We start from the raw sequence: 72089 nt of genomic DNA on the forward strand, positions 1-72089 counted from the left end.
AGCTATGGAGGAGAGTAAAAATCGGCAGAAACTAATTGAGAAGATGACCATTTTTGTGTTATTTTTCCCTATTTAATTCATTTAATATCCAAATGACCAAATTACCCTTCCTTACTAAACTTTCAAAAATTCCTTCCATGTCCTAATTTTTGTCCATGAACTTAAAATTGGTCAAATTGTTATTTAAACCCTCCTAATTAATATTCCAAAGTAATTTCATACTAAAAACTTCTAGAATGCAAGTTTTGCAAATTATTCAATTTAGTCCCTAACCTCAACTTAAGCACTTTATGCATGGAATTTCATCACGAAATTTTCACACAATCATGCAATCATACCATGAACCTTAAAATAATAATAAAATAAATTTTTCTACCTCAGATTTGTGGTTTCGCAACCACTATTCCGTTTAGGCCCTATTTTGGGATGTTACAGTCTTGCAGTGAACGGATAATGATTCCCATTTGGTGATACCAGGATTGCTCCAATTCCATGCCCTAAAGCATTTGACACACCATCAAAGCACATCTTCCATGACTTCTCTTTTGATGACTCGGATTCCATTTCTGTGATGCACATTAAGTCTTCGTCTGGGAAATCAAATTTCAAGGGCTCATATCCCTCCGTCGTTCGAGTCGCTAAGAAATCAGCTATTGCGCTCCCTTTTATTGACTTCTGACTTACATAGGCAATGTCATATTCTGATAGGAGGATCTGCCATCGTGCCATTCTTCCTGAGAGTGCCGGTGATTCCATCATGTATTTTATTGGGTCTAGCTTTGAAATTAGCCATGTCATATGATACAACATATATTGTCTGAGTCTCCGAGCTACCCAAACTAGAGCGTAACAGTATTTTTCAATGGACAAATACTTTACTTCATATTCAGTGAAGTTTTTACTGAGGTAGTAGATCGCCTTTTCTTTCTTTCCTGACTCGTCGTGTTGCCCCAGTACGCAACCCATTGAATTTTCAAACACAGTTAAATACAATATCAATGGTCTTCCCGGAGTTGGTGGTACTAGCACTGGAGGACTAGACAAATATTGCTTTATTTTATCAAAGGCCAACTGGCATTCCTCATTCCATTCTCCAGGGTTATGTTTTCGAAAAAGTCGAAAGATTGGGTCGCATTGGTTGGTAAGCTGAGCGATAAATCGGGCGATGTAATTTAATCTCCCTAAAAATCCTCTAACTTCCTTTTGCGTGCGCGGAGATGGCAACTCTTGAATGGCTTTTATTTTAACTGGATCAATCTCGATACCTCTTTCGCTGACAATGAAGCCTAGCAACTTCCCCGAGGTAGCCCCAAACGTACATTTGGCTGGATTGAGCTTTAACTGGAACTTTCTCAGCCTATCGAACAACTTCTTGAGATTCACTACATGCTCTTCTTCCCCTCGGGATTTAGCAATCATATCGTCGACGTAGACCTCTATTTCTTTATGCACCATGTCATGGAATAACGTCACCATAGCCCTCTGATATGTTGCTCCAGCATTCTTTAACCCGAATGGCATCACCTTGTAGCAGAACGTTCCCCACATTGTTATGAAGGTAGTTTTCTCCATATCCTCAGGGGCCATCTTGATCTGATTATACCCCGAGAATCCATCCATGAAAGAAAATAATGAATGTTTTGCTATGTTGTCTACCAACGTATCAATATGCGGCAAGGGAAAATTATCTTTTGGGCTTGCTCGATTCAGGTCACGGTAATCCACGCACATTCAGTATTTTGCCATCTTTCTTTGGTACCGGACTATGTTAGCCACCCATTCGGATATTTGAGGCTTGTAGGAAGCCAAGATCAAATTGCTTCTTGACTTCCTCTTTTATTTTCAACAGCATTTCGGGTCTCATCCGTCTTAATTTTTAATGGATAGGCTTGCATTCTGGCTTTAATGGGAGCTTATAGACCACTAAATCTTCATCTAGCCCTGGCATGTCCTGGTATGACCATGCGAAAACGTCTTTGTACTCACGGAGTAAAGTGATCAAACTATGCCTGATACTCTTTGAAATAGAAGTCCCAATCTTCACTTCTTGTTTCCTCTCTTCAGTGCCCAAATTTATTGTTTCCACAGATTCTTCATGAGGCAAAATCTGTTTATCCTCTTGTTCCACCATTCTTAACAATTCAGGAGACGAGACATAATCTTCAGCATTTTCTTCGGCTTCAAATTCTCTTAAGCAAACAGCCTTCTCAAAATCAATTTCAAGATTCGTAACGGGCTTATTCATGTCGTTAATATCTGAGCACCTAAAAGTTGAATGGAAAAGGAAGCTATAGAGGGACATCCAAGTATTGGAAACAACAAACAAAATATTATGTCGTGGCAATGAGGCAAATGTAAGGATAGGCTATGAAATAAGAAAATGATTAGTGATAATGCGAAAAATCGTGACAAAATGCATCTCCATTGATATTCATGATAAAGAGCGAATGCAAGTTCTTACAAAAGAATTCTATTATATCTAAGGACACAATAGAAGGTTAATGTTTAGAATTACTCTGAAGACTTATAAACTACAAGAAGCTCTTCGGCTGTCCAATTGTTCAACACGAAACCAGGAAGGCAAGGGCGTATCCTCGAGACATCTTTACTTACACCAGCTCCTTTGTCAATGACATTTATACTGACATTCTGAAAACCCCTTTCAATTAACCCCAGCATGTTTCATGGATCATCTTGTCCAGGGTACATCATTCCCGCAGATGTAAATGTTTTTGACAAAGGAGGGTACTCTATTGGTTCCCATTCTGGTTCTCGGCCCAAAGTTCTTGCAATTCTTCTTTCTTGATCCTTCTTCCACTGTCTTCTTCTTTGACGTATGTCAGGCTGGAACCCCAAACCATATCGGGCCTTGTGGTGCACTGGCTTTAAAGCCCTAACTATTCCTTGTAGATGTCTCCCTAAACCTCTTCTCGCACGAGCTCCCTTTCCTACGGTCAACTTGATGCCCATTCTGGTATTTCTTGATAGTTTTGGCATCGGAATTCTGTTTCCCTCAGCGACGAAAGTGGCATTGACGAATTCAAGAGATCGAAAGGAACATTCCACTGCGTCCTTGCTTACTTCCAAGTATGGCGCATCAGTAGAGATAGATGCAACAATGTCTTCTTCACCCTCGACTGTGACCAAACAGCCATCCATGATGAACTTTACTTTTTGATGGAGAGAGGACGGAACTACTCCAGCAGAATGGATCCAGGGCCTTCCCAAAAGGCAGTTATAAGAGGGTGTAATGTCCATGACTTGGAACTCGACATCATAAATGTAAGGGCCCACTTCCAAAGGGATTTCGATCTTTCTCATGACTTCGCGCCTCGTCCCATCGAATGCCCTTACTGTGGAATGACAGGGCCTTAAGTAGGACAAATCCATCGGTATTCTGGAAAGCGTGGCCAATGGCATGACGTTTAACGCTGACCCATTATCGATGAGTACGTTTGGTATTATGTACCCTTGCAACGAGTCGTGATATGCGCGCTTTCACCAAGCCTCTACCATTTGGCGGTATCTCATCGTCATTAAAAGAGATGAAATTGTCCGCATTCGATTGTTTACCCACCTATCAAGCTTTTCGACGATATGTTGTTGGCCACATAAGCTTGATTTAACACCTTCAATAAAGCATTCCGGTGTGGCTCAATTTAACAATCAGATAGAATGAGATTTGCGCTGGTCGCTTGCTCAATTGTTCCACCACACTATACTGGCCGTGCTTAATAAATTTCAAGAATTCTTGAGCTTCTTCCTCATTCACGTGCTTTTTAGTTTCTTGCACGGTGGAATTTCTTACTCGACTTCGACTTCGTACATCATTGCTTTCCTTTTGCTTCAAGTCGCTACTTTTCTTTATCGGTTCAACTTCTTTAGAATAGCACCGCCCATCGGGTAAAATGACCTACTTCCCCAATGTCTTCGATTGGGCTTCAAGCTTTTCACCTTCGTGTAACGATGTTGACATCGTACTTCCACCAGATCTTGTTTTATTGTCCTTATAAGGGAAAGGAGATGGTACTTCAATTATCATTTTGGTTTCACCGGCTCCTTCTTCGCCATAATAGATTATTAACGATCGGTCGGGCGCTATATGGGAAACCCGATGATTGATTATGAGAGGCACATATTTCTCCACTATCGCCTCTTTGGCTTTACAAAAATCCCAATCTCCTTATTGTCCATCATACTTTGCAAGACACTTCAATTCTTCACAGATCGAATGTTATGCTCCCCAATACCATGGAGCTCGCAAAAGTGTGACCTTTTGCATCTTTTCCTTTGGATACTCCGTTAAAACGACAGAGCAACCCTTCTCACTTAGTACCTCCAGATTCTCTGCAGAGGTGTTCTTACTTGAAACCCATCTTCTACTTTGTCGGTTATCCTCCTCTCTCTCAAGCTCACATTCCCTTGGTGTGATTTGGGAATAGATTCCTGTCGATCGCCAAGACCATCAAATCGCAAAATGCCCGCATCGATGAGCCCTTGAACTCTCCTTTTGAAAGCAAGACAGGTTCTCGATAGAATGCCTCGGTTCCCCGCATGGTATGCACAACTAGCGTTTGGATCGTACCATTTCGGTATGGAGGTTTAAGGGGGCCATGTAATGGGAGATATCAATTGTTTCTCCAAAAGTTTTGGGTACAATTCCCCATACGACACAGGGATGGGGGTAAATTGCGGTCTCTCGGGATTATGCCTTACTGGTCTTGGTTCGTTTCTGGGTTGGCTTTGGGCGGGTACCGTGTTTTGTGGGTAAGTGGTGATGGGTCTTTGGTTGTTCGTGGCATATACGGGGTAGGACGGATGTGGTGCTTGGTAGTAAGGGGTTTGAGGAGGATAATAGAAATTCAGGGGTGGATAATTTCGAGGTCGGGGTTGGTTAGGATACGAATTGGGAATGTAACGACTCCCAGTTCCCACCATGTGGGCTTCCGGCTCTTTCTTCCTTACGGGTACTACTTTTCTTGAGCCTTCTGATCCTTCCATTCTACTGCTCTTGACGGCATTCTCTATGAGTTCACCAGATATTACGATATCCGAAAATCCTTCGTAGCACTTCCCACCAGCTTGTCATAGAATGGTGCTTTCAAAGTATTGATAAAAGGATCGTTATCTCGGTCTTAGTCGATGGAGGCTCCACTTGAGCCGAGATATCTCTCCATCTTTGCATCTTGCCTAAAGGATTCTGCTGGTTTCTTCTCCATCATTTGCAAGGTCATACGGTGCGCACTATGTCCGATACATGCTTGTACTGCTTCAAAAAATGTCGACGCCAAGTCCTTCCAGATCGAATCTTTTCTCTACTAAGTTGATTGTACCACCAAGAGTGACTCATTAGACTATCTTGAAAGCAATGTATGAGTAATTTATCCTCGTTCACATAACCGGTCATTTTTCGCAAAACATGACCAGATCGCTTTGGACATCTCGTGCCATCGTATTTTTCAAATCGGGCACCTTGAACTTGGAGGCGAACTAGATCGGGCACCAAACCGAGCTCTTTGGCACTTAGTACGAGAGAAGGCTTCAAGACCTCTATTGCTTTGAGTCTTTCTTCTAAGCTCCTATACTTCTCTTGAGCCCCATGATCGTCCATTCTCAACCTGGCTATTTCCGCTGGATCGTCCAAATCTGGAACAATTGGATTGGCAGGATTAGCCCTAGAATTTGATATGATTATTCCTTGCCCTAAATGAGTATGTGGCACCGGCCGTTGCTCTGGGTCTGTGGGTTTTTCTTGGGTGTACCCTTTTTGTGCTGCGCGGGTGTGTGGTGGAGTGAATCCGGGGGGATAGAGCGGGTCTTGATTGTGATTAACTCTTGATCGAGATTCCTCAATGTCAGGGCTCCGCATGGGTCCCTTTTCTTTGACTAAAGCTGACATCATCTCCATCATCTTGGCCATTTGATCTCTTTGCTCGAGTGATTCCTCTCGAGATCTCACCATTAGGTCTCTCGTTTCTCGTTGCGATTTGGCCAGTTGCTCTTGTAATTCCTTTTGAGCCCTTTCCAACCTTTCAATTTTCTCATTGAATTCAGCCTCCATCACTCTAGCTTGTCGGCGCGTTTTATACGGATGACGTGGTTCCAGTCTTGTGGTATTACAACTGTGAATTATATATTTTGTCTTCAGCGACCGAGTATGGGATATGCAATGTATGAATGAATGCATGAATGAATGCATGAATGTCAAAATGTTAGTTATGCAAAGAATACAAAAAATTGGTGTTGATTTCAAGATAGCCCCATATTTAGGCATTTCATTTATCAACATAGTCCATTACACAAAGTTTTCATTTCTCCAACGGTTACACAAATTTCCTAGCCGCATTGCCTTGTTTCTTCACTTGCTCTAAAAACTCTGATATGCTCGATCTTTGGCTCGGAGGGAATTAGCAACTGAGAACTTCGGCTTCATCTGATAATTGAACAACTTGCATAGCCGCCTTGCGAATTTCATTGATCAAGAACTCGAGTTGCATTTCTTTTTCTTTGAGAGTTCCTTCATACGCGTGAATGTCTCTATCGTACTAGTCACTCTTTTCTTCTAGAGCCTTCAGGAGGTTATCTAATTGTTGTTGACGAGATTGCAGCATGTTTTCTAGATCTCGTGTTTTCCTTTTTAATTCTTGATGTTCAGATTGACTATTCGCAAATTCTGCAGTCATCATTTCATACTCGGCGTTCTTCCTTCTTAATTCTATCACAGTGCACGCAGCCTTTTCCTCCTCTTTCTTTGCTTTTCCCTTCCAAAATTCCATTCCTCCCTTGATATTGCTAATTTCTTCCTTCCACTCTGCTGCCGACTTGCCCAACCCACTATTCTTTTTAGTGCTTCTTAATTTCTTGTTTTCCAAATGAAGGTCCCTTAAGTCGTTTCTCACGATCTCGGCTTCTCTTTGTACTTTTTTAGTTCTGGACCTTTCAACCTGAACTTCAATCTTCAATTGATAGTTTTCTTCTTGAAGGGCACTAAGGTCCCGAGACATCTTGGCCTTTTCTCGTTCGAATTCTTGTCTTGCCATCTCTAGCTCAGACGGCATTTCCTCCGAGAAAGGATTCTGGATAGTGTAGTTTGTTGACGAGATTTGCTGACTATTTACCCGTTGCTTCCTCCATATGTCGTAATCTTGGGTAAGGGTATCAGCATACAAGGCTAATTCCATGAAATGAATTTCCTTCCAAGACTTTGCAATGTCTCGGACTCTCTTCATATATCCTTCACCCGCGAAAGCGAACTCAAACTGTGCTAATCCTCCAGTTGCGGGTAGGAATTATCGCGAAGAAAATTGCCTTTGGACCAATAGCGAGCATATCCAACTCCTCCCCATAACCCGAGTAAAGGTACCCAATCTTGGCTTCCACATTTGTATAGCGAATCAAGGACGGATCCGTGGTGCTCTCCATGTTATATCCTTGGCGAAGATTCGAAAGATCGATACCCAATGTTGCTTTCGGTGACTTCCTTCGCCATTCTTTCTTGAGATAAGCTTCTAGCGGGCAAATGTTTTTGAAAACATATAGAACGGAGTCGCTCTACTTTCAAAAATGATTCAAAATCCAAACATTGAGCAACCGAGCACATCCACTAAATCGTCCCTTTCCAACCCTTCGGCAAGTACTCGTGGATCCGAAGGTCTTGGCTAGGATAGTCGGACAGGTTGACTCCTTGTTTTAACCTTTCAAGAAATCAGCCATCGCAACTTCGAGATGTCCGAGAACTTTTGGGAAAATGACCAAACCATAAATGGCCAAAGCGAATAGATTTACCCTTTTCAAAGATGTCGGGATGGTTCGAACCAAATCTCGTAAGGAGGACCATGGAATGCAAATGGTTTCATTCTTCTTCTTTATCTGCTTTTCAGCCCATGCATCACCATGTCTGCTCGGCCTCACTAACTTTTTCTTGAAGGTCATCGGCTTAGGCTCCTTCACATATATTTTGCGAATTGTACATTGTCGATGCGGAGTAAAGCAAGATACTCTTCTATGGTTGGAGTCATGTCTTCTTGATTGAAGGTGAAACATTGATAAGTCGGGTCCCGAATCGAACCATGGCTTGAATCAACTGTTCGCTCTACGGATGGTGATCAGTGAGCTATATCTCCATACCTCTCGGTGAAAATGTCCCTAGTGTCCGAATCCCATTGATTCCAAATTCAACCAAATCCTCAAGGTTATTTTGGCGAACATTTACAGTTATATGTTCGGAAAATTGGCAACACACCCTTCCACTAGACTATCCCCCTTTTCTCTCTGAGTTTTAGAGACAAGTCCCGAACCACGGCATTCTTCTCGGTTATTTGTGTAATTGACTCCTCCATCAGAAACCCGTTTTTTGGCAACCAACCTTTAATCAACACCTTCCTAATATGATGCCTATGATGCATGATGAAAATAAAAATAAAACAAACAAACTTGGTTAGTAAACACAACAAATATAATTTGAAAACAAATTAAACTACCCAATCCAATTCTTTTGCATAAACAGTGTAAATAAAAGGCAAAAGGCATTTTCCCCGTGTACTTATTTTGGTGACTATAAGCGGACAGAGGTTCGGCATGGCTCTAATTGGATAGCTCGTATGGTTCATTATATGCAGTCTCGGTTCTAGACAGGTACTCGAATTGCTCGTACTATCATCTACTAAGATCAGCACGAAGCCTCGGTCATAGCCCATCACAGGCTCACGAGTTCAATTCGAGGGATTACATTTACTTATGCCTATGCGGAGGGACAAGTTAACTCACGAAAGCATAAGTCATATATAACCCGAAAGTATTCACTAGCCTGTGCGGAGGGACGAGTTAACTCACGAAGGCGTAGCGTTTACTTTCACTTAAACAGGGACAGAGCCCGGGTATAGAGCTCATGTTATGCAACAAAAATGCACGTGCACGGTGTGTGGGGAGAAACTTGCAAACCTTTACGTTTTATTTAAAAAACTAAACCAAAACTAAAATCACAAAAATTTAAAGTTGAAAAACAACCGGATAAAACAAGTTAGAATATATACAACACGATGCAAATGCACGATTTTCTTGAAAACAAAAAATTTAAGGATCACGACTAAATGTTAATTTGAACAAGGAACTTTGAAAATTTTGACAACGCGAGTTTAATTCGACTCGACTCTCAAAAAGCGTCCCCAGTGGAGTCGCCAGCTGTAGCGACGTAAAAAAAAATTTAGTTTCGCTTGGTCGCTAATTGTGGTGATTTATTAAACATTTGAAAACCAACTTTCGATTTTATTAACAAAGGGAGTCGCCACCGATCTTTTTTCCAGGTGTGACCGGACACCTAATAAATCATCCTTTTTTAGAAAAGAAAACTTATTCTTGCGCAAAATGAAGGCGAATTTAGGTCTACGTCAAAAGCCAAAGTAAAGTTGGGTTCGAGTCGATTACATGCTGAGGAAGGTATTAGCACCTCGCGACGCCCAAAATTGGTATCTTATTAAACAAGTATTGTCTTAATTTTCAAAATTGCAAGTTCAAAGTAACATTGAATCGTGATCCGATCAAAACACGAGAAATTTCAAGTTTCGTTTTCTTTTGAGAAGGACGTGCTGTTTTAACACGAGTCGATTGATATTCACCCAACATAGCGATGAAATCAATGACTTAATATTAAATCGGCATGTTGCCTTATTTATTGAAATTAAAAATTATGAGTAAAACATTATTTAAAATAAGAATTAAGTAAATAATACAAAACAACGATGCAATTAATAATGAAATGTTAAAACCGAGAATATTAAAACAACAATATTAATATTTACAAAAAATAGAAATGATGTACTACCAATATAATAAGAAAATAATATATTCATAATGACAATAGAAAATAACAATATATACATAAAACATACATATACATATATATATATACATGACATACCAAAATGAAAATATACAACATATATTAGAAATATTAATAACAGAAAAATATATTTTATATATATATATATATGCTAACGACACTACATGAATATGTACTTATATGTATTAAAATATCTACATATATAATGGACATGTACTAATAATGATAATAAGAGTAATAATAAAAGACGATATATACCAAATAATACATAATAATTTAAAACAAAATAGTAAGTAACAATAGAGAAAATAATAAATATAATAATAAATATAACGATATATGAAAATAATACTATATAAAGAAAAGAATATATATACTCCTATAATAAAATATGTGTACTAATATTAATAATAAATATAATAGGATAAAATAAATATAATAATATATACATGATATGGTATTAAAAATACGTATATATATAATAGTATTTCGAGTATGTACATGAGACAATATAAAATATATACATGGAAATATACAAGAAGTATACAACTAATAACATTAAGAATATATATATAATATAAATATAATATATACAATATACACATATGATAAAAACTATTAATATGTACATGTATATCTACATACACATTAAGTAAAAGTACTAATGCTAACAATATTAATAATAAATATAATAATAGATATATATGCATACAATAGTAAGAAACGGAACATAAAGAAAATATATATATATAGTTAAATATAATATAATAATAACAATATATAAAAATAATAGTGATAACAATATTACATATATAACATGATTAATATTTAAAGCTAAATTAAATAGCAAAATAATATGAAATCTAAGGTAAATACGAAAATAAATGAAAAAGAAGAGAGAGGAAGAGAGAAGGAGGGGAAGGGAATCCGCCAAGGGCGATCAATGGTCGACCGTCGGTCAGTCAATCACGCTGTGGCGAAAAATGTAATTTTTTATATTTGTTTTGTATATATATATTTATTATATTTTTTTATTATGATGTATATATATAGATTAATAGATTTGAAAAAGAAAAAAATAAAAATAAAAATAAGAGTAAAATAATAAAGAAGATAAAATCACCTTTAGGTATTTTTTGAAGATAAATTCTTTGTATTAATCAAAATTCCCTCCTCCTTTTACATGATTTTTGAATGGCTTTTTATAGCCATCTTTTACATGATTTTCTATTTTTTTTTCTATTTTGTAGGTGGTGGTGGTAGACAATGGGAGGAAAAATGGGGCAAGTGGGAAAGTGGTTAGGTGGCTAGGTTTTTTTTATTTTTTATTTTTTTGTTAGGTTTTTCATTTTTTCTTCTTTTTTTTTTTTGGGGTTAGGTTTTTTCTGGGGGGCTTAATGGGTTTTTGAATTGGGTTTAATGTTTAGGTTTTGTAATTGGTTTGGGTAGATGTAAATGGGTCATGAGTTAAGGGTTTTAGTAGGTTTAGAGGTTTGGTTGGGTTTTGATGAAATCGGGCCCGGGCAATTTGGGCTTCTACATATACTATCTAATTTTTTCATCTTTTACAATTAAGTCCTTTTTAAGTGTTTTCATGAAAATCCACTTAGTAAAAGATGTTTATCACGTATCAAACATTCATATTCTTCCTTTAAACATCAAAATACATGCATGTTATACATGGGTCAAATTTCAAACATGAACAAATTTCAAACATGAACCTTACTTCGAAATATGGCTAGAAATAGGTAAATCAGTTTACAAGGGTTTCAAAAATGTAAAGAACATTAAAAACGGGACTAGGATGCACTTACTTTGAGCTTGAAAAGTTGAAAAATCCTAGCTATGGTGTTTCTTGGAATTTTGGCTGGTACATGGAGAAGATGAGCAAATTTTAACTTATTTTTTCCTTTTTATTCTTTTACTAACCAAATGACAAAAATACCCTTAAGGCATTTCTTTCAAATTTTTACTATTCATGCCCATTTTTGTCCAAAATTTTAGAATTTGCTTAAATTTCTATTTAAGACCCTATAATAAAAAATCCATGGAAATTTCATGCTCAAAGCTTCTAGAACATGTATTTTGCAATTTATTCAATTTAGTCCCTAACTTCAAATTGGACACTTTAGGCATAAAATTTCTTCATAAAAATTTCACACAAACATGCATTCATATCATGGACCATCAAATAATCATAAAATAATTATTTCTATTTTATATTTGTGGTCTCAAAATCACTATTTTGACTAGACCCTAAATCGAGATGTTACAGTGTTTTATAGCAATCATATTGTATTTTATTTTGCAGCGCAAAAGAATTTGTGTTGGTGCATGGATTAATCAGCAATTGAAGTATAGCATTACGGGCGGCAAGGTGGGTATCTATTTCCCGCATTTAGTCTCTGACCTTTGTTGTAGGGCTAGTGTAGACCTCGCATCCACTGAGCAGACTCGTCGTCCCACCCGCATCATCATCAGTGATTCCTTGCTCCATAATTTCAAGGGCTTCATAGGAAATTCATGAGTGGAATCAACGAAGTAAGAACAAAATGGACATGCCCTGAGTAGCAAAAAAGTCAAGTGAGAAAAAAAAGATTGAGGGTGAGCCTACACAGTGGAAACGTAGGCTAGGTCGTGATGTATGCTATAGTACTTGGATGCTTGAGGCGATGAAGCCATTTGTGAACACTTTAATGGCGAGTTAGGGAGCAGAGGCCATTAAATGGCCTAGCAGGTCGAGTGATTCATCCGAAGGCGAGGATGGCGAGGAGGAGGAAACCAATGTACAGGGGAGTGACGAAAGTGAAGCAGGTGACGATGAGGCAACAAAGGGTAATGAGGAGACGCCCTAGGATTTGACCATGGAGAATGTATTTACACCTGCACGTCTAACGACCGAGGGTGTCGGCCTTAGATAGAAAAGCACACCCATCCACTTATTACAGTAAAATGTCTTACAATTTTTTTTCCATAAAACATTTTCCACACTAATAAAGCTCTGTTCACTATAACACCCCCATACTCGACCTGAAAATTGGGTCAAGACACCAAAATGTTACATTCTCTACTACATTCTTCACCTATCATATATTTTTTTATAAACTGAGCTTGTAAGTTCACTCAATTATTTTTATTAACTTCTCAGGTGATCAGCAAACTTAGGATTGGGCGTCATGTGGGAAGCTCAGATTGATTTTCTAGTTAATAAATAAGATGATTTATGTTTTTAAACTATTCCGAACTTTTGGACTTTATGGCATGTGTAACTGTTTGGGACTTTGCTTTTCGTTTTTTATTTGTTTTTGATGGATTTAGTAATTATTATTTTAAAATTTTAAAATTATATGTTTTTACAAACTAAGTCACAATTTTCAAAATTTTATACTCTGAAATTTCCGTTGCAAAACAAAGAAATCAATTAAACGATTTTTTGTAAAAATGAATAACTCAAAACACAACTTTTCTAAAAACTGGAAAGAGGTTTGCAAAAACTAACTATTTAAGATCACCCAATTTTCATGGGTTTTTTTTGAGTTTTTAAGCAAGTTCATGTAATTCCTCCAGATTTGGTCATAACGTCCAGGCCGGGTGTGAATGTTACATTTTCTTTCATAAAAATCCAAACTTTTATATTTTTCTTAAGATTTACTTTAATGGATGTTTTGATTTTCATTTCCATGTTCATTCTCTTTATTTTTTGCATGAGTGGCTAAATCTAAAAGGGGGTTGGTTGATGAAGATATTGATAAGTTGATTTTTAGACAAAGGACTAATTCGAATAAATCTAAAAATTTAGGAAGTGCCACCCCTAAGGGAATATCTAAACAAGTGAAATTGAAAGGTAATCTTGTGTTGCACTCATTCATTAGTGTCGGATTAACTGACGAGATCGAAAAATAAAACAAAATTAATTCATCTAAATCGGTAAAATTAAGATCGAAAAATAAAGTGGAGTGACTTAGTAATTTAAGCAATTTAAGTACTAAATATATTCTGTTAGAATTTCTTAATTGATTGATGTAATTTGTAATAAGTACGTAAATACATATATTAAATAAATTTTGAATTAATTTAATAGATTTATGTTTTAAAATTTAAAGGGTTTAATTGAAAATAAAATGTAATTTTAATTTCATAAAAATTATTGAAGCTTTATTTAATAATTGTATAAAACTTTAATCACTCCGTATTAAAATAATTTTATCTTTATTTTTTGGTAAAAAATATCTTTGTTTTATTAAAACAAGAACCATCGTAATCAACTCAGCACTCAAATGTTTCCATGGTCTCCTTAATGATCACTCTATAACCTATTTCGTCAACTTATTAGCTGAAACCCATCATAGTCGTGAACGCTACAAGACACAACATAAAAAAATAAATCATCAAAACATATATTAAAGAAACATCCACCCCTTATTTCCCGGATCAACGGAAGACACCAAAGCCAAATAATAAATCAGAAAAGCATTAGTCAACAACTTGTTAAAATGTCGGTAGTCAGACAAAATATTGACACAATAAACAATCGCCTATCTAAACCTCTTGAAACTCAAGAAAAATTTTCTTGCCTGATATTTTTTTAGTATTTATGCATTCCAATTTCTCCTCTTTAAACTTATCTCTCAACCATTTAACTTCAAAAACAAATCATGTAGTGACAATCAATAATTTTCTTCAACCTATGCGTAGCTTGCATAATCAACAAAATCAACAACTGATTTCTTAGATTCTAATAATAAATTATCTTTAATACATCATCACATTTTATGAGTGTAAATTTTGTAATATTCTCTCTTTATGCTTAGCTTTTAAAAATGTATTTAATTGAAAATAAAGACAAAATCTTTAAAAATCTATACCAAACTCTATCACCCAATCACCGCTCCATAATTTTCACCTTATAAAGTACAATAAGGGTAAAGGAAAATAAATGAGAAATTAGCTTCGAAAGATAATTTAATGGGAAGAGAAAATAAATAATTAAAAAAAACACTAAGAAAAAGTTGGGTAAGAGAAGGAACCAGACAAAACCGAAAAGCTGGGAGGAAAGAAAGCAAAGACTGCAAGAGTAGAGCAAGTATTATCTCCATCATATCATCTTGGATTCCACAATTCATTTTAATTTCATTTCATGTCCACAGAAATGGGTGTGGGTGCAATGGTGTTAAATTGAGTAGAATTTGTTGGGAAGAAACCGAATAATCGAAACAAAGCGAAAGCACAATCGGTGTTTTTTCTCTCCTTATAACTCCTGTCAAAAATTATGGCAAGCACAATAGCACAAGATATGTTCTCTAGCAATCTTAATCAACCACAAATCAACTAATGCAACCACAACAAAAATAAATAGAGACACCGATATTTTTACGTGGAAAACCTCTCTAAATTAAGGGTAAAAACCACGGGACTTTAGAATCCGATAAAGAGCTCTACTATCATCAAATGTTCGACTACAAGATCACAATATCAAGCCTACAACAAGCATTCAACTCCGACAAGGCTAACAATATGTAATCTTTAGCAAAAGAGAGAAAAATGAGAGAACATCACCAAAAACGTAGCTGCTGAAAAATGGGTATTTCCGACGCTACAAGTCTCGGATGAAAAATCCGACCGTGCAAAGTCAAGAACACCTTATCACCTAGCTGCTGTCCAAAAATCAGCTCAATCGAACCACGGATGGACCTTCGATCGAGGAGTTGATCACTGCTGCACCAAGCTTGAAAAACTGATTTTTCTATTCTCTTTTTCTCCAACGAGCTTCAATCTCACTCTCTGTTTTTTCTCTTCTTTTAAATTGAGAATTTGACACTCAATAATAATAGAAAGGCTGCCACATCCCACACATAAAAAAAAATTGACTTTTGACAAAATCAAAGAAAGACAAAATATTATGGCAGAAAATATGGGTTTCCACATAATGGGACCCATACCCAACAGAATTATATCAAAGAATTCTAAATTTGTTGAGTTAAATCAACTTTATTTTATTTTTAAACTTGATTTGAAATTTTAAAGAAATGGGTAAAATAAATACAATTTGAATTAAAGTTTCGTTTGTTTTAATTTAAAAATTTAATAAAAATATTTTCAGTTGATTTCATATAAAATAAAATAGTCAATGTAAAATATTTTTTAGTCAACGTAAATCATTATTCCCGTAAAATGTCTTACCAATTTTTTTCGTAAAATATTTTTCAATTTGATAAAGTTCTGTTCATTGTAACACACCCTATACCTAACCTGAACATCAAGTCAAGATACCGAGATGTTATATTCTCTACTACATTCTTCACTTATCAAATATTTTTTTTATAAATTTTCAAAATCTTTCAATATAGATATTTCTCCCGTGACTATTTGCGAATATTATGGCATCTTATGTTACAAGGTCGACGATCTGTCATCCCTCGATTTAAACTACTTTACTAAATTTGACACAGACGCAATTTTAAACTACCTTAGGGAAGGTAGAGGCGGATGAAAGCGAGAAGCTTCATCGGAGTGACCTCTCTCTTTTAAGCAAACAATTATATTCCCTACTGCAAAAATTTGGATGCAATTTGCATGTATTCGTCTCTGCCCACCATTTGACACTAATAATGTTAATGTATTTAGAGTAGCCATATTATATTCTATTTTGCAGTGATTTTGATGAACCAATCAGCAATTGAAGCATTGCATTGCAGGCGGCTAGGTGGGTATCTATTTCCCGCATTTGGTCTCTAACCCCACCAAGCAGACTCATCATCCCACTCGCAGCATCATCAATGATTCTTTGCTCCACAATTTCAATAGCTTCATAGGAAGCAAATTCAGGAGTGGAATTAACGAAGCAAGAACAAAATGGACGTGCCCTGAGCAGCGAAAAAGTCAAGCGTGAAAAAGAAGATTGAGGGTGTGCCTACACAGTGGTTGTTGGATTGTTGGTACGTCTCCTGGTGTAGCAGAAAATTTATTTTAGCGATCATCAATTACTAATCTATGTACGAGAAACGAATCGGGTTCTGAAAGGATAATTTTGATTCGATTTCGATTTCAAGCCACAACGAAAACGTCCTGACCTTTATGTAGTCACCTATAAAAAACGAGCATTCACTTTTTCTTGAACTTTTCGGAGAGAATAATAATAACAGTTGCTAGACCTTTATTTTATTAAGTTGGTAACTTAACACACTAAGAGATTATATCCTTTTATCATCTTTAATATCACATATTAAAAAGGAAAGCCTGGATTATTCCCTTATTGATAGAAAATGAAATGGAAAGTTTAAAAAGAAATTATATTTTTTAAAAGAATATTAATTTTCATATCTTTTATATTTTGATTGAAATTAATTAATATAATTATTTATATTAATAAATTCGGTAAAATATATAAATTAATATTTTGTATGAATCAAATTCATATATTAATTATATTCTTTCCAAAAGAATATTAATTTGCATGTCTTTTATATTTTGACCGAAATTAATTAATATAACTGCTTATATTAATAAATTGATAAAAATATACAATTAATATTTTGTATGAATCAAATTCATATATTAATTTTATTTATATTCTCTATTTGTACACAACAAGTTTGTACATATAATGTGTTTAATATTTAACAATCAAATTAAATTAATTCAACAATTAATTTAATTCATGTGACAACTAAATACAGTACCAAATGTATTTGAATTCTATTCATTTCAACTATAGGGTGTAACCCTGTTGGTTCTTGTAACGTTGGTAGTAATACTAGAATACTTCTAACATTTCAAGCAATGAGTGACATCTAGCAATACATCATTGCCACTCAAGTTAAAAGAAGTCATGATTTGACATAACTTTTCTGTGATAATTTTTTCATGTATTATATTCTTTTATCATTAATATCTAGATTGGACACAAGTCATGGAATAGTCACATTTATATAGTACAATCTCATATTTTTTAATTTTTTGGGCAGACTATAAACAAATAAGTATGATATCTCATATCAACTTATCAAGTATGGTCATATATTTCTAGTCTCACTCCATCAAAAGATCTAAGATATTGTTCCCATTATGTAGAAAAGATAAATCCTATATTGATCAATCATATCTCACTACATGGATTGCGCTATATCCAACATCAATGGATTTTTCATGTTGTCAAAGAGTTGAACAATGAAAATAGATGGCAAGTGCCTGATTGAATTGATCGGGTCATGTAGGAACAAGGTTCAAGTTTACCGGTCTGTTAGGATGCTTTAGCTGCATACATCACTGCACTTCCACTTGACACCTATCGTAATGATAAACGGCTCGTCTCGCCGTGACCTTCTCTTGAATTCTCAAAACTTCTGTCACTCGATCCCCGCAGGGACAGAGAACCCCTTGCCGTCTCGGCTGAGGCTCTGGGGTTATAGTACAACCATGTTACGGTAGACATTTTGACTGTAAGACATTTTTCAAACTGATAAAACCCTGTTTACAACATCCTCATACCCGACCCAAATATCGAGTCAAGAAATCAGAATGTTGCATTTTCACTTATCAAATAATTTCTTATAAACTTTCATAATTTTAAATATCTAATAAAATTCTTAAATATTATTTTAAAAATGATAAGAATTAAACCACAGTCACTTAAATTTCTCATAAAATCTTTAAATATTATTTTGAATAAGTTAGTGGTTAGAATATTTAATTAAATATAATAATTAATTGATTTTCAAATTTTAATTTAGTTTTACTGGAAAAATAAACTTGTAAATTTACTTTTATACTGGTGTTATGTCTAATCAAAGAAAAATGAAAGGCGAAAGGCGAAAGACAAGTGGGTAAATGTTGTGCTGTTGGGGTTCGGAGAGGTTTGCCTCCCCATTGCCGACTGCTCTTAACTCAGACCCAAAATTTAAAAATTATTAAGGAATTTTAAATATATCAAAGTAGTTTTACCTTGTTGGATTCTTCCAGGAAAGAACATCATCGCTCATCTATCACCCCCAAATTTCAGCCCCTTACGCGCTTTCATGTGTATTAATATGTGTTGCATGTTGTCTTTCTTGATGCTCATATACTTTACTGTTTCAGTTTCTCTAGTTATTGAGCCATCTTTTACTTTTTGTGATCTTTGAACATCAGATTCAGATCTCTTTTCTCTTCTTATAATTCCTCATGTTGTCGTTACCTTCATCTTCCTCATCTATTTCTAGAAAGACATATGATGTTTTTTGAGTTTTAGAGGTGAAGATACCCGTAAGAACTTCACAGATCATCTCTATGAAGCTCTAATGGGGAAGGAAGTCCACACTTTCAGGGACGACCCAAAACTAGACGCCGGCGAAGAAATCTCACCTGAACTGTTTAAAGTCATTCAACAGTCACGGTGCTCCATAATCATTTTCTCCGAAACCTATGCCTTTTCAAGTTGGTGCTTGGAGGAGCTTGCTGAGATTGTTAAGCAGAAAAACGAGAAGAGACACCAAGTGTTTCCCATTTTCTACAAGGTGGATCCTTCTGATTTAAGGAAACAAAAAGGTAAAGTTGAAGAAGCCTTTGTTGCACATGAAGAGAGATACAAAGAAGATAAAAGCAAGATCCAAAAGTGGCGAAACGCTTTGACTCAAGTGGCTAACATCAAAGGATGGCATTTAAATAATAGGTAAATCATCGTTTGCTTCTCTATTTTCCAGCTAGTTTTAGTGACTCAATGATGCTGTTATTATTATTATTTTTGGATAACATGCTATATATATATATATAAGTTTTTATTATCGATGTAATTAATTGTTAAGTTCCATTAACCTAAAGGGCAGGTTGTGTATTTTTGGATGTCCTAGCAAATCTTGCCTTCTTATTCTTGCTTTGTGTTTGCTCCCAAATTACCTATCGTGTGTTAATGATTCATTGAACGAACTTTAAAGAAAAGAAAAAGAAGTGCATTCAAAAGATATCAGCAAACACTACACGAAAACATGTTTTTAGCGGCGCTTTTTTTGGCCTATAAATGTCGTTAAAACTATTTGCGACGTACCGCAAAAAATGCCGTTATAGACAACGCTGCTAAACTTTACAGCGTTTATTTGAAAAAAAACGTCACTATAGAACATGACATTTAGTGACATTTTTCCTACAAATACCACTATAGAATGTGACTTTTAGTGGTGCTTTTCCCTCGAACACCGCTATAGAATGTTACCTTTAGCAGCGCTTTTACAACTAATGCCGCTATAGAACTTGACCTTCAGCGGCATTTTTCCTTCAAACGCCGCTATAGAACATTACCTTTAGTAGCGCTTTTCCAAAAAACGACGCTATAGAACGTGACATTTAGCGGCGCTTTACCTACAAACGCAGCTATAGAACGTGACCTGTTACGGCGCTTTTACAACAAACGCCGCTATAGAATGTGTCCTTTAGCAGCGCTTTTCCCACAAACGCTGCTATAGAACGTTGCCTTTAGCGGTGCTTTTCCCACAAATGCCGCTATAGAAAGTGGCCTTTAGCGACGCTTTTCCCGCAAACGCTGTTATAGAGCTTGATTTTTAGCGGCGCTTTTCGCAAAAAAGCCACTAATTTTAGCAGATTTCCAACATCCATTTTCATCCATATACAAACCCTTCTTGTAGCAACCAAAAACAACAAATACAACAAATCCAACCAAAAACAGCAAATCCAATTGATACTTCAAATTCAACGAAATATATATAATCTAAATTCAAAAATGAAATAACAAAATATTCTTACAATAATGTTAAAATGTTAAACTATTCTTACAATAAGAAAACAAACATCTAAGATGGCGGATTTTGCGACTGCTGAAACGTATACATCATATTCTGAAGCAGTAACTGGAGTTCGTCATATTTTCTGCTCTACTCTGCTTCCCTCGCTGCTGCTTCCGCTCTAAGTTGTAGTTGGAGTTCTTCATATTTTCTTTGAACCTCTGCTTCTCTCGATGCTGCCTTCATTTTAAGTTGAGCAATTTGCTCAACTGTGGTCGCTTGCTTCTGAGCCATCTAGTCTTTTAACCTTTAAACTTCAGCTTGAACCTGATTCCTTGAAGGCATATATTATTGCGAGCTGGATCTAAAATATTAGGTTGGATTAACGAACGATCCTTGAAATTGAACCCAACCATACCTTTCAGGACCCAAAACTTCAGTAATTATTCAGTTATCAATGTCATCAAGATTAACAGAGCTATCACTCGAAGCAATCGCTTCATACTCCGCCTTTTTATCCTTTAGTTTCTCTTAATAAATCAATCAAAAAGTTAGAAACGAAATATATAAAATAAACAAATGCAACACAACATTATTTGCAATACAAACGAAGAATTAAACCATTAAAATTAAACATTATAAATGTTTAAAATAATTCAAATTTTATTAAGTAAATATACCATTATTTCTGCAGCTTCAGTAGTCATAGGAGATCCATCTTTTTTTCTATGTGTAATGTCAAAAAGCTGAAGGTGTCCAACTTTTTGACCAAACAATTGTTCTTACAATATAGTAGTAAAAATATTATTTAATCGAGATTAATTAATATGTGACACAATTAATAAATTCAAAATTCCTTGCCCTCAGCTACACAAGCAAAACTTTTTGACCCAGCTGTGTGCGTGAATTTTTGTTTTTGCCTACTTGTAGTTCCAACGCGTTCTACATTATGAAATCATTATTACTTATATAGTAAATACTATAATTATGTGAGTTTGGAAGTATGTAATACCTCTCCTTTCTTTGAATTCCAAAATCTAACTGCATCTTCCTATTGGTACCTCAGCATTCCCGGCGAGACATTTCGCAGTTTCTCTTCGAGACTTATATTTTTCTTAAAATATTCTTTCTTAAAGTACTTTTATGGTCTCTCCATTTCTTTCCTAATGCCTTCTTAACATAATTATCCGAGACCTCTATAGAAAATATCTTCTGCAAAAAAAAAAAACACAAGTTTAGATAGTAAATATAAATGAAACTTAAATAAAGTATTATAAATTACATTTACGTTATTACCTTAATATTATTGAGAGCTTGATTTTTGTTACTATCAGGCATATGATGCCATGACACTAGTTGATGGGCAACAGATTGGCATTTTATGCTATAATGCCCAAGTATCCTGCTAAAAGTCGAGCTTCTGATCCAACAGGCTGCCCATGACTGTTTCTAGCTACTCTGACATGCTCGACGGAATTTAACTCGTATAAATCTTTTAGTAGCGTACGTCCTCGAGTTCTCCGCGTCCCACCTCTTTCAGTTGAAAAATGGTATATTATAATATAAGGATTTGAAACACAAATCAATAATAAAAGTCAACATGCATGTAAATTAAAGTTTAACATTACTTTGAATTTCTGCAAGTTCGTCAGCTATATTTGGAACATTCGAAGATCCAATACCCTTTTGTTGCTCACTAGTTGTTTCTTCCAAATTTGGAGGATTTTGAACAATACTTAGATCTCGTAATTTTCTTCTGGGCATTTTATCTGCAATACACATAAAATAATTGAAATTTTAGTAACTAATTACAACAATAATAGTACATATAAAATATATGAAAAATTTAACAAGATCAAGATTTAAAATATAATATTACATAAATTAAAAAATAGTAAAATCTTACTACATCATAATTCGTAAATATCTTTATCCACATCCTGGCGAACCCATTGAAATTGTGTACTAGGACTAGGGATATTTTCATTTAGGTTTTGTTCTGGAAAATGCAAAGTTTCTAATCTTTCGTCGATGTAATCTCTACTTCCATTGCCCATGTCAAACAAGTCTCTAGGGGTGTTACGGAGTACAACGTACCAACCCTCATCAGTTGGATCTTTCAAGTAAAAAACCTATTTCACTTGAGAAGAAAATACATGCGGCTCGTCTATCAATTGTTGTCCAGTGTGAATTAATTGAGAGAAGTTCACCATTGTAAAACCAAATTGATTTTTTTAATTCCGTGAGCAGTATTAACATCAGCCCAATCACATCGAAATAAGACAACCTTCTGTTTGCCATAGTAATCCAACTCAATAATGTCAGTAAGAAGTCTGTAATACTCCACATTTCCCTCAACAGGATTACTGTCCCTAGCACTAGCATAACTTATAATTGAAGAATTAACAACTATTCCACAATTTTGAGTCCTCCTCAATCTTTCGCGAGATTTGTATGAAACCTGAATCCATTGATGAGGAAGGCATTATATCTTTTTACTACTCTATTCGAACCTTCGGAAAGCCATTTAACTTTGTCATTAACGTCCTTTCCACTCCAAACCTATTGAATCGAAAGTAAATTGATTAATTATAAATGTTATGAGAAAATATTATTATTTGTCAATGAAAGCTTCAGTCACATACTGTTTGCCCTAACCATTCATGAAAAGATTCTGTGAATAACTTATGAATCTCTCGATGTTGTAATCTTCGAGAGTGTGAATGATATCTTAAGAGTTGTTTGTACTCGCTATGTTAAAAAATGGATTACTTGGTTAGAATATAAACAAATTAAAAAGATGAATATTAATCAAAATTTGAAACTTACTTGCGTAATGGTTCAATTGAATCGTGGTGAAAAAGAACATGTCAATGTGCTTGTAACCAAGATCTATCATCTAAGTGTGCAATTTCAACTTTATCGATGGGTTCTCCATAACTTCAAAATAAAGAAGTTTTGACTACGTTATAATCAGTGAGACCAGCATTTCTACTTGGTCTATTCAGTCTTGTTTCAACATCTTCTAAATATCTAGAACAGAAAGTCATACACTCCTCTGCCAAGTATCCTTCAGCTATTGATCCTTCTAGATAACACTTATTACGACAATAAGACTTCAATTTGAATAGGAACCTAAACACGATATACAAAATTATCAAAATTTGTTATAGGAAGATGAATCAACCATACAATTCGCAAACAAAGAGAAGACTGAGGGAGGCGTATGTCGGCGATGTTGACGGGGAGATTAATGATGAATCGGATGAAGAGGATGATCCTAATGAGGTGGACTTGTGGAAGAAAAGAAGTATTTTTTTTAGTTGCCTTATTGGGACAATCTTGATGTCATGCATATTGAAAAGAATGTTTGCGAGAACATCATTGAGACAATTCTGAATGTCGATAGAAAATCGAAAGACAATCTTCAAAGTCGACTTGATCTAGTTAACATGGGAATTTGATGTGAACTAGTACTTCTAAATGGGAAATATAGGTTGTCGCCTCCTATTTTTGCAATGTTAAAGAAAGAAAAAGAAATGTTTTGCACGGTGTTGAAGGACATAAAGGTCCCAGATGCATATGCACCAAATATATCTCGATGTGTGAGTCTTAAAGATTGAAGACTATATTCCCTAAAATCTCACGATTATCACATCTTGATACAAGATTTATTGCCAGTTACTTTACACTGTTGTATGTCAAAAAAGGTGATGTCTTGCATAATTGAACTATCCAATATAATGATAACTATTTGTAGAAAAGTTCTGAATGTTGAAGAACTTGAGAAAGTACAAGATCAAACCGCCTTGATTTATGCAATTTGGAGAAGATCTTTCCACCTTCTTTCTTCACTATTATGGTGCACTAAGTAATCCATCTCCCTCATGAAGCAAAACTTGGTGGACCGGTTTTCTATCGGTGGATGTATCCTATAGAGAGGTGCTAATTTATTTGTAAAGTTTTTCATTAATTCATGAATATACCTTTAGTCAACTTTTGATAATGTTGTATATAGTGTTTAGGTTCCTATTCAAATTAAAGTCTTATTGTCGTAATAAGCGTTATCCAGAAGGATCAATAGCTGAAGGATTTGGTAGAAGAGTGTATGACTTTCTGTTCTAGATATTTAGAAGATGTTGAAACAAGACTGAATAGACCAAGTAGAAATGCTGGGCTCACTGATCATAACATAGCTGAAACTTATTTATTTCGAAGTTATGGAGAACCCATCGGTAAAGTTGAAATTGCACACTTAGATGATAGATCTTGGATACAAGCATATCGATATGTTCTTTTTCACCACGATTCATTTGAACCATTACGCAAGTAAGTTTTAGAATTTGATTAATATTCATCTTTTTAATTTGTTTCTCTTCTAACCAAGTAATCCACTTTTTAACATAGCGAGTACAAACAACTCTTGAGATCTCATTCATGCTCTCGAAGATTATAACATCGAGAGATTCATTAGTTATTCACAGAGTCTTTTCATGAATGGTTAGGGAAAACAGTATGTGACTGAAGCTTTCATTGACAAATAATAATATTTTCTCATTACATTTATAATTAATCAATTTACTTTCGAGTCAATAGGTTTGGAGTGGAAAGGACGTTAATGAAAAAGTTAAATGGCTTTCCAAAGGTCCGAATAGAGTAGTAAAAGGATGTAGTGCCTTCCTCATCAATGGATTCAGGTTTCATACAAAATCTTGTGAAAGATTGAGGAGGACTCAAAATTGTAGAATAGTTGTTAATTCTTCAATTACAAGTTATGCTAGTGCTAGGGACAGTAATCCTGTTGAGGGAAATGTGGAGTATTACGGACTTCTTACTAACATTGTTGAGTTAGATTACCATGGCAAATAAAAAGTTGTCTTATTTCGATGTGATTGGGCTAATGTTAATACTGCTCGCAAAATTAAAAAAAAATCAATTTGGTTTTATAATAGTGAACTTCTTTCGATTAATCCACACTGGACAACAATTGATAGACGAGCCGTATGTATTTTCTTCTTAAGTGAAACAAGTTTTTTCCTTGAAAGATCCAACTGATGAGGGTTCGTACGTTGTACTCCGTAACACCCCTAGAGACTTGTTTGACATGGGCAATGGAAGTAGAGAGGACATCGATGAAAGATTAGAAACTTTGTATTTTCCAGAACAAAACTTAAATGAAAATATCCCTAGTACTAGTACACAATTTCAATGGGTTCGTCAGATGTGAATGAAGATATTTACAATTATGATGTAGTAAGATTTTACGATTTTTAATTATATGTAATATTATATTTTAAATCTTGATCTTGTTAAATATTTCATCTATTTTATATGTACTATTACTGTTGTTAGAATTAAGTGACCCAAATTCTTATTTAAATAAAATAAGATGGAAAATAAAATAAAAGTAAAATCCATATAGAACTAGACTTCTTTTATTTTATTTTAGAATAAGGTTTTAAACCTTATTAAACTCCATCTATTTTATATTGATTAGGATAAGGTGTTTCAATCCTACTAGAATATGGCTTTGCAAGCCTATAAATAGACATAGTCTATTCCTCTTGTATTTGAGTAAAAATTTTCGACATAGTGAATTTTCTTCTCCTCCGCCTGTGGTTTTTTTCCGAAAGGGTTTCCACGTAAAATTTATGTGTTCTTTATTTTATTTATTTTATTCTATTTTATTTTTCACAAATTGGTACCAGAGCTTCCGGTTATTCATCTCGATCACGGTAATGGCGTCTTTGAAGTATGAAATTCATTGTTGGATCGCAACACCGATTTGCGTTGTGGCAAATTAAGATGCAAGCGCTTCTTGCACGATGGATCTAGAGGATGCCCTGCTAGGATAGATAAGATGCCTTCGACATTAACAGATGAAGAGAAGAAGCGTAAGGATCGAAAGGCATTAACACAATTACATCTCGCATTTGTCCAACGAAATTTTGCGGGATGTGATGAAAGAGAAAACCGCCACGCATTATGGAAGAGGCTAGAACAAATATGTATGTCGAAAACTCTAACAAGCAAGTTGCATATGAAGCGGCGTCTTTATGCTCATCGTTTGGAGGAAGGTGCGTCAGTACACGAACACTTAATGTTGTTTAAAGAAATTCTCTCAAACTTGGAGGCCATGGAGGTTCAAGATGATAAGGAAGATCTAGGGTTGATTCTACTTTGTTCGTTGCCCTGCCTTATTCAACCTTTAGAGACACGATTTTATATAGCCGCGAGTCTCTCACAGTTGATGAGGTTTATGATTCTTTAACCTCGTATGATAAGATGAAGCATCTTGTGGTTAAACCCAACTCTCAGGGAGAGGGTCTCATTGTTCGTGGGAGACAAGACCGGAATGTTGATGATGATCGTGGTAGAACACAGGAACGAAATCCTCGTGGTAAATCTAAGGGTAGATCGAAATCTTCAAACAGAGGTAAAACTTGCAACTTCTGCAAGAAGAAAGGGCACATTAAATCTGAGTGCTATAAGCTACAAAATAAGATTAAAAGGGAGGTCGAATCAAAAGGAAAACAAACGGAAAATTCCGGTGAAGTGATGTTGTAGAAGACTACAGCGATGGTGAACTTCTAGTTGCTTCATCAATGATTCTAAAGTGGCGAGGAGTGGATACTTGATTCAGCTGCACCTTCCACATGAGTCCCAATCGGGATTGGTTTACAACTTATGAAACAAGATCTCAAGGTGTTGTTTTGATGGGAAATAATGCTTCATGTAAAATCGCGGTGTTGGAACAATTAAAGTTAAGATGTTTGATGGAGTTGTCGAACACTTAGTGACGTGCGGCATGTTCCGAATTGAAAAGAAATTTAATTTCGTTGAGTACTCTTGATTCAAAAGTGCAGATACACACCGAAAGTGGGGTTTTAAAGATTTCAAAGGGTCCTTGTTGTGATGAAAGGGCAAAGAAAGATTGCCAAGTTATATGTTTCTGAGGTTCTCTCATATCGGTGATGCAATTGCCGCTTCCTCTTCCTTGTCGATGATGATATTACTAAACTTTGGCATATCGCCTAGGGCATATGAGTGAGAATGGCATGGCGAATTAAGCAAAGAGGACTTCTTAATGGGCAAGGAATTTGCAAACCGAATTTCTGTGAGCACTGTGTTTTGGGAAGCAAAAGAGAGTTCGATTCACTAGAGGAATCCATAACACGAAGGAAACGTTGGAGTATATCCATTCGATCCGTGGGGGCCGTCCAGAGTGCCTTCGAGAGGTGGAGCTAATTATATGCTAACCTTTATTGATGATTTTTCCGAAAAGTTTGGGCGTTCTTCCCAAGCGAAAAGCGATGTGTTTTCCACATTTAAGTCTTGGAAAATTATGATTGAAAAATGAGACGGAAAAGCAGATAAAATACCTCCGCATGCACAATGGCTTAGAGTTCGCTCGATGAGTTTAATAGATTGTGCAAGTCGGAGGGATCATGAGACACTTGACGATTCGTCATACTCCACAAAGAAAAGCGGCGTTGCGAACGAATGAACGAACGATCATGGAGAAGGTTCGATGTATGTTGTCAAATGCCAACTTACGAAGTCATTTTGGGCGAAGCGACCTCATCGCATGTTTTTGATCAACCGATCTCCATCCGCTGCCATTGAGAAAAGACTCCACAAGAGGTATGGTCCGTAATCCCGCTAATTATTCGATTTAAAGATTTTTGGGTGTCCTGCGTATGCTCATGTTGATAATGGAAAATTGGAACCGAGATCCATTAAATGCGTTTTCTTGGTTATAAAGTGGTGTAAAAGGCTATAAGTTATGGTGTCCTGAAAATAGAAAAGTTGTGATTAGCAGAGATGTTGTTTTTGATGAAACTGCTATGCTACCTAACTTATCTCTTAAAGACTCTTCCAATAAAGAAAACCAAAAGCAGGTGGAGCATCAGATTAATACAGAATCAACTCCTCAAGCCAGTACAAAAATTGAGAATAGAGTTGCTTCTTCACCGCAATACTCTATCGCCAAAAACAGGACAAGAAGAGAAATTAAACCTCCAAAGAAGTATGCCGAGGTTGATCTAGTTGCTTATGCTTTAAATGTGGCTGAAGATATAGATGCGAATCAAGAGCCATTTAATTATTCTGAGGCGATTAGTTGTGAAGACTCAAAAAAGTGGATGTTTGCTATGCAAGAGGAGATGGAATCACTCCACAAAAACAGAACATGGGATCTTGTAAAACTTCCTAAAGGTAAAAAGGCTGTTCGTTGTAAATGGGTGTTTAAAAAGAAAGAAGGGACTCCAGGAGTTGAAGAACCCAGATATAAAGCAAGGCTTGTTGCAAAGGGTTACAGTCAAATTCCAGGAGTGGACTTCACAGATGTGTTCTCTCCAGTTGTTAAGCATAGTTCGATTCGAGCTTTGCTTGGTATTGTTGCCATGCATGATTTGGAGCTTGAGCAGTTAGATGTAAAACGCATTTTGCATGGAGAACTTGAGGAAGATATTTACATGCAACAACCGAGAGGGTTTTATAGTCTCGAAAAAGAGGACTATGTTTGCTTGTCAAAAAGTCCCTTTACGGTTTGAAACAATCACCAAGACAAGGGTACAAGAGGTTTGATTCCTTTATGACTTCTCATGATTTCAAAAGAAGTAGTTTTGACAGTTGTGTCTACTTTAAGAAAAATAGTGATGGTTCTTTTGTGTATCTACTTCTTTATGTTGATGACATGTTGATAGCAGCAAAAGATAAAAGAGAGATAAGAAAGGTTAAAGCCCAACTAAGTGAAGAATTTGAGATGAAAGATTTAGGACCAGCAAAGAAGATACTTGGTATGGAGATTCTCAGAGATAGAAAAGCAAGTAAATTGTACCTAAGTCGGAAGGGTACATTGAGAAAGTTCTTTGCGAGTTCAATATGCAGAGTGCTAAGCCTGTTAGTACTCCTTTAGCGACCCATTTCGACTTTCATCGGCCTTATCTCCTCAATCGATAATGAGATTGAGTACATGTCACATGTTCCATACTCTAGTGCAGATAGGATCTCTCATGTATGCTATGGTTTGTTCACGTCCGATTTATCATATGCGATCGGTGCGCTTAGCGATACATGGCGAATCTCGGTAAAGAACACCGGAAAGCGATTCGATGGATTTTAAGATACTTACGAGGCACTACTAATGTTTGCTTACAGTTTGGAAGAACTAAAGATGGAGTTATAGGGTATGTTGATGCTGATTTTGCTGGAGACCTTGATAGAAGAAGATCTCTCACAGTTACGTCTTTACAATCGGAGGTTGTGCAATTAGTTGGAAAGCCACTTTGCAAACTACGATCGCTTTGTCTACCAATCGAAGCTGAGTACATGGCGATTCTCGAGGCTTGTAAAGAAGCTATTTGGTTGAAGGGACTATTTAGTGAACTCAATGAAGACCTTCAAATCAAGCACGAGATTTTGTGACATCAGAGTGCCATCTTTCTTACAAAGATCAAATGTTTCATGAGAGAACAAAACACATTGATATTCGGTATCATTTTGTTCGTGAAATTATTGCTCGTGGTGATATTGTTGTGAGCAAAATTAGCACTCATGAAAATCCTGCAGATATGATGACTAAGTCACTTCCTATAACCAAGTTTGAGCATTGCTTAGACTTGGTTGGTGTTCATTGTTGAAGTTAAACCCTTAAGGGGTTTTTGGAAGAGGTGAAGAACTTGTTTATTGAAAGTTCGCGATGAAGAACTTGTTCATTGAGAATTTGTGTCAAGGTGGAGATTGTTAGAATTAAGTGACCCAAATTCTTATTTAAATAAAATAAGATGGAAAATAAAATAAAAGTAAAATCCATATAGAACTAGACTTCTTTTATTTTATTTTAGAATAAGGTTTTTAAACCTTATTAAACTCCATCTATTTTATATTGATTAGGATAAGGTGTTTCAATCCTACTAGAATATGGCTTTGCAAGCCTATAAATAGACATAGTCTATTCCTCTTGTATTTGAGTAAAAATTTTTCGACATAGTGAATTTTCTTCTCCTCTGCCCGTAGTTTTTTTTCCGAAAGGGTTTCCACGTAAAATTTATGTGTTCTTTATTTTTATTTATTTTATTCTATTTTATTTTTCACAACTGTTGTAATTAGTTACTAAAATTTCAACTATTTTATGTGTATTGCAGATAAAATGCCCAGAAGAAAATTATGAGATCTAAGTATTGTTCAAAATCTTCCAAATTCGGAAGAAACAACTAGTGAGCAACAAACGGATATTAGATCTTCGAATGTTCCGAATACAACTGACGAACCTGCAGAAATTTAAAGTAATGTTAAACTTTAATTTACATGCATGTTGACTTTTATTGTTGATTTGTGTTTCAAATCCTTAGAGCAAATTGCTAAACTTAAAGCAGAGGCAGCATCGAGAGAAGCAGAGGTTCAAAGAAAATTTGAAGAACTCCAGCTACAACTTAGAGCAGAAGAAGCAGCGAGGGAAGCAGAGTAGAGTAGAAAATACGACGAACTCCAGCTACAGCTTCATAATATGACAAAGATGTTTCAGCAGTCGCAAAATCCTCCATCTTAGACTTTTTTTTTCTTGTTGTAAGAATAGTTTAACATTTTAACACTATTGTAAGAACATTTTTTTATTTCATTTTTTAATTTAGATTATATATATTTCATTGAATTTGAAGCATCAATTGGATTTGCTGTTTTTGGTTGGATTTGTTTTATTTATTATTTTTGGTTGTTACAGGAAGGGTTTGTATATGGATGTAAATGGATGTTGGAAATCTTTTAAAATTAGTAGCATTTTTGCGAAAAGTGCTGTTAAAAACCAAGTTCTATAGTGGCGTTTACGGGAAAAGCACTGCTAAAGGCCACGTTCTATAGCGGCGTTTGTAGGAAAAGCGCAGCTAAAGGCCACGTTCTATAGCGGCGTTTGTTGGAAAAACGCCGCTAAAGGCCACGTTCTATAGCGGCATTTGTTGTAAAAGCGCCGCTACAGGCCACGTTCTACAGCGTCGTTTGTAGGCAAAGCATCGCTAAATGTCACGTTTTACAGCGTCGTTTGTTGGAAAAGTGCCACTAAAGGTAATGTTCTGTAGCGGCGTTTGAAGGAAAAACACCGTTAAAGGTCACGTTCTCTAGCGGCTTTTGTTGTAAAAGTGTGGCTAAATGTCACATTCTATAGTGGCGTTTGTAGAAAAAATGCCGCTAAAAGTCATGTTCTATAGCGGCGTTTTTTTCAAATAAACGCCGCAAAGTTTAGCGGCGTTGTCTATAGCGGCTTTTTTTGTGGCACTAGTAAAAACGCCGCAAATAGTTTTAGCGCCGCAAAAACCTGTTTTCATGTAGTGTGAGATTGCTTAAAGTTCATTTCCTTTCAAGTTGTAATCATTTCGAATATCTTTCTAATAAGTTACGGCTTTTAGATTGGATGGGATATCCTTTAAAATCATTGCCTTCAAGCTTCCAACCGAACAACCTTATTGCACTTCTCTTAGCTTTGGAAGAGAAATATAGTAAGAATCAATTCATCTAGTCCCTGCCTTTTAATATTTTAAGATGAATGATTAAAATTTTATTAAGATGGAAAAATAGTAACAAAAATGAGTTTACTTAAGTTTTCTCTTTTCTATCTAATTTATTATTGTTTTCAGCAGCCCCTGTGTAAGTTGAAAGTATTCAACCTCAAAGGCTCCGAAAACCTAATCAAGACACCAGACTTTACTAGAGGTCCAAATCTTGAAGTTTTGATTTTAAAAGGGAGTACCAGATTAAAAGATGTTCATCCATCCATAGGAGTTCTTACGAGGCTTAAACTTTTGAACTTAAGAGGCTGCAAAAATCTTAGGAGTCTTCCAACCAAAATTGAATGGGAATCTCTTGAAACATTAAATCTGAAAGATTGCAAAAACCTTGTGAGCCTCACAAGCAGCAAAGGTGGGTGTAAAGGTTTAAGGGCTCCAAATCTTGAAGTTTTGATTTTGGAAGGATGTACCAAATTAATAGATGTTCATCCATCCATAGGAGTTCTTACGAGACTCAAACTTTTGAACTTAGGAGGCTGCAAAAATCTTAGGAGTCTTCCAACCAAAATTGAATGGGAATCTCTTGAAACATTAAATCTGAAAGATTGCAAAAACCTTGTGAGTCTCGCAAGCAGCAAAGGTGGGTGTAAAGGTTTAAGAGCTCCAAATCTTGAAGTTTTGATTTTGGAAGGATGTACCAGATTAATAGATGTTCATCCATCCATAGGAGTTCTTACGAGGCTTAAACTTTTGAACTTAGGAGGCTGCTAAAATCTTAGGAGTCTTCCAACCAAAATTGAATGGGAATCTCTTGAAATATTAAATCTGAAAGATTGCAGTAACCTTGTGAGCCTCCCAAGGAGCATAGGTGGGTCTAAAGGTTTAAGAGTTCTTAAATTTTCAGGTTGTTGTAAGGTTGAAAGTTGGCCAGAGGATTTGAATCAACTAGAGTTTTTGGACAGGCTTGACTTAAGTGAAACAGCCAGAACAATACCACCATCTTTCATTTTTCAGCTTAAAGTTTTGTATTTCAATTGGCGCAAGGGAGCATCATATAAGTACGAATGAATCCACCTTCCCTTTTAAAGTTAATCCAAAGACCAATGATAGAATCCATGCCTCTGATGTTACCTTCATTGTCAGGTTTCAGTTCATTAAGAGAGTTGAATCTTAGGGAGTGCAATCTTTGTGATATTCCTAATGATATTTCTTCTCTAACCTCTTTGTATTTTATTGATCTTAGTGGTAACAATTTCATCAGTGTACCTTCGTCTATTACTCGTCTTTCCAAGATTAATACTCTTAATTTGGATAATTGTAAGGAGCTTAAATCATTGCCTGGGGTTCTAACAAATATAGGAAGTGTGTTGGTATCTGGCTGTGATTCGCTTGAAGCAATTGCAAATCCATCAAATGTATGCAAGTCAGTGAATTGGGCTGATATTAGAGGTATTAACTGCTACAGGTTAGCTGAGACCATGAATCTAGTAACACTGCTGAAAAAAAATATTAAGGTTAGTTAATATCTCTGGTTCTCTCACAAAAGCTCATACTTGATCATTTATGATGTTCGTTAGTTACTAAACAAGTAGAGTTATGTTTTGCAGGTATTTGGAAATTTAAGAAACGTGTTCACTGTTATTATTCCTGGAGGTGAAATTCCAGAATGGTTCGACCATCAGAGAGTGGGGTTTTCAATCAAGATACCACTGGCTCACAATATTTGGAATGATAGTCAACGGATGGGAGTTGCTTTGTGCTGCACTTTTGTCTCTGCTGATACTTCCAGGGAGGAGCATCTTACGAGTGAAGTTCTTTTGCATGATAAAAATTATGGACAAGCTGAGTTTGATAAACCTTTTCTTGCGGATCATGTTGCCTTTCCTTTTAAGAAAGGTTCTAACCAGCACGTAACCAAGGACCTCCTTTATCTTCCTTATTGTTCGCGTGCCAGCTTGCTATATCCACATTACTTGAAGGAATAAATCGGTGAAATTGGTAAATTATTCGGTGAAAGTGAAAGCGAGAATTTACCAACATTAGATCTCCCAAATCGGGAATTCAATGAGCTTGAGCTGAATATGGGGTTATCTCCTATCACTCAGTTAAGGTGAAAAAATGTGGGGTTAGATTAGTGTATGAGCAAGATTTGGAAGATGTCCAAGAGCAGCAAAGCAATCAAACTTGTGTAACAATTGAAGAAATGAATGAAGACTCTGCTGCTGAGGGATCAATAGCTAATGGTTCCCTTGTAAAGTGGACACTTAATGTCTATAAAGAGACGGAGGCAGAGGTAGAGTCACAATCAAAACCGACCGAAAAGTCAATCAATTTTGTAAGGCGTTTGTGCTTGGGATGTTTTGATGGTAAAATTGTGGTCATTGGTTGTCTTAATAATTCTTTATGTTACTTTTTCTATATAAAAGAATATATTATATCTATATTTTCTTTTTCAGGTTGAAGAAGATATGTTGAGCTTGGGACAAAAATGTCAGTGAAAGTGGGATCAGCTCAATATGTTTACTGCGTTTGTGCTTATTGATCTTTATTTGGTGAGGTAGTTGTTAGGGTGTTGTCTACTGATCTAGGATGTTCTATTATTGTTGCTTGATTTTCTGTTGTGTACGAGAAAACTGGGGTGTTTATTTATTGATATAATATTGTTAGAGCTGAGCCCAAGTTATATCTCTTACCCTTGCTTAGATCTCAAGCATGAAATGTGGTGTGTTAGTTATTTACTTCATTGGACAATTATATGGTAGCCAGTTCAATTTCTACTTATGAGAATAGAAGATATTTTATGATTAATTTTACCTCTTCGAGGAACACCGCAAAGTGAGGGCTACACAATCCTACCAGCGGTAGCTGGTTTCAGTAAAAGAAAAAGTTGTTTAGCTCTTATTAATATTTTAGGTTTAAGTAAATGTGCCTACTAATTTCTCTCAAATTTCTCTTACTCTCTTACTTCCTAAAATTGGTATACGGGTCTTCTTAATTTGGTAACTACTCTTTTTTTTTTAAGCTTTAATGATTAATCTATAAAATAAAATTAAGATTGTAGCTTTTCTTGTGATAGATTAGTAACTTCATGCTAGATTTAGTAATACTTGATAATTTTAACTACTCTTATTAATATTTTTTAAGCTTTATTGATTAATTTATAAAGAGTGATACATAAATTATACTCAACTGCCCAAAGTGATACCTAAACTATATTCTGTTACTTAAATTACCCAATCTTTAAAACAAATTTCTTAGTCAATCTTTTGTGACACTTGGCAATTTTTAACTAAAAAATCCAAAAAGAAAATATATTATTTTCTTAAATTTTAAAAAAACTTGAAAACATATCCATCTCCGTTTTTCTCACCAAAGAACTCTGACGTCGAAACATTCATTCGAACCCAGTTTTCAACAATAAAATTCAGATTCTGACGAGCTCTTTTTCTTTTTTAATTTTTTAGGATACTATATAGGACATGTGTAACACCTTCAACTTGCTTCATTACAAATAAATTGTTGTATACTAATGCTTTATTTTATCGATGATTAATTTCTATCAAAGAATCCTATAGAGGTTATTGAGCCTTAGCTGAAATATATGATACGTATTAATTGAGCTACAAAATGCAAATATCACAGTTGCTTTTGTTTTTCCAGAATAGCTCCATTTGGAAATGGAGGACGACGATGAATTTGGGACACAATCAAGGTGTTATTCATTTTATGACTACTTTGCATGTCTATAATTCATTATTCGATTGCTTTTAATAAAGGCACATTTTTCAATTTTATACAGCTCCTACTCCTTAAGAATATATGAAAGATGACTATATTTTTTGTTTGGTTGATGATTACTATTTATTTGATTTATGTTTGGATTATATATTTGGTTTTGTTGGATTTTATTTGCATTGCTTTTAAGATTATGTTTGAGCTATATTTTTTTGTACAATATTTAACTAAGATTGTAAATAAATTAAAATATTAGCAATTGGACGCTGATGGTCCATTCTAATTGTAAGTATACTTGTATTATATGACCTTTTACCAACAGTTTTTGGGATATAATTGGATTTTCATTCATTAGAACTTTTACTAACGATCCAATTGTTGCTATAAATTCAAGGATATTGGAGTTTCGCTTATATGTACTTTTATCAATGGTCCAATTATCACTATTGCAGTTTGCAGACAATACCTATAGCAACAGTTACCACTTTAACAATGATCAACCTTCTATATAGGTCTTGAGATCTATTTTGATGATTGCATTTTCCTTCAGCAAAAGTCTATACTGACATTACATGCGTTAACGACTACTTTTTGTTGGAATAACATTTTTGACCGTCACTATAGGTTTTGGGGCCTATATCAACAAAAATTTTATTTTTGGCGACGCTTTTTAAGCTGTAATATATGACAGCTTGTTTGTAGTGCTTGTGGAATCTAAAAATTTCCGCAGACTATATGAGATAATTGTTCTTTAATTAAATTAAAGCTTTTCATTTTTTTACTCTTTCCCTCTCATGATTCTTTCTTCTCTTTTAATGCATTTTTTTTAATTAGAATTTTTTTTTTGCAGCCCTCTTACTTTTTTTTTCTACTTATCCGTTTCTAATCCTCGAACTTGGGTTCACTATAGCAAAATAGGTTTTTAGCAGCCTTTAAGCGTCGCTAAAACAATCAAAGCATTGCAAAAATGCCGCTATAGATAACGCCGCTAAATTTTACGGCATTTATGTGGGAAAACGCCGCTATAGAACATGATCTTTAGCGTCATTTCTCATACAAACGCCACTATAGAACATGGTCTTTTGCAGCGCTTTTACTACAAACACCACTAAAGAACAAAACGTCGCTAAAGATCATGTTCTTTAGTAGTGTTTGTAGGCGAAGCGTCGCTAAATACCATGTTCTATAGCGGCGTTTGTTGGAGAAGCATTGCTAAAGATCATGTTCTATAGCAGCGTTTGTAGGAAAAGCGCCGCTAAAGATCACGTTCTATAGTGGCGTTTGTAGGAAAAAATGCCACTAACATTAACAGATTTTACCAATCCATTTTATTTTATATAGAACCCAAATTTTCAACATATTTTTCTATAACTTCAAAACCAACCAAAAACTTCAAGTCTAAATGATACTATCACGAAAGAAATATGTATATGATCTAAATTAATAAATGAAATAATAAAATTTATTCAAAAGTTATAGTGCTAAGATATTCTTACAATAAAAAAAACACAAGTCTAAGATGGTGGATTCTGCGACTGATTCTGCTGAAACATCTGCATCATATCTTGCAACTGTAGCTGGAGTTCGTCAGATTTTCTTATTATCTCTGCTTCCCTCGTTGTTGCCTCCACTTTAAGTTGTAGCTGGAGTTCATCATATTTTCTTTGAACCTCTGTTTCTCTTGATGCTGCCTCCGCTTTAAGTTGAGCAATTTGCTGAACTGTGCTCGATTGCTTTTGAGCCATCTAGTCTCTTAACCTCTGAACTTCAGCTTGAGCCTGATTCGCCGAAGGCATGTATTGCTGCGAGTTGGATTCAGAATATTGGGTTGGGTTAACAAAAGATCCTTGAAATCAAACCCGACCATACCTTTCAGGACCCAAAACTTTAGTAATAATTCAGTTATCAATGTCGTCCGGATGATCAGGACTATCACTTGAAGTGATCGCTTCATACTCAGCCCTTTTATCCTTTAGTTTCTCTTAATAAATCAATCAATGAGTTAGAAACGAAATATATAATCAAACAAATGTAGCATAACTTGGCATTATTTGCATTACAAATGATGAATTAAACCATTACAGTTAATTTGATAAATATTTAAAATAATTCAAATTTTATTAAGTAAATATACAATAATTTTTGCAGCTTCTGTAGTCATAGGAGATCCATCTTTCTTTCTATGTGTAGTGTCAAAAAGCTGAAGGCATCCAACTGTTTGACCAAACGACAATTCCTACATAGGAAAAATATTATTTAGTAGAAAGTAATTAATATTTGACACAATTAATAAATTAAAAAATACCTCATCATCAACTAGACAAGCAAAACTTTTTGACCCAGCTGTGTGCGTAAATTTTTGTTTTTGCCTACTTGTAGTTCCAACTCACTTACGATCCTACATTATGAAATTATTATTATGTATATAGTAAATATTATAAACTGAAATAATTATAAGAGTTTGGAAGTACGTAATACCTCTCATTTCTTTGAATTCCAAAATCTAACTGCATCTTCCCATTGGTACCTCAGCATTCCTAGCTGGACATTTCGCAATTTCTCTTCGAGGCTTATATTTTTCTTAAAATATTCCTTCTTTAAAGTACTTTTATGGTCTCTCCATTTCTTTCCTAATGCTTTGTTCACATAATTATCCAAGACCTCTAAAGCAAATCTCTCCTGCAAATAAGACAAGTTTAGAAAGTAAATATAAATGAAACTTAAAATAAAGTATTATAAATTACATTCACATTACCTTAATATTATCAACAGCTTGATTTTTGTTACTATCAGGCATATGATGCCATGACTTGTAGTTGATTGGCAACAGATTGGCATTTCATGCTATAATGCCCAAGTATCCTGTTAAAAGTCGAGCTTTTGATCCAATAGGTTGACCATGATTGTTTCTAGATACTTTGACACGCTTCACAAAATTTAAATCATATAAATCCTTTAACAACGTACGTCTTCGAGTTTTGCACCTCCTGCCACTTTCAACTAAAAAAATGGTATATGATAATATAAGAATTTGAAACAAAAATCAATAATAAAAGTCAACATGCATGTAAATTAAAGTTTAACATTACTTTGAATTTCTACAGCTGTAGAAGCCCAAAATTTGTCACTAACCCACAAACCCATTACAATTAAACCCATAACCCAAATAACCCCAAAAAAATTAACCTCAAACCCTTACAAACCAAAACCCCAACCCGTCAGCCCAAATATATTACAACTAAACCTAGCCCAAATACCACAAGCCCAACACCCAACTAAACCTAGACCTAGCCCAACATCAGAAAAAACAAAACAAAAAAGAAAGAAACCCTAATCTTCATAAGTCAAGCCGCCACCACCAACTCCTCTGACGCCTCTGCCACCACCCACCGCCACCTGCTCTACCGGCCATACCCTGCAAAGACAAAGCAAACAAGCAAGACAGAGAGAAAGAAAAAAACAGTTTGTAACTTGGGTTTAAAAAGTCAAAACCGAAACTAGAGAAGGGGATTTTTCTTTTTTCTTTCTATTGAAATAAACCTAGACATTGAAAACAAAAAGGTAGAGATCTTCACAACATCAAAAACAGAAGAACAAACCAAACTAAAATATCAAAATACCGAAAAAAGTCAGAAACTCAAGGTGATTTTTTAGTTTTTCAACCAGATTAATTTTTTTTCCTCTTTTTGCTCTCTAGTTATACATATATACATATTTTTAAAAAAAAGAGAAAAATTTTACCTTTTGAACTTCTGGCCACCGCGTACGGTGGCCGACGATGGCGCCGGTGGTGGTGTGCGGTGGCCCTCCTGGCCGAGTTCTGGGTTTGCCCAGAGAGAAAAGGAGCATTCTCCTTTCTTTTTTTTTTAAAACAGTGTAACTATGAAAACAAAAAAAAAATTTGATTTTATAAACAAAGAAAACGGCGCCGTTTTGAAAGACCCCCAAACGCGCCCAAAACGACATCGTTTTGGGGTAGCCCGATTACCCGACCCATTGGCCGTTTTGAAAGACCCCCAAACGCGCCCAAAACGACATCGTTTTGGGGTAGCCCGATTACCCGACCCATTGGGACTAGGATCCGCGTGTTTTTGCTGGAGGGTCTAATTGCGCGAATGAACCTTCCGCTTTTTAAGCGTTTTACAATTCAGTTCATATTTATTTATAAATTGGCCCTAAAGTTTATAGCGTTTCGTAACTTAACCCCGTTCAATGCTGTGCGTTTTAAATGCCTGGGAAATTTGCTCATTCACCCCCTGATATTTTCAGCGCGAATGCAAATGGGCCCTTCTTCCTTTTTTTACTTTTATTTTGCCCCAAAACTTCGTTTTCACTTCGATTTTAGTCCTTTTTTTTTAGTTTTATATTATTTTTGCTACTTTATTTAATTTTAAATATTGGTAAATATTATATATATTATTATTATACTGGCTATTATTTTCTACTATATATATATATATATATATAGATATTTTAACACTTACTTATATTATCTTTATCATATTAGTATTATTATTACTATTGTTATTTTATATTATTGTTATTATATTATACTAGTATTATTGTTGATATCATATTTTTGCCATTATATCTACTATTTTATTTATTATTTTCGATATACTCATCAGCATTATTTATTTATTTTAATATTATTACATCATATTTACCTTTCGTATTCTATTATTATATTTACCACTATTAATATTACTATTATTATTATTATTTTATTTTCTACTATTATTATTATCATTATTATTATTAGTATTTTACTATTATTAGTATTAGTATTAATTATCCCTTAATATTTATATGTGTATATATAAATGTAAGTATTTATGTAGTGTATTAACAGCTCTTTTTACTTCTAATATACGTATATACTATGTATATTTAAACATTACTATCTATACATTTTTAACTTTATCTTATGTTTATATATTTTCAATATTATATTTGTACATATGTTCTATAAATACTTTCATTACCATATTATACTTATTATTTTCACTACTATTATTTATTTTAATGTTATTATTATTTACATATACATACATGTAGACATTTTTATATACTTATTATCATATTATTGTTGTAAATATATATTTTTTATTTTTATTTTTATTATGTACATTATTTTTGCTACTTTCCTTTTTATTTTAAATATTATTGTTCTAATATCCTAATATTTTAGTTCAATACTTTTTCATTAATCATATCATTACTAGCATCATTTACTTATTTATGAATTTTTGATACAATAATATCATCAATTTTTTTATCATTATTATTTTTAAAAAAACATTTTCTAATAAACGAGGCAACGTGCCATTTTAACATTAAGGCATCGATTTCATTGCTATGTTGGGTGAAATTCGTCGGCTCGTGTTAAAAACGAGATGTCCTAAAAACCAAAATATAAGATTTCTCGTTTCTTTCAATTGGATTACATTTAAATGTTACATTGAACTCGTATTTTTGAAAATCAAGACAACATGTGTTTAACAAGATACCAATTTTGGGCGTCGCGAGGGTGCTAATACCTTCCTCGCACGTAATCGACTCCCGAACCCTATTTTTTCTCTGGCTTTTAACGTAGACCTAAACTCTGCCTTCATTTTTATTCAAGAATCAATCTTCTTTCAAAAAAAAAGATGATTTATTAGGTGTCCGATCACACCTAGAAAAAGATCGGTGGCGACTCCCCCTTTTTAATAAATTTTTAAATTTCCAATAAGTCACCTCCATTAGCGACCAAAGCAAAATTTTTACGTCGCTACAACAGGTTCGTCAACTGTATTCGGAACATTTGAAGATCCAATAGCAGTTTGTTGATCACTATTTGTTTCTTCTGAATTTGGAAGATTTTGAATAATACTTAGATCTCGCAATCTTCTTCTAGGCATATTATCTGCAATACACATAAAATAGTTGAAATACTAGTAACTAATTACAACAATAATAGTACATAGAAAATAATTGAAATATTTATCAAGATCAAGATTTAAATTATAATATTACATATAATTAAAAAATCGTAAAATCTTACTACATCATGATTTGTAAATATCTTCATCCACATCCTGGCGAACCCATAGGGATAGTTTCATTTAAGTTTTGTTCTGGAAAAGGCAAATTTTTTGATCTTTCGTTGATTTCATCTCTACTTCCATTACCCATGTCAAACAAGTCTCTAGCGGTATTACGGAGTACAACGTACCAACCTTCATCAGTTGGATCTTTCGAGTAAAAACTTGTTTGACTAAAAAAGAAAATACATACGTCTCATCTATCAATTGTTTTCCAGTGTGAATTGATAGAGAGAAGTTCACCATTGTAAAACCAAATTGATATTTGTTAATTTCGCGAGCAGTATTAACATCAGCCCATTACATCGAAATAAGACAACCTTCCGTTTGCCATACTAATCCAACTCAATAATGTTCATAAAAAGTCTGTAATACTCCACATTTCCCTCAACAAGATTACTATCCCTAGCACTAGCATAACTTGTTATTGAAAAACTAACAATTGTTTTGCAATTTTAAGTCCTCCTCAATCTTTCACGAGATTTTGTATGAAACCTGAATCCATTTATGAGGAAGGCGGTATATCTTTTTACTACTCTATTCGAACCTTGGGAAAGCCATTTAACTTCTTCATTAACGTCATTTCCACTCCAAACCTATTGAATTGAAAGTAAATTGATTAATTATAATGTTATATGAAAACATTATTATTTGTCAATGAAAGCTTCAGTTGCATACCGTCTGCCCTAACCATTCATGAAAAGATTTTGTGAATAACTTATGAATCTCTCGATGTTGCAATCTTTAGGAGCTTGAACGAGATCTCAAGACTTGTTTGTACTCACTATGTTAAAAAATGGATTACTTGGTTAGAAGATAAACAAATGAAAAAGATGAATATTTATCAAATTCTAGAACTTACTTGCATAATGGTTCAATTGAATCATGGTGAAAAAGAACATATCAATGTGCTTGTACCCAAGATCTATCATCTAAGTGTGCAATTTCAACTTTACAGATTGGTTGTCCATAACTTCGAAATAGATAAGTTTCAACTAAGTTATGATTAATGAGCCCAGCATTTCTACTTGGTCTATTCAGTTTTGTTTCAACATCTTCTAAATATCTAGAGCAGAAAGTCATACACTCCTCTACCAAGTAACCTTTAGTAATTGATTCTTCTGGATAACGCTTATTACGACAATAAGACTTCAATTTGTATAGGAACCTAAACACGATATACAACATTATGAAAAGTTGTAATTAAAGGTATATTCTTGAATGAATGAAAAATTTACAAATAAATTAGCACATTTCTATAGGATACAAAGCAAATACAAGTGTGACAATAATATTAAAAATAATAAAGATATATGCGATATTAAACGTAAACTAGAATTAAACATGCAATGGAAACAATGAATGTATATACATAATAATGATATTAAGAATATGTACATAAAATATATATATATAAATAGTAATAGTATTAGAAATATACTATATATAGTGTTTGAAGTATATACTTAAGATAATATAAATATAACTTGTAATGTTAAAATATATACATAATATATATATACATATACATATATAAAATAAATATTGAAAATGTATGTACATAACATATATGAAAAATATATACATAATAATATTAAAATAAAATAAAATAATAAGTGATAATAATGAAAATAATAGGTATAATAAATAATATAATGATATATGAGAAAAATACTAATAAAAAAAGTATATATAATGATAATAAAATATATGTACTAATATTAAATAATGCAAAGCAAATTAATGAATAAAAATAAAAGATGATCTAGAAGTATATTGAAGCAAATATGTACAAGTGTGAAAATAATATTAAAAATAATAAAGATATATGCGATATTAAACATAATACTAGAATTAAACATGCAATGGAAACAGTGAATTAAACGTGCATGGCTACCCCACGAATTTCATTGATCAAATAGCTAAGTTGCATTTCTTTTTCTTGGAGGCCCTCTTCGTAAGCACGAATGTCTCTATCATATTGACTATTCTTTTCTTCCAAAGCCTCCAAGAGAGTATCTAGCTGTTGTTGACGATCTTGCAGCATGTCTTCTAAATCTCGTATCCTCTTTTTTAACTCTCGGCGTTCAGACTAACTAATCGTAAGTTCAGCAGACACAGTTTCATATTCGGTGTTCTTCCTCCTTAGTTCTATCATAGCCCGAGCAGCCTTTTCCTCCTCTTTCTTCGCTTTTCCTTTCCAAAATTCCATCCCACCTTTAATGTTGCTTATTTCTTCTTTCCATTCTGCCGACGACTTGCCCAGCCCACTATTTTTTATTGTGCCTCTTAACTTTTTATTTTCCAGATGGAGGTCCCTTAAGTCATTTTTTACGACCTCAACTTCTTTTTTCACTTTCTCGATTTTAGACCTTTCAATCTGAACGTCAATCTTTAACTGGTAATTTTCTTCTTGAAGAGCACTGAGGTCCCTTGACATCTTGGTCTTTTTGCGTTCAAACTCTTGTCTTGCCACTTCTAACTCGGACAGCATTTCCTTCAAGAAGGGATTCTGAAAGGCGTAATTCATTGACGAAACTCGCTAGCTATTCATCAGTTGCATTCTCCATACGTCGTAATCTTGAGTGAGAGTATCAGCATACAGGGCTAACTCCATCAAATGAACTTCCTTCCAAGATTTTTCAGCGTTTCGGACCCTCTTCATATAACCTTCACCCGCAAAAGAAAACTCGGACTGCGCTAATCCTCCAGTGGCGGGTATGAATTGTCGTGAAGAAAATTGCCTCTGGACCATTAACGGAGCGTATCCAATTCCTCCCCATAGCCCGAGTAGTGGTACCCAATCTTGATTTCCAACCTTGTATAACAGAACCGAAGGGCGGATCCACGGTGCTCTCCAGGTTACATCTTCAGCTCGAAAGTTCTGAAAAACTGAAACCCAATGTTCTTCGGTGACATCCTTTGGCCATTCTCTCTCAAGATAGGCTTCCAACGGGGCGAAGGTTTTTGAAAACATGTAGTACGGTGTGCGCTCTACTTTTCAGAAATGGCTCAAAATCCAGACATTTAGTAACTGCGAGCATCCGATAAAGCGTCCTTTCCCCATTTTCCTACAACTGTTTAAGGATCTGAAGGTCTCGGCCAAGATAGTCGGGACAAGGTTGATTCCTTGTTTTAATCTTTCGAAGAAATCCACCACCGCAACTTCTATGTGTCCAAGGACTTTCGAGAAGATGATCAAACCGTAAACGACCAAAGTAAATAGATTTACCCTTTTCAACATGTCGGGATGGTTCAGAACCAGATCTCGTAGGGAAGACCATGGGATGCAAATGGTTTCATTTTTCTTCTTTATTTATTTTTCGGCCCATGCGTCAGTCATGTCTGTCAATCTCACTAACTTTTTTCTTGAAGGTCGTCGGCTTAGACTCATTCATATATACTTTATAGAATTGCACATTTTCAACACGAAGCAAACCAACGTACTCCTCTATAGTCGGAGTCATATCTTCTCGATTGAAGGTGAAACACTGGTAAGTTGGATCCCAGAATCTGACCATGGTTTGAATCAATCGTTCGTCAACGTTGACAGCAATCAAGTTGGCTATGTCCCCATATCTTTTAGTGAAGATACCCCTAGTGTCTGAGTCCCACTGATTCCAAACCCGAACCAAATCTTCAAGGTTATTCTGGCGAACATTCACGGTTACGTGCTCGGGTAGACTGGCAATACATCTCTCCACTAGACTATCCCCTTTTTCTTTCTGAGTTTTTAGAGACCAGTCCCAAACCACGGCATTCTTCTCGATTGTTTGTATAATTGACTCTTCCATTAGAAACCCGTTTTTGGCAACCAAACTCTAGTCAACACCTTCCTAATATAATGCATATGATGCATGATGAAAAAGATAAAAATAAAGACAAACAAACTTGGTTAGTGACCACAACAAATATGAACTGAGAAAAACTATAGAAATTCCAACAAATTAAGCTACTAAGTCCAATAGACCCAATTCTTTTGCAAAGTATAAATATAAAAGTAATGAAAGGTAAGAGGCGTTTCTCCCGTGTACTTATTTTGGTGACTATTAACGGACAGAGGTTTGGCATAGCTCTAATTAGGTGACTCGTACGGTTCATTATATGCAGTTTCGATTCTAGGCAGGTACTCGAATTGCTCGTACTATCGTCTACTAAGACTAGTACGAAACCTTGGTCGTAGCCGATCACAGGCTCACGAGTTCAATTCGAGGGATTACATTTACTTATGCCTATGCGGAGGGACAAGTTAACTCACGAAAGCATAAGTCATATGTAACCCGAAAGTATTCATTAGCCTGTACGGAGGGACGAGTTAACTCACGAAGGCATAGCGTTTACTTTCACTTAAACGGACGAAGCCCGGGTAGAGAGCTCATGTTATGCAAAATGCAAGTGCACGGTGTGTGGGGAGAAACTCACAAACCTTTACGTTTTATTAAAAAACTAAATTACAAAAACTTAAAAAAACTTAAAGCTGAAAATCAATAAGATAAAACAAGTTAGAAAGATATTTACAACATGATGCAAATGCATGACCTTTTTTTTTGAAAACAAAATTTGAGGATCACGACTAAACATTAATTTGAACAAGAAAATTCAAAAATTTTGACAAAAACGTGTTTAATTCGACTCGACTCTCAAAAACTAGTCCCCAGTGGAGTCGCCAGCTGTGGCGACGTGAAAATTTTTAGCTTCCGGTCGCTAATTGTGGCGATTTAGTGAAAACTTGAAAACTAAAGTTTAATTTTGAAATAAAGTGGGAGTCACCACCGATCTTTTTCTAGGTGTGATCGGACACCTATTAGATTTCTTTTTTTTAAAAAAAGAAGGCCGGGTTTAGGTCTACGTCAAAAACTAGATAAAAATTAGGGTTCGGGAGTCAGTTACGCGCGAGAAGGTATCAGCACCCTCGCGACACCCAAAATTGGTATCTTATAAACACGTGTTGTTTTGATTTTCAAAAATACGAGTTCAATGTAAGATTTAGTCGTAATCCAATTGAAACACGAGAAATTTCAGTTTTTCGATTTTTCAGAAGGGTGTTCCGTCTTTAACATGAGCCGACAAATTCCATCCAACATAGCGATGAAATCTACGGCTTAATGTTAAATCGATACATGGCCGTACTTATTAAAAACAAGAATAAGATTTTCAAAATAATGCAAAGCAAATTAATGAATAAGCTAGAGTCACTCCAAAGATTCGAAAATAATGCAAAGCAAATACAAGTGTGACAATAATATTAAAAATAATAAAGATATATGCGATATTAAACGTAATACTAGAATTAAACATGCAATGGAAACAATGAATGTATATACATAATAATGATATTAAGAATATGTACATAAAATATATATATAAATAGTAATAGTATTAGAAATATACTATATATAGTGTTTGAAGTATATACTTAAGATAATATAAATATAACTTGTAATGTTAAAATATATACATAATATATATATATATATATATATATACACATATACATATATAAAATAAATATTGAAAAATGTATGTACATAACATATATGAAAAATATATACATAATAATATTAAAATAAAATAAAATAATAAGTGATAATAATGAAAATAATAGGTATAATAAAAATATAATGATATATGAGAAAATACTAATAAAAAAAGTATATATACGTATAATAAAATATATGTACTAATATTAATAATAAATGTAATAGGGATAAAAATAAATATAATAATAATATATATGATACGGTATTAAAATGTATATATATAATATGATATATAAAGAATGTATATATAATATATAAAAGTATATATGCGTATGTAATATTTAGAAAAGAAGAAATATACATAATAATATTAATAGACAAATATGCTTAACATGGGGTATCCTTAAAGGTATATATATGTGACATACAAATACATTAACAAAAGGAATAATATTAAAAGCTATTAACAATACTATGTAATATATATAATACATATATATAAAAACAGTAGTAAAAAGATACGTATATATATATAATAATAATAATAATGGAAATAGTAATAAAAATGACACTAGGATAAAATAAACATAAGTAAATTATAATAATAAATATACATTAATAAGGACAATAATAGAAAATAAAATAGAAATAATACGGTACGTTAATGAGGAGAGTGGTAACAACAATAATAAGATTAATAATAATATTAAATATTAATAGAAAATAATTCAAAAGAAAATAATTTGGAAATAAGATAGCAAAATACTGAAAATGGACTAAATCGAATTCTAAAGACAAAATTTTGGGGCAAATCTGGAATATATAAAAAAAGGGACCGAATTGGAACGCGCAACTAACGAGGAGGATTGAAGGAGAAAATATCCCACTCTCCTGAGTGCAGCGTTTCATGCTGGACTTAGATGAAATCAATAAGAAACTTCGGGGCAAATGTAGGAATATGAAAAAATTTAATTGCGAAGATAAAAGAAATGGAGGGACTCGTAGCGAAATTATTCCAAAAAATAAAAACAAGCGGATCCCCTTGGTACTGGGTCTGGTCGCTTGCGGGTCCGATGAAACGGTGCCGTTCTTGGGTCTAGGGCCTGGGCACGAAACGGTGCCTTTTTAAAAAGGCTATAAAAGCCAAAAATTTTTGAGAAAAATCATTTCTACCATCTTTCCTAAAAAAATTAAAAATTAATTAATTATTCTAAAATTATTATGAAATATGATTATTTATTTAATTAATCAAAATTAAAAATTAATTAATTATTCCTAAAACTATTATGAAATATGATTATTTATTTAATTAATCGAAAATTAATTAATTGTTCCTAAAATTATTATCAAGATATGATTATTTATTTAATTAATCGAAGTTAATTAATTATTCTTAAAATTATTATGAAATATGATTATTTATTTATTTAATCGGAAATTAATTAATTATTTCTAAAATTATTATGAAATATGATTATTTATTTAATTAATTAATCTAAAATTAATTAATTATTCGTAAAATTATTATGAAATATGATTATTTATTTAATTAATCAAAATTTTATTAATTATTCATAAAATTATTATGAAATATGATTATTTATTTTATTAATCGGAAATTAATTAATTATTCGTAAATTTATTATGGAATATGATTATTTATTTAATTAATCAAAATTTTATTAATTATTCATAAAATTATTATAAAATATGATTATTTATTTAATTAATCGAAAATTTATTAATTATTCATAGAATTATTATGAAATATGATTATTTATTTAATTAATTGAAAATCAATTACATATATATTTTCTATAAATCACATTTATGTTTTCTATACTTAAAAGACAAAATCGATTAAACTTATAAATTCTTAATTATTAAAAATTTTACAAGCAATTAACAACAAAAGTTATATTTAAAACTTAATTAAAAAATATTATTATTAACAACATACTGCCACCTCTCCTAAGCTGCCGACACTACTATGTTTTAAGACCATGATGACACATTATTTTCTTCTTGAAAATGACCATAATGACCATAATTCCTGCATTTGAATTGAAGTTGCATGTTATCTACAGTAATCCAATAAATAGTTAGAATCATTTCAGAAAGAAACTTCAGAAATCATCTTTCTATTTTTATTGAAAGGAAGCAGTAGATTGTCAACGTAGCTAGCTGAATTCATTTTTATTGTACTCGATATCTAGATCCTTTTCTTTCAACTCGAGAAAAATGTCATAATTAGAAGAATTATTTATGTGTTCATTAAGGTAAAATGTTTTGTTTAATCTCGGATGATAACCCTACACTAATCCGCTATAATTTGAAGTGAACGAGATGCAAGATCTCTTGTAAATTCAATAGCTTGTTGCGACTTCAAAGTATATGACAAAATATATATTAATGACAGTGGGATTTAGTTCCTACTACTTTCACACTACAGTAAAAAAAATGCTGCAGCAAGAATTGTCTACCTGTGTTTCAGCAATCGACTTTTTTACAAATTCTTTCGATAGATAGTGTACCTCAAGATCAAAGCACATGATATTCAACAGTCAGAATAAGAGTCATATAAGAATTTCACTTTTAGTAAACTTAGAAAAGAATCAATAGAATTTAACCAATTTGAAAGTTTAAAACTTATCTGCTACACGAACTAAAATTAACCAATTCAAAAGAGTAATAAATAAAATTAATAAAATTAAAATATAAGAACTAAATTTACAACTTAGACACAATTAATAACAAAATTTTAACCTATAAACAATGATTTCATACTCAATTCACGGCTCTAAAATATGAACAATTCTTAAATGAATACAACTGTAAAAATTAAATAAAAAACTAAAAAAGGTTATCAAATCACTATTGAACTATAAGGCCATGGCAGAAATATCATGTTGTATATGTATATAATAAAAAATAGAAGGGTAGCAAAGAGCAAGAAAGACAGATGAATAAAGAATGAAATATTGTCTACACCTGCTCAACTTCAACCATTTTATTCTTTTTACACTAATTCATGTTGTATATGTATATAATCTCTCTTTTTAAAGGGCTAACTTCTAATAGTACATGTATGGTCCTAAACTTCAACACTTTTCTGTCAAAAACAGAAACCATGGCCAATATATATATTGTGTTCTTCTACAAAAAGAATGACAGAAACCATGCACAAATTGGCAGGTATGCATTTATTTTGCTAATTACCAAAAATTTCATTCCTACCAATAAACTTTTCAGTTGATTGAATAAAACAAACAGAAACTAAACTCTTCCTATTGACAATTTACTGTAAAATTCGTTCCTCAATATCTAACAGTCATATACCAATGCATGAACAGATTAAAAGATTTCAATTCTAAAAAGACAGAAGAAAGGAAAAGAAAAAAAAAGAGTGCAAAGATAAGAGCATGATTGAAATTCTATAAAAAGAAATCAACAAAATAATAAAAGAACAAAGAGATTTCAGCTTCTCATAATCAATTATACTTCAAAAAAGAACCCAAAAAAAACCCTAAAAAATTATAGTCCCGACTAGTAAAATTCAACCAAATTAAGAATATTATCCGAATTTAAAAAAAAAATAGATATAAAAAATATAGAATGAAATGAAAAATTACCAAATTACTGTTTTATCTTCTTTCTTTTTTTTTTTTCTCCTTGTAGAGTTGTTTGTCTTGCCTGTCTCTCTCTCTCTTTTCTGGGTTGCTGCTTCTGGTGAAATGTTTATATAGAAGAGGTGTTTCTACGTTGATGTGGGTTAGGATTTGAAAGATGAGAAAATAAATTAACAAACAAATAAAATAAAAAACATAAAAACTTACATGACGATGCAATAGAGGACGGTCGACAGCGATGCGGCAGAGGACTGTCGACGGCAATGCAGTAGACATTCGGGGAAAATCCAAGGGATTTGGGGAATTTGATTTGGGGAAAAACTAAGGGATTTGGGAAAAAAATAAGGGGTTTCGGGAAACTGATTTAGGGATGAAACTAAGGCTATCAAAAACGACGTCATTTCCTTAAAAATAAAAGGATATTTGTGGCGTTTTTCTCATAAACACCGCTATTGCTTTACCTTTAGCAGCGTTTATGAAAAATGCCGCCATTGTTTTATCTTTAGTAGCGTTTATGAAAAAACACCGCTATTTCTCTACCTTTTGTGGCGTTTTTCTATTAGCGCTGCTAATGTATAACATTTACGGCTTTTTCGGTTCAAATGCCACTAAAAACGTTGCTAAAAGCTTAAATTCTTGTAGTGGCTGCATTTGTAGTCGACCAATTGTTGCCAGAAGGTTTTCCGTGTAAAGCCCAAGATGTGTCATGTATGTGACCACTTTAGTCATGGTAAGTGCAATGAGGGCTAGAACCTTGTTCTCATCCATTTTTATTATCAACTTGTGAGTGAGTTCTCTAAGCTATTAATATAGAAGATTTCGCCTCTAATTGAACCTGATTTGAAGAGATATGAAGTAGTTGAGCATTCACCTCATCAAGAGTAAGAATGATTGGGTTGGTAATAATATGATCTCTCACCAAAGCTCCGTCTGTTCACGACCCAATCAACGAGAGAACCATAAAGAATTTATCTTTCTGCTTTTCTTGATCCGCAACATTCTCAATAAGAGGCATAAGAACACTGAATTCATCCTTCAAAGAGTCAACCTGACCCTACTAACTAGTCATATTCAACCTGATTTTGTTGTTGATGTGTTGAATATCATTAGTATATAGGTTTTTGGCCTTAGTCCAAACTTTGCAAGAAGTTTTGCAAGATTGAAAAAAAGTAACTTTGGCTCGAGCGAATGCCACAACAAACTGCATAATTGGGCATCAAGCTTAGCCCAAGAATCTTTACTCTTTCATTGACAATATTAACTTCCTGTTCAAGATGGTATTTATAGCCTTGCTCCATAAACAACAATTCGGCAGAAGCAGCCCAAGAAACATAATTACTACTACCCTAGAGTTTGACAGTAGTATTAGTAGGAGAAATGGAAAGCATCGAGAAGACGAATTTGGTGAGAGGATCCATAGCGATGAAGAAAAATAATTAAAAAGGAAACCAAAGTCAAATCAGATAGTGGACAGAACCACTGGAGGAGAATGGATAGTGGGAAGATTTATTGTGTATATACATTATGTTACATAGCATATTTATACTAGCACTTAGATATAAAAAGAAGGAAAGAAACCAAACTTTACACTAATTAATCTCTTAATTGATCTCTAGAATTATAACACAATAAATACTAAAGATACTAATATTATCATAACATTTGTCAATGATGATGCTTCGGGGGATGAAGATATTGTGTGTCAAACTGTTATCCAGCGGCAGAGTTAGAAAATTTTTTTAGGGGTAGAATTAAATTATATATTTTTACAATAGTGAAAATCCAATTTCATCATTTTAATAGTCTATATCTTTATAATTTTAAGAAATTAAATCAAATTTTTATTATTTTTTGTGGACCAAAGTACAATTTTATTATTACGAATTTAAAATTTTATAATTTATAAAAGGTCTAAATGAAAAATTTTCTATTTTAGGGGGCTGTGATCCTGCCAACCCCCCTAACTCCGCCACTGCTGTTATCCGTCGTACAAATTCTAGACAACCAGTTGTGATGGATCTGTTTGTCAAGGTAGAAGTCTCCGACCTGACGATTATAGTGGCTTTGATTTAGGTGAACAATATAGGCAGCTCATTCAAATCCCATGTTGAGGTGAAGAAATGTGGGGTTCGAATAGTGAATGACCAAGAGCAGCATAGTAATCAAAGTTGTGCAGAACTTGAAGAAGATATGAATATAGCCTTTGCTGATGATGGGTGCGTCAATTGAAGATGTGGTCATTTTACTGGTTCAGTCTATAATTTAAAGTATGTGACATAATTATATATATCTTTTTTTCCCACAGAGTGATTTCTGTTGTAATTAAAATATTTACATAATAATAAATTTATTCTTTAATGTTTATTTATTTTGTTACTTTGGTTTTACATAAAAGCTTAATAGAAAATTAAAATTTTGGGTAAATTACAAAATAATCATTAAATTATGTTTTTGTTCTATTTTGGTCACTCAATTATTATTATTATTTAGCTATTAGAACTTTTGAAATTAACTATTTTAATCGCTCTCCCATTATTTGCTATTAGATATTAAATATTATAGTTATTCTCCTATTAGTTGCCATTAGATAAGTGGCTGAAAACTGACATTGGCTTTTTTATTAGCCTAATAACAAATTTAGCCCTCCAATATTTATCACGTTCTATCAATTTGATCTTAAATATAAAAAAATTTAACAAATTTAATTTTCAATGTTTACAAAATTTGTCATTTTAGTTCAAATTCTAAAACAAATTAATAAATTTAACCCTCAACATTTACAAAACTTGTCAATTTATTTGTAATTTTAAAATTTTCAAAAAAATCAATTTAATGTATTTTCCAACCAAATAATATGTATTCATATCAAAATATTTTCAAAAACAATTAAAAGTTGAAATTTCAGTATTTTGAAATTATAAACTTCATGATCGTTTAGCTTACTTAAAGCCGTTCGAACTCAAACTTAACTTGGTATTTTGACAGTTCAAAAACATTAATTTAAAGAACAAATGTATCATCAAATTTGTTTACCAAAAGCCTTATTTTCAAAAGCCAGAACATAAGAATTTATCAAACTACCCAAATATTTTAGGTTAATAGTTTCAGCCTACTTTGGGGTTTCATATTTTTCAATACAAAACTCATATAATCAAGATGACAACAAATTAAATTACAAGCTTTATACTATGGAAAACATCTCAATTTTGAAACAAATGAACATGTATGAATAGAATTTTAGTGTGTCAAAATTGGTTACTTGAAGCTATCAAAACCCATAAGGCAAGAATTACAAAAATTATTTTCTCCTGAATTCCCCGATTAAAATGGATGCCGTACCAAACATGTCGTTGGAACCTTACCGAAAAATCACCAGAATTCAATAACTATTAAATTAGCCCAAAATAATACATGAATTTTATGAGAAAAATAGATTAAAACACAATATTAAAAAAATCTAAACCAAAACTCACATTGTTAAAGTTCATGATCAATTTGTCCTTCCTCTACCTTTCTTCCTCCTAGTTAGTTTCCCCCAAATCTTTAAATCCTCCGTCCAACAAAAACCCAAAGTGAATCTCTCTTTTTCTGTTCTTTTGAAAAATCTATATAATAAACATTAAACTTGGGCTTGGAGAAAAAACATGGGTTAGTTGGAGGGATATCTGTTTACTCAAGTCTGAAGGTGTTCTGCAATTGAAATGTCTCGAGGAATGGAATCAAACTTGCATATTGCAGCTAGTTTGTTCCTTGCTTGCTTCAGAAGGTTCTCTTTAGGTTATTTGGGTTCATAATTATGTTTTAAGAGGGAGTTCTTTTTTATTAACTGAGACAAATTCAGCTAGTAGCTGGAATTGGAAAAGGATTTTAAGGCTTAAGGAGCTTATAGCAGCCTTTATTAGTAGTCTCCCCATAGGGATTGTTGTGTCGTCTAAGATGCTTTGAGAGGATATAAGGAAGAAGGCAGCTAAGGTCCCATGGCACAGATTGTTGTGGTTCCCTCTCCATGTGCCAAAACATTCAATCATTTCTAGGATGGCTATTCTGAATAGATTGTTACACGGGATAGACTATTCTCTCGTGGGGTTACTTTTAAAAGGAATTGCATGTTGTGTTCCTTTGGTCTTGAATCTCAAAATCATATCTTATTTGAATGTGAATATTCTTGCAAACTTTGGCAGTTAATTTCGGAATTGTGTGGCATCGGGAGAATAGTTGGCTCGTGGGATCAAGAACTAAGTTGGGCAGTAACTCATTTTAAGGGTAAGTCCCTTATCTCATATCTTTTTAAGTTAGCTTAGAATGCTTATATGCATTCTATCTGGTGAGAAAGAAATGGTAGATTATTTGGTATACCTAAATCTTCTGTAAATCATCTGTTAGCAAGAATTCGACGAGTGGTTTAATGCGGTCTTACTGGAAGGCTTATTAATTCTTTGGATTAGGCAACTTTGTTTGAACTGAAATTTGCTCAACTGATTTTTGTTTTTCTTTTATTCTTTGGTTTGTTGTACAGAACACTGTTGTTTTTCATTTTTTGTAGCAGGTTTTCTGCTTCTTGGATAAAATACAAATACTTATCCCAAAAAAAAAACGTGGGTGTACAAGCCCAATTTTGGGCCCAAAACCCAAGCCCACTAAATACACACTACACCCAAAACAAATAACCTACCCAAATCACCCCAAAGACCCAAACCTACCCATGCCCACGCACACAACAAAAGAAAAAGAGCTAAGGAAACCCTAGCCGTTCAGCATCTGCTCCCCATCCCATCCACCACCGACGTCTGCAAGCACCGCCACTGTGCCACTGCCCCACTTGCGCTTGCAACATTAAAAAAAGGAGAATAGACAGATATTAAAAAGGGAAATATAATGGCTATAAAAAAGCAAAATCCAAAAACCATTGTACATTCGGCCTTTGGTGTAATGAAAAAATAATCTTAGGTTTTAAAACACAAGCAAAGAAGCTAAAAACTCTAGCAATATCAAAAAACAAAGAAAGACAGTTCAAACACAGGAGCAAAGTTTGAAATCTAAGGTGATAGTTTTATTATTTTCGTGTTCTTGTTTCATTTTTTTTCGAATCTTTGACACCTATTAACATATATATATACATATTATAGATACATATAAAAATAAAAAAAATAAAAAAAACGTACCTTTTCAATCTCCGTTGGTAAGCACGGTGGGCAGACGCACGGCAATGTTGAGGCCCGATTCCCCTCTAACTGGAGAGCAGAGAGGAGCTCTCGTTTTTTTTAAGAATGGTGTAAAAATGAAATTTTTTAGAAAAATTTTAGCTTTTATAGGCATTTAGAAACGATGCCGTTTTGGGCCTTACTCCCACAGGCCAAAACGACGTCGTTTAGCTACCCTAACCCGAGACCCGGCTCCGACCCGCCTCAAGATCTGCGCATTTTCGTATGATGGTCTAATTATGCATGATCCTTCCGCTTTTCACACTTTTGCAATTAGCTTTTTATTTCTTTCAAATTGGCCTCAAAATTCATCATGTTTTGTGATTTAATCCTCCCTCCTGCGACGTCGTTTTAAGGGTTCGTAAATTACCCTTTTGATCCTCTCATCAGTCATGCGCATTTAAAGGGTTCCCTTCTTTCATATTTATTTTAAAATCGGCCCCAAAACTTAATATTTGTTTCGAATTTAGTCCCTTTTTCATATTTAATACTGTTTCTATATTATTTTTACTCTTTATTATTTTAATATTATTCATGATTCTATTTTACCATTTTTGTATTATTATTTTTAATATATTTTATTATTATTTAGACAATTTTTAAATTAATATTACATATATATATTTTATAGTTGTTATATATATATTATTATTGTTCCTAATATATGTTTTATGTATACATATTCAAATACTCTATTATGTACATTTTGTTATGTCTATTCTTACCTCTATATTTATTATTAATATTAATATATGTTTTATTATATATCTTTAACATATATACGTATACATTTATATGTTATTATTATTAGTTTTGATATTATTGTTTTGTTAATACATTTGTGTCATATATACATACTTTTAATATATATTTGTATATTATACTTCATATTATGCCCATGTAAATTAATATTATATCGTGTATATCATTTTGTTATAGTTTTTATATATTGTAAATATCATATTATGTTCTATCATATATATTTTGTATGTCATGTATATGTTTTAATATATTATGTGTATATTTTGTTTTGTATTACACGTACATGTTATGTATATACATTTGATATTATCATATATTTATTTTTCATATATTTATGTAATGTTTTTATTATTATTATCATTATTTTTGCAATTTTACTATAATTACTATTATACCTTTCACTATTATCACTATTGCATTATTACTTTTATTACTATAACCTTTTTATATGTAATTACCTATACGCTATTGTTTTTATACTAACTAATTTAATATATATATATATATATATATATTTTAGCGCACTTATGTCACTTATATATATCATTATTCGATTATTATCGTTTAAGTCACCTATTTGTTTATACCTTTGTAAATTCTTTCAAACCTTAAATCATTCATTATTTGTATCATCATAATTATTATTACTAACATATATATACTATGTAATTTTATTACGTATACATTTTATATATACTATACATATGTATCTTTTAATATTGTACTATTATTATATATATATATATATATATATTTCCTTTATATATTTCTCATTACTACGTATGTACCTCAATACACATATTATATACTTTTATATCGTTATCATCGCTATAATTGTCATTTTATTTTGCCATTATTTATTTATTTATCTATTTGCTTGCGTGTTCGACCATTTCACTTCCCTCACGCATTAGTTTATACTTACATATTACTAACCTTGCTTTTATGTCATCTTTTTATAATTGCTTGTTATTGTCATTCATTATTACACGTTATTATTAATATCATAATCTGCTTTTATATATTACTATAAATCACATTATGTTTTTACACAATGCCTTAAAATAATTCTTTCATAAAAGTGATATTCCGTATTTGGTAATTCAAAATAATCGTGCCCTAACTTACTGGGTTTCGATTTTTTCTCATTTAACCTAAATAACGGAGCACTCTTTTAAATCGCTATACGAGTTTTAAAAATATTTATTCTCGAAGATGCGAAGTGTTGTGCCCTAACTTACCGGGTATGACTTTTGTCATCTCGAAATAAGAATTTGTTTTGAAATAAAGGTAATATTCGGTGTTTGAGAATTTGAGAAAACGTGCCCTAACTTACTGGGTTTCGATTTCTCTCGTTTACTCTAAATAATCGAATACCCTTTTAATAAAATACACAGATTTTATAAAAGGCAAGCTCGCTCTCGAAAATTCAAGATGTCGTGTCCAAACTCACTGGATGTGACATTTTATATGTTGAGACGAGAAGGTCTTTAATATTTGAGCATTTTCTTTACAAAGAGGGATCGTATTTCAAAAGTCTTCCAAGTTTTCAATCTTCGACACTAAGACACTAATTAATCAACTAGGTACCAATTTTTAGGCGTATCGAGGGTGCTAATCCTTCCTCGTGCGTAACCGACTCCCGAACTTGTTTTCTTGATTTGCGTGGACCAAAAGCGTTGTTTAAATAAATCAAACCATTTATTAAAAACAACCACTTTTACGAGGTGATCCGATCACACCTTAACAAAAAGGATTGGTGGCGACTCCCATTTTTCATTTTCGCTTCCAAAACCCAAGTCGATTTCCATTTTTTTCAAAAAAATGGTTACGACAGCTTGGCGACTCCACTGGGGACAAAATAAGAGAGTCAAGCCACAAGTGGATTAACTTTTGTCTTTTTGTCGAGAATTGAAAATTTGATTCTGATATACGATCCTTTCATTGCATTTCACCCGTTTTTCTTACGGTTTTCATCATTTTATTCCTATTTTCTTTAATCGTTTCGAGTTTTTATGCATATATCTTCGCACATTGCATTGCATGACCGCTGTGGTCACACCCCTTTAAGCGGGAGTGAAAAACTACTCCTTCGTGAGGTTTTCACCTCCGTGCAGGATAGTGGATCGCTTTCAGGATACATCCGTACCTATGTCTTCGTGAGATTTTCATCTCTATGCAGCCATAGGAAAATGTATTCCCCTGAACTGAACTCGGTCTGTATGAGCCTATAATGGGTGAAGATCAAGGAATATGCTGGTTCAGTTACCCTTACTCTAGAACCAAGCCCCATGTAGCGAGCCTTAAGAACCCACCCTAGGTAGAGCCACTTTGAAACCCTAGTGGTTACCTGAGCTGGTGCTATATTTATTATTCTTTGTTTGCTTTAAACTGTGTATAAATTACTGACTTGCTTTGTTTTACTTTTATTGTATTTGTATGGTATTTTCATCATAAAAGGTGTTGATTCGCATTCGGTTCCTAAATAGATAGCTTATCATGGAAAGGGGTTTTTTGATAAAGTAGAAGACAACGCGGCTGTCCGGATATGGGCTGAGACAACACAACAAGAGAAAGGTGACAGTCTTACTAGGGGGTACGTGTCAGAGTTATGGAACTTTACTCGGATCAGCGTAACTCAGAATAATCTCCAAGAGATGAAAGAAATTTGGGGACAGTGGGATGACGAAGTCAAACAGCTATTCAATTGTCATTACGGTGATTTACCTTATCTGCTCGATGTCAAGGTAGATGAACACCTGTTTTGAGCCCTTGCCCAATATTGGAATTCTACTTACAGTTGCTTCACTTTCAGGAAAGTAGATTTGGTATCTACTATAGAAGAATACACGACCTTGCTCCATTGCCCAAAGATTCAGGTAGACAAAATTTATGCCAGACCTGCTAACGTCCCAGCATTTTCAAAAAAGCTGATGAACATCACAGGGATGAGCGAACAGTGGGTGACAACACGGATCAAACAAAAAGGAGATGGTAAATGCATTCTTTAGAGGAACTTGAGGGAGCTAATCTTAACGCACCCCGATGTGAAGAAAAGGGTAGATGTCTTCGCCTTGAGCATTTATGGACTGTTCATCTTCCCCAAAGCTTTGGGGCATGTAGACGAGGCTGTTTCTGACCTTTTTGACAGGCTTAGTAAAGGAACCACACCTGTACCCGCAATCTTAGCTGAAACTTTCAGATCATTGAATGCTTGTCGAAGAGCGGGCGAAGGGTGATTTATTGGATGTGCACAGCTCTTGCTAGCTTGGTTCCACAGCCATTTTTGGAAAGTGGAAAAGGTCTTGTATCGTATTTTCTCTGAAAATTACTCTCTACTAAAAGAGTTGGTAGCTATATCGATGAGAGATGATGTTTTCGAAGAAAATTGGATGATGGTTCTCCAAAACTTACAAGAGGAAGACATTGAATGGAGAGCCCCGTAGATGGTTCCTGATGAAATATTATACCGATGCAGAGACTTTGATTGGGTTCCCTTGTTAGGAGTATGGGGAGCCGTCGGGTACGCATCTCTGCTTGCATTAAGACAGTACAAATCCAGACAATTTACACCACCAACTTACGGGTTAGCCCAGTGCGAGTTCGTGTTCACAGGGAATAATTACAAAAAGAAAGTTCGCGAGATATCAAATGCCTGAAACCAGACTCGTAGAATGAAAAAATTTGCTGCCAATCCCATGACTACTCCTGAGTACGACCGATGGTGGAATCAGAGACTTAACGACAACATCCCTATATCAGATCAAGGGAATCCTCAATCGATAGAAGAGCACTTGAAAGTAATCCCCTCTGAGCTAGAAATCATCAGGCAAGATTTTGAGAGAAAGAGTCTGGAGCTAGAAAAAAGGATCGAGCAGTTGGAAGAAGAAAAGATGCAGTTAGGGTTAGATGTCAATGTCCAGAAACTAGAAGCTGAAAAACTCAGAAAAGGGAAAAACAAGGCTGAAGAGGACTTGGACAGTTTGAAAACGAACTATAAGAAGCTGCGCAGATCAATGAAAACCGCTGGGTTAGGAAAAACATCCGAACAGTGAAGTTAAAGAAGAACAAAGCAAAGCCAACCAGTGGGAAGAAAAATTTCATGATGCTCAAGCTCGAGAAGGTTCTCTGAAAAGAAGTTTGGTAGAAAGCCAAAATGAGAAAGAAGGGTTAAAGACCCAGGTATCAGAGTTAGAGAGGTCATTGTATTAGTATCGCTCGCGTAACTCTGCAATCAAGTTGAAAGCTAGTCAGAACAGAATCGGAAAATTAAAAGAGAATATAGAAGAACTCAAAATAGTGCTGCAAAATCGTGAACTTCAGATAGAACTTCTCGAGGTAAATAACGAGCGATGGAAGGAGCAACTTCATCAATCTCAAGACCAAGTCAGGAGCAGTGACTATGTCATGGGCGAAGCTTTGACTCAAGTGTGAGAAGTGGCTGACCACTTGCAAACATTAGCAGTACAAGCCGATGTGCTGAGTTTAAAATACGAGTCAGAATCGAACCGAGGCCGAAAGCTAGCTTGGCTTCTTAGGCAGGTCAAGGCCTTAAGTATCAGGGCCAAGCCTTATATGTAATCTATTTTATGTAAAGAAACTTGGTTTCTAGAAAAGTTACTCTAATGAAATCGAATTGGAATCAACGCTTTTTTTTTGCATTCATTACATTCATGCATCGGCATTGCATCACACGCACTAAAACTCACAAAAACCCTAAAAATCATGGCAGTTACCCTGGAACATCGTTATGGTACAAGAGGAAAAACAAGAGCAATGGATCAAAGGTTAGAGAGATTGGAACAAATGCAAAAAGAGATGCAGGATCAATTACAAACACGTATGCAAGAACAGCTTGCCAAAATCCAGCAATATATGAGAGACCATATGTTGGAGTCCCAGAAAAGCATGATGGACCAATTAACTCATCTATTGGCTGGCGGATTAGAAAAAGGGAAAAGTCCTTTGATCAATACAGGAGAAGATAATGAGGATCCTACCTACCCTCCGGGTTTTGCCCCAGCGGACGTTCAGACACAACCTGACATGTACCCAAGTAGGCCATCGGTTACAATTAGGCCCCAACCATTTCAGGCAGGTGTTTCAGCACCGATGAATTATCAGGCCAGCTCGGGCTCTAATCCGGGGGACAACCCAACCAACCCTGTGGTCCTCAATCTTGATGAAGTAACAGAAGCAGAAAAGACAAGGGTAGAACTCCCGAGAGAGCTTAAAGAAAAGTGTAGATGGTTGGAAGAAAAATTTAAAGAAATGGAAAGCACCAACTATCGTGGTGGAATCGATGCTAAGGAATTAAGTTTGGTTCCGGACCTGGTACTCCCTCCCAAGTTCAAAACTCCAGAATTTGAGAAATACAACGTGACTAGTTGTCCCGAAGCTCACATCACTATATTCTGCAGACGAATGGCAGGCCATGTCAACAATGACCAACTATTAATTCACTACTTCCAAGAAAGTCTGGTTGGGGCCACTTCTAGATGGTACAACCAACTGAGTCGCGCCTAGATCAGTTCATGGAAAGATTTAGCGTAAGCCTTCATGAAGCAGTACGGTCATGTGGCGGACATAGCCCCTGATAGAATCATTTTACAGAATATGGAGAAAAAGCATAATGAGAGTTTTAGGCAGTACGCCCTGCGATGGAGAGAAGTGGCCACACAGGTCCAACCCCCTCTGTTGGAAAAGGAAACCACTATGCTCTTCATCAATACCCTAAAAGCACCTTTTATTAACCAAATGCTGGGTAGCGCAACCAAGAGTTTTTCGGACATAGTAATGTCTGGAGAAATGATAGAAAATGCCATAAGATGTTGGAAAATAGAGGCTGGGGAAAATGCTAAGAGGTCAGCGCCGAGAAAGAAAGAGCACGAAGTGAATAATGTAAGCTCATATTCGAAATCGATCACCGTAAGCCAACCAAGGTCGACAACTACTGGACAGCAGGGCCCACCCAGACCAGAGCCCAACACAAAACAAAATAGAGAGAAACTTATATTTACGCCTATTCTAATGATGTACAAGGAATTATACCAGAGTTTATTTGATGCACATGTCGTGTCTCCCTTCTATCTGAAGCCAATGTAACCTCCATACCCAAAATGGTATGACGCAAATGCCCAATACGAATACCATGCGGGAGCCACAAGACACTCGATAGAAAACTGTACCACTTTCAAGAAATTGGTTGAAAGACTCATCAACATGGGGATTGTGAAATTTGATGATGCATCCAATACAGAGAACCCATTACCTAACCATGGGGATAAGGGAATAAATTCGATAATCGAGAGTTCGGAAAAAGAAATTAAGATGAGTATTGCAGAAGTGAATACCCCGTTGGAGGAAGTTTGGAAGAAAATGGTGGAAAGAGGGTTGATAGCACAGAATTCAGGGGTCAGACCTCGAGAAGCGGAGAATTATTGCGAGTTCCATGATCAAGAGGATCACGAGATTCAGAAATGCAGCGAATTCAAGGCTTTGTTACAAGGATTGATGGATAATAAGGAGCTAGAATTCTTCAAATATGTCGGGAGCCCGGAAGAAACAGATGTGTGTGCCTCCGAAGAAGGATCGATGAAGGGTGTTTACAAAGCCAACCACCCAGTGGTTATCATATCATGTCCGAGAATGAATAAAGCTGGGGCACAAGTTGCGCCAAAGGTCGTGATCCATAAGCCCATTGCTTTCCCTTACAAGGATAGCAAAAGGGTACCGTGGAACTATAGCTGCAATGTGACATTTTCGGGAGAGGAAACCCCATTAATGCATCAGAGGAAGTTCAAGACGAGGGTTTTTATACGCGCAGCGGAAGACGTTATACCCCAAGTACAAAAGTTGAACAGGTTAAAGAAAAATCATTAGCAATTGTGCAAAAGAAAGAGAAGCCGGCGGGGCTTGAACCAACTATTAATGAATCAGTGACTGACAAAGAAGCCAAGGAATTCTTAAAATTTCTAAAGCACAGCGAATATAGTGTCGTAGAACAGTTGCACAAATAGCCGGTAGCATATATCGATCTTGCCTTACTTTTAAGTTTCGAAACCCATCGCAGCGCATCGATGAAGGTGCTGAATGAAACTTATGTTGCTAATGATATCTCTGTAAACAAACTGGACCACTTAGTCAACAATATAAGTGCCGACAACTTCATATTCTTCAATGACGATGAGGTACCGCCAGGGGGCCGAAGACTAACTAAAGCTTTGCACATCACGACTCGCTGTAAAGGGTACACATTACCGGGGGTATTGATCTACAATGGTTCAGACTTGATGTCCTACCCTATCTACGTTGAATAGGTTGCCAGTGGATAGTTCCCATATGAAGACATGCCAAAGTGTAGTGAAAGCATTTGATGGTACGGAAAGGAAGGTAATGGGGAGAATTGAAGTACCCCTCTTAATCGGGCCGAGCACGTATGAGATAGATTTCTTAGTCATGGACATTAAGCCTTCGTATAATTGCCTATTGGGGAGACCATGGATACACTCGGCAGGGGCAGTCCCTTCATCGCTGCACCAAAAGTTAAAATTAGCGACTGAAGGTCGGTTAGTAATAATCAATGCTGAAGAGGACATCATCGCGACAATAACCAGTGATGCCTCATATCTCAAGGCAAATGATAAAGCAATCGAGTGCTTTTTTCGATCTTTGGAGTTTGTGAATGTGACATTCATCACCGAAGGATATAAAATTCCAATACTCAAGTTATCTGAGACTACAAGAATGGGATTGCGGCTAACTATTAGAAAAAGGGCTCTACCCGGAAGAGGACTCGGAGATACCTCCAGGAAAGATTAATGTACCAATGATGAAGGACAAACAAGACCGTTTTGGGTTAGGGTTTAAGCCGGACATGAAACAAAGAAAGAAGGAACTTGAGAAGAAGCAAGAAAGAAGGAGAGCGCGATTGAGCGGGGAAGAAATCGAATGGGAACCAATGATCTTCCCCCATATATCGAAGACTTTTGTGTCTGGAGGGGACATTTACTCCGAGCGAAAGACGTCGGGAAAGGAAATCTTGGAAGGAATGATGGAGAGTTTGGACATCAACGCCACGTATGAAGAAAGAACTGGGGTAGAGAATTTGTCGGGCATTCGCCTTATGAGTAGGAAGCGTTCAATAATCGATCGTGGAAGAGATTTCTGTAGTCTTTAGAACTAACTCAGAGTAATATCCAAAACACACTTATTGCTCTAGGCCTAGGAGTAAGAAGTGTCCTTTTGTGAAATAGGCTTATGTTCGAAATCGTTATTTCAATAAAATGCATCCTTTTGACTTATTCCATGCAAATATTCTTTTATTCTTTCATTCATGATCATAACATACATATCTTTGTTCTTAGATTCTCTTGTTCTTTGTATCTTCCTTCGCACCTACAACAGGTCTCCAGATTTCAATGATGTGAGTGACGTTGCTACTCATTCAGAGTCTCCCTTTGAGCGGGATATGTGTCTAGAAAGATCTCAGGACTTTGAGGATGATGGAGACTGTAACTTATCCCTTGATTTGTTAAGGATGGTAGAACACGAGGAGAAACAAATTCTCCCCTACAAAGAGACCGTAGAAATCGTGAACTTGGGAGATGAATTAGAAAGGAAAGAAGCAAAGATCGGAGCTTGCATTACCACAGAAACAAAGTGGGACCTTATTGAGCTACTCCAAGAGTTCAAGGATGTCTTCGCATGGTCATATCAAGATATGCCTGGGCTAAGTACTGACATTGTGGTACACAGCCTCCCCATCAAAGAAAAATGCAAGCCAGTTCAGCAAAAGCTTCGAAGGATGCGGCCCGATGTTTTGTTGAAAATAAAAGAGGAGGTCAAGAAACAATTTGAAACAGGCTTCTTACAAGTAGTTAAGTACTCGGAATGGGTAGCCAACATCGTCCCCGTCCCTAAAAAAGATGGAAAGGTACGGATGTGTGTAGACTACAGAGACTTAAACAAAGCCAGCCTGAAAGATAATTTCCGTTGCCTCATATTGACACTTTAGTGGATAACACGGCAGACTACTCACTCTTCTCCTTCATGGATGGTTTCTCGAGGTACAATCAAATCAAGATGCATCCTGAAGACATGAATAAAACCACATTCGTGACTATGTGGGGAACCTTTTGCTATAAAGTGATGTCGTTCGGATTGAAAAATACAGGAGTAACATATCAGAGAGCCATGGTAACCCTATTCCATGATATGATGCATAAAGAAATTGAAGTCTATGTCGACGACATGATTGCCAAATCTCGAACTGAAGAAGAGCATGTGCAAGTCTTGAGAAAATTGTTTTTTAGGTTGAGGAAATTCCAACTGAAACTCAATCCAGCGAAGTGTACCTTCAGGGCCAGGTCTGGAAAACTACTTGGATTCGTAGTCAGTGAAAAAGGGATTGAGATTGACCCAGATAAAGTCAAAGCCATACAAGAGTTACCTTCACCGCGTACTCAAAAGGAAGTTCAGGGATTCCTAGGAAGATTAAATTACATCGCTCAGTTTATTTCACAACTAACCGAGAAATGTAACCCCATATTTCGTCTCCTTAAGAAACACAACCCTGGTGTTTGGGATGAGGAATGCCAGAAGACCTTTGACAAAGTTAAGCAATATTTGTCTAATGCCCCAGTGTTGTCACCACCTAGTCCAGATAAACCACTGATACTGTATTTGACGGTATTTGAAAATTCTATGGGATGCGTGCTTGGCCAACAAGATGAATCGGGAAGGAAAGAAAGGGTGATATATTACCTCAGTAAAAAGTCTCACTGAGTGCGAGACGAGATACTCGTTCATTGAAAAGTTGTGTTGTGCCTTAATCTGGACAACTCGAAGACTGAGACAATACATGTTGTATCACATAACTTGGCTAATCTCTAAAATGGACCCTCTAAAGTACTTGATGGAGTCGACTGCTTTGAATGGGAGGATGGCCCGATGGCAAATTCTACTTTCTGAATTCGATATAGTCTATGTGAACCAGAAGGCCGTAAAGGGGAGTGCGATAGTAGATTTCCTAGCCAGCAGAGCCCTAGAGGACTACGAGCCTCTAAATTTTGACTTTCCAAATGAAGATCTAATGTACATAGCAACCATTGAAGAAGACCCTCAAGAAGGTCATCCTTGGAAGCTAAACTTTGACGGAGCATCAAATGCCGTGGGCAATGGAATCGGGGCAGTCCTGGTATCCCCGAACGGAGATCATTATCCCTTCACTAGTAAATTGGATTTTGACTACACGAACAATATGGCAGAATACGAAGCATGCATCATGGGAATACGTGCAGCCATAGAACATAAAATCAAGGTGTTAGAGGTATATGGAGATTCTGCCCTAGTAATTTATCAACTCAAAGGTGAATGGGAGACAAGAGACCCCAAATTGATCAATTACCGGAGGTTGATCCTTGAGTTAATCAAAGAGTTTGATGATATTGTCTTCTACTACCTCCCACGAGAAGAAAATCAGATGGCTGACGCCTTAGCAACTTTAGCTTCTATGATCAAGGTGAACCAACCAAAGGATGTGAAACCAATCCAAATGAGCATTTATGAAGCTCTGGCTCATTGTTATAACCTCGAAGAAGAAGGAGAAATTGATGATCACCCTTGGTACCACGATATCCTGCGATATGTGAAGAATCGTGAGTACCCCGATCAAGCTACCGAGAATGACAAAAGAACGTTGAGAAGACTGGCCCATGACTATGTCTTAGATGGGGAGATCCTATACAAAAGAAGGAAGGATCAAATACTGTTGAGATGTGTAGATGCTATAGAGGCTAAGAAAATCTTAGAGGAAGTCCATGAGGGCGTCTGTGGGACACATCCTAATGGGTTTACAATGGCCAAGCAAATTATGAGGTTTGGATATTATTGGTCCACCATGGAAGGAGACTGTATTAACTACGCCAAAAGATGTCATAAGTGCCAAATCTATGGAGACAAGATTAATGTACCTCCCTCACCTCTGCATGTCATGACTTCGCCATGGCCTTTCTCGATGTGAGGCATGGATGTGATTGGGCCAATTTCACCAAAAGCTTCAAATGGGCATCGTTTCATCTTTGTAGTCATCGATTATTTCACCAAGTGGGTGGAAGCCGCTTCATATGCCAATGTTACAAAATCGGTAATTAGCAAGTTCCTAAAACGGAAATCATTTTTGATATAGAATGCCGGAAAGGATCGTATCTGACAATGCATTGAATTTGAACAATAGCATGATAGCAGAAGTCTGCAGTCAGTTCAAGATCAGACACCACAACTCATCGCCGTATCACCCAAAAATGAAAGGTGCAGTTGAGGCAGCTAATAAAAACATTAAAAAGATCGTGGGAAAATGACTGAAACTTATAAAGACTGGCATGAGAAGTTGCCATTCACCCTCTATGCTTATCAAACGTCTGTCAGGACTTCTACCGGGGCAACGACTTTCTCATTGGTCTATGGAATGGAGGCGGTTTTACCTATCGAGGTCGAGATTCCTTCCCTCAGAGTTTTGTCAGAAGCAAAGTTAGATGAAGCAGAATGGATCCAATCCCGATATGATCAGTTGAATTTGATTAAAGAAAATAGGCTAAGGGCTATCCGTCATGGTCAGATGTACCAAAAGCGAATGATGCAAACTTACAACAAAAAGGTTCGTCCCAGAGAATTCTACGATGGAGACCTAGTATTGAAAAAGATCTTGCCCATACAAAAAGATTTTAGAGGAAAATGGATGCCTAATTGGGAAGGACGTTATGTGGTAAAGAAAGCCTTTTTGAAGGAGCATTGATATTGGCTGAAATGGATGGCAAGACCTTACCCAATCCCATGAATTCGGACTCGGTTAAGAAATACTTCACCTAATAAAAAAAAAGGGAGAGGTCAGGGTGAAAACTCGCAAAGAGCACCTTGAAACCAAAGGGATTTTAAATTGAAAACCCGTAAAGGGCGATTCAAATTTTGATCAAAGGTGGGGCATGCGATGGTCTTATGATACCTAAAATTAACAAGGAAGAGAGATGTTACATTTTGGGGCATCTACAAGAGTACTCTAGATCCCCTAAACACATATTGGGCAAAAATGAGTCCTCAAGAAGCCAGTACAGAGAAGCTCACGTTCCGATATCTGGGGCACCTATGCCCTTCTTATTCATTTTGTATTCCAGCAATGTTTGTTGACCGTGATGAATCTATTCCCTTCAAATTTTGTTTCTGATAAATTTCAATTCCATCATTACTATAATCTTTTTCAAGCATTTTGCATTGAAATGATGATTAATGGACTAAAAGGCATTTTCACAAAAAGAGTTCTGCATATTGCTCTGAAAGTTTCTAAAAAGTACAAGAACCTAAAACAGGACTATTATTTAGAACTAACCAAACTCAAAGATTGGAAGCATATGAGAAGAAAGAGTTTAAATTGAGACTACCTCTTCGGGTTTTCTGTTCAAAATTTGAGCTGAACAAGAAGACAGAGTACCATTTCAGTGAAAGGACCTTGATGAGCAAAGAGCAATGGCAACCTCAACATTAAAAAGGATTCTCGCTCATAACATGTTGCACCTATACATTCATAGATCATTCATAACGCATATGATTAGGAGCATTTGATTCATTTTGATCATAGCATCCTAATTCGTTAGCATAAGCATAAATACATAGAACTGATTCTACAGGTCATGTTCCTAGAATTAGTGAATTCACCAGACCTTAACCCCCTAAGCAGTAGGGTAATAGGCTAAAAATTACAAATCTCGTCTCCCTGAAGTTGTAGTGGAACAGATCAAATCCAGCGAATCCTGTCTTCTTGAAGCCTCAGCGAAGCGATTGAAGTCACTAGCCTTATCTCCCTGAAGTGCAGTGAAGCAGACTGAAGTTACAAGTCTCATCTCCTTGAAGTCGCAGTGGAGCAGACTAAATGTACAGACCTTAAACCCCTAAGCAGTAGGGTAACAGATTGAATTAAAAGGGCTTTAACCCCCTAAGCAATAGGGTAACAAGCCGAAGTTGCCGATCTTATCACCCTAAGCAGTAGGGAAACAGATCAAAGAAGATGCGCCTTAACCCCCTAAGCAGTAAGGTAATAGGCTGAAAATCACAGATCTTGTCTCCACAAGTTGCAAAGGAGCGGATCAAATACATCAATTTTGCCTCCTTGAATGCAGTGAAGCGATTCAAACCACCAAGCTTTAACCCCTAGCGGTAGAAGGTAATAAGTGAAGTTTATAGATATTATTGCCTTAAGCAATAGGGTAACAAGCCAAATTTTCAAACCTTAAACCCTAAGCGGTAGGGTAACAGTTGAGTTTACGATCTAAACCTCTAAGCAAGAGGGAAGCAGATCAATGATGACAAGCCTTAACCCCCTAAGCAGTAGGGTAACAGGTTGAAAATCAAATATCTTCTCCCTGAAATGGCGTTGAAGCAGCTAAAAGCCACAGCAGATCTCCTTGAAGTTTCAGTGGAATTGATCGAAGCTACAGCAGATCTCCTTGAAGTTTCAGTGGAATTGATTGAAATCATGTGTTTTATCTTCATGGAGTTGCAGTGGAGCAGATCAAAACAAAACTTACCTTCTTGAAGTTGCAGTAGAGCAGTGAAGCGAAGCGAAGCAACAAGATTGGAATAAAGCTACATGGAGAAAAGGAGCGCTAAACAAGTCCAGACACAGTGAGACCGGGCAAAATTGGTCTTTCTTAAATCTTTGCTCTGTTCTCTTTACACGACAACAAGCAAAGAGGGGCAGCTGTACAAGCCCAATTTTGGGCCCAAAACCCAAGCCCACTAAATACCCACTACACCCAAAACAAATAACCTACCCAAATCACCCCAAAGACCCAAACCTACCCATGCCCACACACACAACAAAAGAAAAAGAGCTGAGGAAACCCTAGCCGTTCAGCACCTGCTCCCCATCCCATCCACCACCGACGTCTGCAAGCACCGCCACTGTGCCACCGCCCCACTTGCGCCTGCAACATTAAAAAAAGGAGAATAGACAGATATTAAAAAAGGGAAATGTAATGGCTATAAAAAAGCAAAATCCAAAAACCATTGTACATTCGGCCTTTGGTGTAATGAAAAAATAATCTTAGGTTTTAAAACACAAGCAAAGAAGCTAAAAACTCTAACAATATCAAAAAACAAAGAAAGACAGTTCAAACACAGGAGCAAAGTTTGAAATCTAAGGTGATAGTTTTATTATTTTCGTGTTCTTGTTTCACTTTTTTTTGAATCTTTGACACCTATTAACATATATAGATACATATTATAGATACATATAAAATAAAAAAAAATAAAAAAACGTACCTTTTCAATCTCCAGCCACCGTGCACGGTGGACGGCACGGCGGCGGTTGAGGCCCGATTCCCCTCTAACCGGAGAGCAGAGAGGAGCTCTCAGTTTTTTTTAAGAATGGTGTAAAAATGAAAATTTTTAGAAAAATTTTAGCTTTTATAGGCATTTAGAAACGACGCCGTTTTGGGCCTTATTCCCACAGGCCAAAACGACGTCGTTTAGCTACCCTAACCCGAGACCCGCTCCGACCCGCCTCAAGATCCGCGCGTTTTCATATGATGGTCTAATTGCGCGCGCGGTCCTTCCGCTTTTCACACGTTTTGCAATTAGCTTTTTATTTCTTTCAAATTGGCCTCAAAATTCAACATGTTTTGTGATTTAATCCTCCCTCCTGCGACGTCGTTTTAAGGGTTCGGGTAAATTACCCTTTTGATCCTCTGCAGTCGCGCGCGCATTCAATGGGGTCCCTTCTTTCATATTTATTTTAAAATCGGCCCCAAAACTTAATATTTGTTTCGAATTTAGTCCCTTTTTCATATTTAATACTGTTTCTATATTATTTTTACTCTTTATTATTTTAATATTATTCATGATTCTATTTTACCATTTTTTTATTATTATTTTTAGCATATTTTATTATTATTTACACAATTTTTTAAATTAATATTACATATCTATATTTTATAGTTGTTTTATATATATTATTATTGTTCCTAATATATGTTTTATGTATACATATTCAAATACTCTATTATGTACATTTTGTTATGTCTATTCTTACCTCTATATTTATTATTAATATTAATATATGTTTTATTATATATCTTTAACATATATACGTATACAT

At 34.9% G+C, this 72089-nt stretch overlaps 2 protein-coding genes and 1 long non-coding RNA gene across 3 annotated transcripts; 2 read left to right on the forward strand and 1 right to left on the reverse strand.

The window, feature by feature from the left end:
• Positions 1-19056: 19056 nt before the first annotated feature.
• Positions 19057-19488, forward strand: LOC108472162 (disease resistance protein RPV1-like; the record flags this gene model as incomplete). The annotated part of the gene is made up of 1 exon (XM_017773673.2): positions 19057-19488. A coding segment is annotated over one exon (432 nt), but the record flags the coding sequence as incomplete, so codon positions are not given.
• Positions 19489-23724: 4236 nt separating this feature from the next.
• LOC108472161 (disease resistance-like protein DSC1) lies at positions 23725-33858 on the forward strand. The gene is made up of 6 exons (XM_053021374.1): positions 23725-23835; positions 30903-31019; positions 32178-32742; positions 33192-33562; positions 33656-33733; positions 33838-33858. Exons 1-6 carry the CDS (start codon positions 23725-23727, stop codon positions 33856-33858), a joined length of 1263 nt encoding a protein of 420 aa, XP_052877334.1.
• Positions 33859-50810: 16952 nt separating this feature from the next.
• On the reverse strand, positions 50811-51464 carry LOC128283476 (uncharacterized). Its single transcript, XR_008273832.1, has 2 exons — positions 51186-51464; positions 50811-51106 (listed from the first exon to the last, which is right to left on the reverse strand). It is a non-coding gene; the product is annotated as an uncharacterized LOC128283476 (long non-coding RNA).
• Positions 51465-72089: the final 20625 nt, after the last annotated feature.

This window comes from Gossypium arboreum, chromosome 11 (genome assembly GCF_025698485.1).
Source record: "Gossypium arboreum isolate Shixiya-1 chromosome 11, ASM2569848v2, whole genome shotgun sequence".
Lineage (NCBI taxonomy): Eukaryota > Viridiplantae > Streptophyta > Magnoliopsida > Malvales > Malvaceae > Gossypium > Gossypium arboreum.

What these genes read in the sequence shown, in the direction of transcription:
- LOC108472161 (XM_053021374.1), top strand. Translation starts at nt 23,725, where the DNA reads ATGAATCAACCATACAATTCGCAAACAAAGAGAAGACTGAGGGAGGCG. An exon ending in TGCTGAAAAAAAATATTAAG is followed by an intron (nt 33,563 to 33,655) that starts GTTAGTTAATAT and finishes TATGTTTTGCAG; the next exon opens with GTATTTGGAAATTTAAGAAA. An exon ending in AATGGTTCGACCATCAGAGA is followed by an intron (nt 33,734 to 33,837) that starts GTGGGGTTTTCA and finishes TGATACTTCCAG; the next exon opens with GGAGGAGCATCTTACGAGTG.